Raw genomic sequence first — 71,125 nt, 5'->3', positions numbered from 1 at the left:
ACAAGGCCACACTACAGCCGAGTGCAAATGTCTAGAGTGGTTGCAGCGGAGCATTGTGGGATACCTTCCAGAGGCCAGTGATGTCAATTTATACAAAGTTCCACCCGCACTGCGTTAATTCGACCCATTCAATTTGACTTCAGCGCTACCCCTCTTGCGATGATGACTTTATTAAATCGATCTTTACAGACATTTGGGTCAGCGGAACGGAGCTCCCATTATGTGGTCGATGGAAGCCATGTTCCGTTGACCTAACTTGGCAGTGTAGATCAGCCCTGAGGAATGGTGAGAATCAATAACCAAAATTAAGGAAAATAGTGCTGGGAGTATAAAGAAGCCATCAGTGCTCGTGATCTGGAAGTGATGGAAAGGCCAGGTGACAGGGTATGTGGGGGTGAGGATGACAAGTGACGCAGAAAGAGATCAGGTGATCATCAGAGAGATTGAACTTAGCAAAGGCAAGAACAGTGCTTGGTGATGGAGTGCTAAGACATTAGGTGTGAGGAACTTTTCAAACTGTGAAATTCCTCAAGGCTGAGCTCAGCCAGGTTGGGACAAAGCACACTTGATTAACGAGGAGACATCCTCTCTCCCTCCTGTGACACAGGTTTAAAGTCAGTGGCCCCAGGCGATCACATTCTGCAGATGTATTTTCCCACTTTGTCCCGAAGCTCTTTGCTTTTGACCCAATAAATGATAGGGTTGAGCATGGGGGGACAAGGCGATAGAGGCTGGCCAAGAGAATGTGAAGGTGGGCAGCAATGCCCTGACCAAACCTGTGTGTCAGAGCGGAGAAGAGGATGGGAGTATAATACATCAGCATCACACAGATGTGAGCTGTGCAGGTGTTGAGGGCTTTCCGGTGGGCTTTCTTGGAGGAGATTCTGAGGATGGCCCTGATGATCAGCCCGTAGGACAGGCCAATGAGTGTGAGGTCTAACCCGATGATCACAAATGTTATCACCAGGCTGTATATCTGGTTGACTGTGGTGTCCCCACAAGACATCTTCACCACAGCCATGTGCTCGCAGTACATGTGGGGTATAACGCGGTTGGCGCAGAATGGCAGCCTCCACAGTAGCAGAGGCAAAGGCAGAATCAAGAGAACAGCTCGTATCAAACCCACTAGCCCTAGCTTAGCGATTCGTGTGTTGGTGAGGATGGTGGTGTATCTCAGAGGCTCACATATGGTGATGTAGTGATCGAAGGCCATTGTCACAAGGACGGCTGAGTGCATAGTAGCAACCGCGTGAATGAAGAACATCTGGGTGAGGCAGCCATCCAAAGTGATGTGTTTGAAATGGAACCAAAATATGTACAGTGCCTTTGGCACAACACAGGTTGACAGGCTGATTTCTGTGCCAATTAAAAGTTGCAGCAACTGCAAACTTCCAAATATGGGCCCGGAACTGCTGGGTTCACAAGTTCCCCTTATTTCAAGTTTAATCGGTCATTTTTCGGTCACGGTTCTTTGCTGCCTTTGAGTTCTTTCCACCAGGTGGCTCATAACTCATTCTTTCTTATCAATTCTCAAAGCTAACAACTTCCCCTTATCTATTACAAAAATAACAAGAAACAGCTACAAAAATAATTGGTTACAAAACCTTGTAACACAATTAACAACCTTCAGTAGATTTCTTCATTTATCACATATAAATTGGTTACTTGTTCCTCTCTCAACATGGACTCGGGGCACACACATAATACAATGATTTTAACTCGTTACGACACCAGGCAACTGCATGCTGCTCTCGACTTGAAGGATGCGTACTTTCACATCTCAGTCCTTCAGAGTCACATAAGAGTTCTCCAATTCATAATGAACCAGGGTCACTACCAGTTTACTGTCCTCCCCCTCGACCTATCAGCAATTCCTCACGTGTTTACCAAGTGCATGGCATTTGTTGCAGCTTTTCTTAGGAAATAAAGAGTCCAGGTTTACCCTCACTTTGATGATTGGCTGATCAAAGGCCGCAGCAGGGCACAGGTGGTGTCCAAAGTGAGCTTGATACGGACAACCTTCGAGAAGCTAGGCCTGATAATAAATGTTCAGAAGTCAAGTATTATTTGAACATGTGAGAGAGTTATCAGAGGGGCAATCCTCAACTCAGTCCAGGCCAGAGCCTTCCTTCCAGAGGCCAGGGGCCCCATCATAGAAGGTCTCAGAAGCCATCCTACCACCATTCAAAACATTGCCTGAAACGTCTGTGGCATATGGCCACATGCACCCACTTTGTATAACATGCGAGACTGAGTCTCAGACCTCTGCAGTCCTGGCTAGTGTCAGTGTACGGACCAGACAGGGACCACTTAGACATGGTGATCACACTTCCTCCCTCAGTAACCGATACCCTCTTTTGGTGGTGTACGCAAGGTCAGTTTCTCGAGACAACACCCTTCACTGTCTCTGGTTATGAACGCCTTGACATTGGGGTGGAGGGCTCATCTGGGGTCTTTGGTGCCAGGCGGAGATCTTGCTGCATATTAATGTCAGAGAGCTCAGAGCAGTTCAGACTATCCAGAACCACCTGGAGGGCAAAGGCGTGTCTGGTCTTACAGACATCACGACAGCATTGTTTTAAATAAACCAACAGAGTGGAGCACACTCCTCTCTCTTGTTCCAGGAAGCCCTCCCCCTGTGAGAATTCTGCGTGAGCCCCTCAATCCATCTTGATATTTTTTGTCTTCCGGGGACCCAGAATGAGAAGTGGATCATCTCAGCAGATCCCTCTAAAAACCAGGTGTGGTCCATTCACCCAGACACCGTGAATAAAATCTTCCAAAGGTGGGGAGTTCCCCATGCAGGCTTTTTCGCAACAAGGCACAACAGGAAGTGTCTGCAGTTCTTCTCCTGCCTGAACCACAGCCCAGGATCAGTTGCAGGCATATTCCTTCTATCTTGGAAGGACCATCTTTGCTATGTGTTCCGCCCACTCCACTCATACACAGAGTTCTGCTGAAGGTCAGGAGAGAAGGAACTTCCATGATCCTGATAGACCCAGACTAGTCTCATCAACATTGGTTCACCGTCCATCTGGATCTTTTGGTGGAGACTCCAATTAGCCAGCCTCAGGTCCCAACTCTGATTACCCAGGATGAAGGTAGCCTACCTAATCTGAATCTGGAGTCGATCCATCTCATTGCCTGGTAGCTCATGATTCCCACAGCCATATTTTACGGACAGTTGAAAATGGGAGCACGGATGCTGAGAGGTCACTGTAAACAATACAAGCAAACTCTCAAAGCGACAGAATAAATAAAGTTCCTAAAACTGGATTGAGGAAATTAGCAGGAGTTGTGGGGACTCTGAAGGGGGAGAATAAGGGTGCAGGACTGTTCCTGCCTGACAGTGGAAGGAACGCACAGTGTGCGGGGCAGGATGTGCAATATCCAGATCAGAGTGGGGTGTAGCCCTGAAATAGGATAAAATAAATAGCTTGAGATAAACAAGCACGGCTGTACCTCTGGGTCCTTATATGCCCTTCCTTACTGTTGGTCCCCATATGGGCACCCCATAACTCAGGGTTTTTTATCCCCACAACCCCCTGAGGAATGGAAATGCTCTCCCTATTTTACAGAGGGGAAACTGAGGCCCAGAGTAGATCACAAGATGAAGCGTCCAGGGTCACACAGGACCTCTCTGGCCGAGCTAGGAATTGACCAGGTCTCCTGAGTCCCAGACCAGCGCATGATCCACTAGACCCCAGGGGGAGGTTGTCAAAGGCACAAGGGCAGTGGGCAGCAGAGTCCCATTGAATGTGGATGGACAATGGGCACCTGACTTGCATCTGAACCTCTCCCTGCACCCTCCCTACCCCAATGACAGCCTGTGCAGTTACTGTAGCTGGGATAAAGAGACAAAGGCCGTCAGTCCACAGGCTGCAGGGCACGTGCTGATCAGTGAAGGAGGCTCAGGAAGCTGCACTTCCCCGTGGCAGGATATTGCACGCTGAGGGGTTTATAACTAAGCTGGGGCAATCTGTGCTGCCCTCTGTCAGAGATGCTATCGGATGGGAGGGACTGTTACTGGTTGTGGAAATCCTACGTTTGAAACAAGGATGCACAAGAGCCTGTCCACGTGCACGTCGCGGTCTCAGGGATTCAGCACAGGGCTCATCAGCCGGGAGTAGCAGCAGATGCTCAGAGTCTATGATAATGAGCAGCAGCACAGAAATACTGAAAGATAAATGAGCACGTCCAACCCTTGGCTCTTCTTTTCTCTCTGGGGTTTTAGCAGTGCAGTACCACTCTAGCAGGTCTGCAAGACTCAGTGCCCTGACAATCTGAGCCTCTGTTATCAGTGAATTTTCTCTTTATTCTCTGGAGAGGTTCTTAGGCTGAAATGCTCACAAGTCTATTTTCTGCCCATCCACCTGCTCCCGGAGCACAGGGAATTGTCCTGGACTCCTGGCCAACCTCAGAACCCTCAGAGACTGTACGGGGGAAACATAAAAGTTGCTGTCCAGAATTGCAAGTGTCAGACGTCAGATTCGTACACTCATTCTCTCGGCACAGTAAGGAGCTTTCTTCTCTCTGCTGCATGGGATTTTGGTGAGTTGCCTGTTCCTGCAATAAAGTTAGTGCTAAGGGCTCCGGAAGGGTTCAAGTCAAGAACAATCTGGGCTGGAACACTCATGCACGTAGACTTGAACTGTTTAGTGTTGTCAGAAACACCAAGGGATTTAAAATTGGAACTAAATATTTATTGTAAATTGTTTAGACAAATATTTGTTTTTAAGATCTTTTCCTTGTCTCTTACAGTGTCCTTCTGTCTGTTTCAGTACCTTCCTTTTTTTTTGGTCTGTTTGTTTTTTCTCGTTTGCTCAAATTTTCCAATTCAGCCACTTTACTGCCAGGTTAACACATGAAGTACGAGTCTCTGCAGTGGCTATCTGGGATACCAGAGATTTCACACACGGTTTTACAGACTGGCCAGATTCAGCTCTCACATTCTGCCTTCACTCCAGATCACTCCAGATTGATACTGGCATAACTGAGGAGCAAAATCAGGCCCCCGGTGTTTTGAAAACCCCATAATTCATGCTTGGTCTCAGGGTGACACATAAACTGGGGATCTTCCTTCAGACTCTTTCAGCACCTTAACAGAAAAGCTCTCGCTGCTGCAGGGCCTAAAGCCGGGATCTTCACAGCAGGGAGCCTAAAGTTCCACACTAAGGGTGAAATCTTGGTCCCGTTGAGATCACTGGCAAAACTCCTGTTAGGGGCAGGATTTCACCGCAAACCCACATTTAGGGACTAAAATAAAAGGCCTGATTTTCACCGTCCATGAGCCTCCATTGACTCCAACTGAAGTCATCCAGTGGCCTCTAAGGATGGTGAGCTCAACCGGACCAGTGAAGAACTGAGAGGAGAGAAGCTGAAATCTTTAACTCACAGCTTAGAGGTTCAAAAAAATTAGGGTGACAATATTTTTTCAGAGGAGAAGTCTCCTGTCTCTGTTCTCCTCCATCTGTCCTTCAATAGAGGAAAAGATGCACTAAAATGTAGCAAAAATAGAAGCATGTTTCTGTCTTATGGGAGACCGGGCAGCATTGGAAATCTGACCGGGGGACATCCAGGAACGGAGTGTGTGTGCGGGGGGGAGGGTTCAGGATATGCAGTATCCAGATCACAGTGGCATGGAGTCCTGAAACAGGGCAAAATAGGGAACGGACATCCTGCCTAATTCACACACCAAAGGGATGTAAAGAGGGCTCCTACAATCTCTGCGGCCAGAGGGGAGTCTCTAATGTGGACACCCTGTAGTAGATTGTCTCTGACACCTTCCTCCATCCAGCCCATCCCTCCTCCTCTGACCAATCCCACAACGTCCTCCTGGCAACTTCAGCAATTGCCAACATGGAAAAGCAACATCAGGAAGTTGTGTCTGGGTTTCTAACTGACGGGAATACGCTAAAGCTTTGTGTTGTTTTGAGGAAGAGTTATTTGCACTGGCTCCTTTTAGTTTCCACGTCCTCTCTGCCCTCCCCTCGGGTCTGTCTCTCTCTTTCCCTGCACATGCTGAGCTGCTGCTGGGGTTCCCTTAACCCCCGGAGACACTGCACGCTGCTCCTCTTCCATCCCCCCTTTCCCCGGTGCAGCCTGACCCAGAGTTTAACCCAGGCTGTGTAGATATTTGTACGAGCTGTCACTGTGTGGTGTGTCCGGCACCTGCCTTTGATCCTGGGTGAATGGGATCGCTGTGTGGCAGGGCTGGGGATTGTGCAGGTTGGAAGAAGGCTGTACATGGACAGGCAGGTGGCACTGGGGTTTTGGGGCAGGGACTGTGGGGTACATGGACAGACAGGCAGCACTGCTGAAATTCAATTTTTCTTTGTGATTGTTGGTCCCAGGCCAGTGCTGGGAGTTTCCTGGCCCCAAGTGTGCCTGGGGAAGGTCTCTGGGCATCTTTCCCTTGGGAAGCGATAGACTTTTTTGTCCTGGGGATAAATTCATAAGTCAAATAAAAAGCCTTCAGTACAGCTCAGGGACCAGTTTCTAGGCAAAATGCCTCCAGCTGACTCCTCTATGTGCTGCAGGGACGTGTTCACAGATCCCCAGTCCAGAAGGGACCACTGTGATCATCTAGTCTGACTTCCTACATATCACAGGCCAGAGACCTACTCCCAAAGGATTCCTAGAGCAGAGCTTATAGAGAAACATCCAACATTGGTTTAGAAATTCTCAGTGATGTAGAATCTGCCACAAGCCTTGGTAAATTGCTCCAATGGTTAATTACTCTCCATGCTTAAAAAGTGTACACCTTATTTATACTCAGTATTTGTTTAACTTCAACTCCCAGCCATTGGATAGTGTTAGATGTTTCTATGCTACCCTGAAAAACCCATTATTCAATATTTGTTCCCTATCTGGGTAGTTGTAGACTGTTATCAAGTCACCCCTTAACTATTTCTGTGTATCAACATGAATCTTTAATTGTGGACACCAGAACTGGACACATTTTCCAACAGCAGGTGCACCAGTGCCAAAGAAAGGTAAAATAACTTCTCTCCCTCTACTTGAGATTCCCCTGTTTATCATCCCTGGATTACATTAGCTCTTTTGGCCACAGGGTCACACAGGGACCTCATATTTAACTAATTACCCCTGCATCCCCCCCAAATCTTGTTCAGAGTCACTGCTTCCAACGATAGAGTCCCCCATTGTGTAAGCATCGCCTACCCTCTTTGTTCTTCGAACATATATTGTTTGCTTCGATCCAGTTTACCAACCAATCCAGATCGCTCTGAATCAGTGACCTGTCCTCTTCATTATTTACGATCTCCCAATTTTTGTGGCATCTGCAAAATGTATCAGTATTCAAGCATGAGAAGGGTAAACAGCTGAGTGCTGATGCATGTCTCTGCTCACCCTTGTCAGTTAACAAGGCAGAATAATAAAACCACTTCACTTGTTATGTCTCAGAGAAAGCTGGGTGCCTTCAAAAAAGTGTCTCACCAAAAGAAACAAGGGAACTAACAGAGCTCAAAGTCCCAGCCTGGCATGACAGTGTCTGTTTCCATGGGGAAAACTTGGCTACTTTGCAAAAGAGGAATAGCACTGTGGAGCAGACCAATGATCCATCCAGTCTAGCTTCCTCTCTCGGACAGCGACACCCTAGGGGCTGCTGAAGAAGGTGTTGGGGGGATAACCTGACCTTCATAAGGGTGTCACATGAACGCCTAACCACCAGAAATCGGCTTGTGCCCTGAAAAACCGAGGCATATACGCTTTCCAAGATATTTATTTAGCATTTTCATCTGGCAACCCTAGGCACGGACAAGTCATACTCGGCCTACATAATTTGATGCCATCTGCAGAGGTTGCCACCTCACTGCTCACCCCCCTTTCTAGATAGTTAGTAACAGTGAAATATTTACCGTGCTATTAGTTATCCAGTGTGTGACCCTCCTCTCTCTGCTTCTCTCCCTTCACAGGCACCCTGAATATTACTGAGCCTGATCGGTGCTTCGACCATCTCATGGCGACTTTCAACCTCACCCCCTCCAATCCATCAACATTCATCCTAAACGGCATCCCGGGTCTGGAAGCTGCCCACATCTGGATTTCCATCCCTTTCTCTATGTTCTACATCATCAGCCTGCTGGGAAATATCACGATTCTGTTTGTTGTCAGTAAAGAACAGACCCTGCACAAGCCCATGTATCTGCTGCTCTGCATGCTGGCGCTCACAGACATCGGCATGTCTACCTGTGTCATACCGAAGGCACTGTCCATATTTTGGTTTGGTTTCAAAGGCATCCCTGTGGATGGCTGCCTCACCCAGATGTTCTTCCTTCACGCAGTTGCTCCTATGCACTCAGCCGTCCTCATGACAATGGCCTTCGATCGCTATGTCGCCATATGTGACCCTCTGAGATACGCCACCATCCTCACCAACGCACGAATCGCTAAGCTAGGACTAGTGGGTTTGATACGAGCTGTTCTCTTGGTTCTGCCACAGCCCCTGCTACTGCGGAGGCTGCCATTCTGCGCCACCCGTGTTATCCTCCACACATACTGTGAGCACATGGCTATGGTGAAGTTATCGTGTGGGGACACAACAGTCAACAGGATATACAGCTTGGTGATAACATTAGTGATCATTGGTTCAGACCTGACCCTCATTGGTCTGTCCTATGGGCTGATCATCAGGGCCGTCCTCAGGCTCTCCTCCAAGAAAGACCACCAGAAAGCCCTCAACACCTGCACAGCCCACATCTCTGTGATGATGATGTCTTACACTCCCGTCCTCTTCTCCGCTCTGACACACAGGTTCGGTCAGGGCATCACTGCCCACGTTCACATCCTCTTGGCCAGCCTCTATCGCCTTGTCCCCCCATGCTCAACCCTATCATTTATTGGGTCAAAACCAAAGAGCTTCGTGATAAAGTGGGAAAATACATCTGCAGAATGTGATCGCCTGGGACCACTGACTTTAAACCTGCGTGACAGGAGGGGGAAAGAATGTCTCTTCTTTAATCAAGTGTGCTGTGTCTAATTTGGCTGAGATTAGCCTATTGGCAGTTCACAGTCTGATAAGTTCCTCACACCTAATGTCATAGAATCATAGAATCATAGAATATTAGAGTTGGAAGGGACCTCAGGAGGTCATCTAGTCCAACCCCCTGCTCAAAGCAGGACTAACCTCAGCTATATCATCCCAACCAGGGCTTTGTCAAGCCGCAGCTTAAAAACCTCTAAGGATGGAGATTCCACCACCTCCCTAGGTAACCCATTCCAATGCTTCACCACCCTCCTAGTAAAAAACTTTTTCCTAATGTCCAACCTAGACCTCCCCCTGCAACTTGAGACCGTTGCTCCTTGTTCTGTCATCTGCCACCACCGAGAACAGCCTAGCCCCATCCTCCCTAGAACCCCCTTTCAGGTAGTTAAAAGCCGCTATCAAATCCCCCTCACTCTTCTCTTTTGCAGACTAAACAAGCCCAGTTCCCTCAGCCTCTCCTCATAAGTCCTGTGCTCCAGCCCCCTAATCATTTTGGTTGCCCTCCGCTGCACTCTCTCCAAATTGTCCACATCTTTTTTGTAGTGGGGGGCCCAAAACTGGACACAGTATTCTAAATGCGGCCTCACCAATGCCGAATAGAGGGGAATAATCACTTCCCGTGACCTGCTGGCAATGCCCCTCCTAATGCAGCCCAATATTCCATTAGCCTTCTTGACAACCAGGGCACACTGCTGACTCATATCCAGCTTTTTATCCACCATTACCCCCAGGTCCTTTTCTGCAGAGCTGCTGCCCAGCTCGTCTGTCCCCAGTCTATAGCTGTGCATGGGATTCTTCCTTCCTAAGTGGAGGACTCTGCACTTGTCCTTGTTGAACCTCATTAGATTTCTTTTGGCCCAATCCTCCAGTTTCACTCCATCACCAAGCACTGCTCTCTCCGACCGTCACCTGATCTCTTTCAGCGTCACTTTTCCTCCCCCAGCCATACACACCCTGTGACTCGGCCTTTTCATGTCTTCCATACCTCCAGCGATGGTGGCTTCTCATATGCCCTGAGCCCTATTTTCCAGCAGTATGTTTGTTGATTCTCACCATTTCTCACTCTCCTTCATCTTTGACTCTTTTGCCCCTCTCTGCCATCACAGGATTCCCAACTCTGACCTCCACCAGGCCCCAACAATCCCTTCCAGTCCTGAGTCTCCCCAAATCGGTCTCTCTGAATTCTTCACTGGCAATAAGTTGGAGTTTCCACCTCTGGTTTGTCCTTTCCGAATACATGAAATCTGCCCTTAATTATCAGTTCATTTTGGGGCACAGATTGCACACAGACTGGGGTCAAAATAAACAGAAAGTCTATTGAATAGAAAAATCACAGATACAAAGATGAAGGATGGAAGAATCGCATGCACTGCTACAGATTGGGGACCTACTGGCTAGGCAGCAGTTAGGCAGAAAAGGACCTGAGTGTTACAGTAGAGACTGGGCTGCATTAGTAGGAACATTGCCAGAAGATTGAGGGGAGTGATTATTCTATTCCATTCGGCATTGGTGAAGCCACATTTGGTGTATTGCATCCAGTTTTGGGCCTCCTGCTATAGGAAGAATGTGGACAAATTGGAGAGAGTCCATCCGAGGGCAACAAAAATGCTTAGGGGGCTGGAGAACATGATTTATGTGGAGCGGCTGAGGGAACTGGGCTTATTTATTCTTCAGAAGAAAAGAATGATGGGGGATTTTATAAGTCATGGTCTATTACAGGAGTGGGTGGGGGATATTCTGTGGCCTGCACTGTGCAGAATATCAGAACAGATGATCATATTAGGCTCATACACTCTAAGGTCAGAAGGGACCATGTGTTTTCCTTGTGCCCTCTGTCATCAAGGGGATTCAGTGTTTCCCAGACAGCACCCCGCTTAGCTGCTGCAGAGTGGCACAGTTTGTGACATTTTGGGTGTCATCTAGACCAATAAAGGGGTCTGTCCCCATCTGCCTTGTAACATTGGGGGCCATTAGGATGTGCTGTAATGGCTCATGGTCCTGCACCAGTAACCAGCCCACAAGCATCATGGTCTCACACAGGCTTCCAGCAGCCGACTTACTCCTTGCAGGGGTATCCAACAGCCTCTGCTGATCCATTTCCCCGAGTTCTCATCACAGGGAAGCCCCAGAGGAGCCAGAGATGCAGTCCAGAAGGCATAGCTGGGATTTAGGCAGAGCAGCAGTGCTGAGCCAGAGCCGGGCAGCTGGAGCAACCCAGACCAGCTGTGCCAATGGGGAGCCAGGCTGATCTACAGGGGGGAGCTGTGGGGCCAGAGCTGGAATAGCAGGTGCCGGCCATGCCACAAGTAACACAGCAGCTGAGCGTGGTGAGCGGCTGGGGAGAGCAAGGCGGGGCCAGGGCACAGGGCCCAGTGCAGGGAGACGTCGCCAAAGAAGAAAGCCTTATAGGTTGGTGTGACACACTGTACCCCGGACTGAACCTTTTCCCACATCAGTCGGTGCCTACCGGGTGTAGAAGAACAGAGTTAAAGCTGGACAAGTAATCAGCTCTAAGCTACAGGGAATGGAGTCATGGCACAGGCAACATACAGTTAATCATCACAATGTGCTTGTGGTTAGAATGGCTCAGAGCCATATGGAGGATTTTAACTGGGTTAAGTCAGAGAACCTGTTACCCTGTCCCCTCTTTATCTTCCCCTTCCATCTAGTCCCTGTGATGCCCCCCAGACTATGAGGATAAAATCAGTCACAATAACCCTGTTTGTTCTATCGTCACTGTTCCCAATACCCCCCCCCCGCGGATCTTCTCCGCTGGTCTGGTATCCAAATTCCCACTGGTCCCCAATCAGATGGAGAAGAGGACCCCACCCTCCGTCAAAATGGGGACAGCCAATCTCCGGAGGAGCCAGTGAATCAGCAAGGAATGTTAGCAGAAAAATCCTGGAGCAGAGCCTTGGGATGGCTGGCAAGGATTGCGGACAGCCCCAGTTTCACTCCGGTGGCTGTGGCAGCAACTCCCACTCATCTCTCAGAGCCAGGATAAAGGCTTAGGGGTGTGAGTTTCCAAGGAGCCCCACTTCCAAGGGGCCCCACTGATTTCTGTTGCTTTCTGTTCCTTTTTTTTTTTTTTTTACTTAATTTTTTATTCTTTCTAAGTCTTTCTCTTTGCTTTTTCTTTCTCCCCACCCCTTTTTTCTCTGCATTTTCTTTCTCCCCTCCCCCTTTTTCCCTGCTTCTTCTCCCCCTCCCCTTCCTGTCACTTTTTCTTCTTGTTTGAAAGCAAAGGATTAAAGCCGCTATTAAAATGTTAAGGAATGTTGCTGCTGTTAGCCTGTACTTTAAAATAATTTCACAAGACTAATTGGTTGCTTTTCACCCCCCTCCCCCCTTGTACTTTTGTTTTTTTGAAATTTTAATGGAGGGAATTTTAAATACACTTTGGAAGTAAAAGGTTTTTAACAAACACAGACTAAGGTGGCTGTGTTGCAAAAATTGGATTTGGTGGCTCAGGTTTTACAAGCACAATACGCCGCCTTAAGAATGCAGCTCAGTAAAAACAGTGGCTGATAAACACAGGAAAAGAATAAAGATGTAGCTTTTGTAAAAGTTAATACTACAAAAGTTAAAAAACCCAACAATTAAATAGTTGGAAGTTGTGGAATTGTTAAAAAGTAACAGTTGTGGAAATGGTATAAAAGAAATAGTGTTAAAATATTTTGGTTTAATAATATTCAGTAAGGTAAAGATATGTATAATTTAGTACAGTCACATTGCGTGGAAACCTAATAGTTAAACCAATTACACAAAGGGGTCAGGCAGTGGCTACTACCATGTTTTTGTCCCCGGGAGCCTTTACAGCCATTCTGAAGGAAAATGGACCCTTTTCCTACAGGAATCGTCTGTAAACAATTCATTGTAAAGAACTGGTGCAGGCAGCAGGCAGAGACACAATCTGATTCAAGTCATTTCATTACTAAACAGTTGGTCAGATTTACAAAAGGGAATAAGGGGTTTCCATTAAAACTTGACTGTTTCTAAATGTACAAAATGGGAATTTGGGTATAGGTGTGTAAAAAAAAATATAGTGTGAGGGATTTTAAGCAAACACGGACAGCTAGTAAAAAGTAACAAACTTATTAGGGGGCTGGAGCACAAGACTTATGCGGAGAGGCTGAGGGAACTAGGTTTGTTTAGTCTGCAAAAGAGAAGAATGACAGGCGATTTAATAGCAGCCTTTAACTACCTTTAACCACCCCTGGGACAACCTGTTTGATTATTTCTAACAGTAAGTAGTCCAGGATGAATGGTGTAGATGACTTCAAGGGTGAAACACCTTTCTGCACATGCCAGATCGAGAACCTCTTCCACTTTACCAGGTCCAGAGCATGTCAACTCTAAGGTGTTCAGCCATGGAGTTTACAGGCCATGAGATGCAGAGACTCGAGGTGTGGCTTATGTATACAGCCATGGTCCTGGATAATCAGATGTGGGACCAGGGACAGGCTGATTGAGTGTCCACCAAAAGACCCAGAATGGTGGTGAACCAATGTTGACGAGATCAGTCTGGGGCTGTCAGGATTGTGGAAGTTCCTTCCACCTTTGTCAGTCTCTGAAGTCTCTCCTTGTGTCGGGCTGTACCATGCCCCAATGCCCCCTATGGAGGCCTCATGGTCCTACCACCTGCTGCCGCAGAAAGAGCAGTAGAGGTGAGTCTTCCTGACTGCCTAGAGTGGCTGTGGGGAAAACAACCAATCTTGGCTGGCTGCTGCGATGAGGTACCTGCCTGCCCTGAGGTAAGGTAGAAAGAGAGAGAGAAAGAGAGCCATGACAGAAGAATTAACATAAGCTTTAAACCTTTAAACTGGAGACAAAAAGAACCCATTCCATTTCTAAAGCCTGTCTTCTGTACCTTCCTAAAGATGAAAGACAACTTAGAAAAAATTATTGATAGAGCTCAGAGCATTATATATAGATGGGGCTTCCCTGTTAGGCTCATTGACTCATCAAGGCCTGCAATACAGCATCTGGGAGAAGAGTGAAGGGGTTAAAACCCTCACGATACTAAACTCCAGGGGAAGGTCGCCCTGAACCCCAAGAGGAGTCCCATGGAGGCCATGATTCAAAATACAGAGCAGCAAGACATGAAACATAGAGGAGAAAAGCCAAGAAAGAACCGCTAGGACAACGATACCCAGAATCAGTCCAAAGGAGCAGATGGATAATAGCTGAAAACTTACCTCCACCATTGGGCCCTTTCATTTTTAGAGAGCTCAGCACAGCTTTAAAAGACCCCTGAAGCCCATAGAAAGGTCATTACAGATTGGAAAGTGTAAGCAGGATGGGAAAGAAACAATATGCCGGTGTTTATAACTAAAAGAGGGTGAAGCGGGGACAGGCCATAATTGTGACTTGAGCGAGGACATGAAGAATTCCTGCTATTCTGCATCCTACTTCGGTTTTGTCACAGATAAATAATTGTAGTATTTAAGGAAAAGCCATTCTACCCTTCCAAACAGAGGTGCCGGCAACAGTAGCCCAGCTCTGAACCACTATCACCCTCGTCAGTGTCTGCCAGAAGTCTCTCTTGATGAACCATTTCATCTGCCAAGGCAGGGCAAAGCCCTGAATGCTCCAAAGGGAGAGAATTCATTAGACTCTGCCACACGTGCAGTCTCTGATGGCCATTAAAGTTGTGAGCTCTGAATGAAGCTTTTCCCACATTCAGTGCATTGCTGGGGTTCCTCTTCCATGTAAATTCTCTGCCATCTATATCAGGAGAAAAGGACAGGGGAGTCTGAGGAGTAGCTGTGGATCCTGTGCTGGGGAGGGAAAGCAATGCTGGGTCTATTTGTTGTTTGTCTCCAGGAGGGCCGTGCTGTTGGGGGCTGTGTAGCCCCTGAGTAGAAATGCAATCTCTGGTGTACCCTAGCAGTGGTGTGCAATTTTACAAGTGAGGTGGAGCAGACGTGGCATGTCAGAAAGAGCGATCTGCCATCTGTGCGCAACTGCAATGTGAAACACCCTGACAGAGCTACACACTGCGTGGGGTGAGTGCCAGGATAAACTTAAAAGTTCCTCCCATGTTTGATTTATTTTGTTGAATTTGAATTTGATTGGTAGCAAACACCTTTGAGTTGGATGAAGTGACCTTAGAAGTGAAGAGTTTTGTTCAACTTCAATAATGATGTGGAGAATGGATTGGATTGCGCTCTCAGCAAGTTTGCAGATGACACTAAGCTGGGGACAGTGGCAGATACACTAAAGGACAGAGATAAGATACAGCATGACCTTGACAAATTGGAGGATTGGGACAAAACAAATCTGATGAGGTTCAACAAGGACATGTGCAGAGTCCTGCAGATAGGACAGAAGAATCCCATGCACTGCTACAGCCTGGGGACCGACGAGCTAAGCAGCAGTTCTGCAGAAAAATACCTGGAGGTTACAGTGGACAAGAAATTGAATATGAGTCAGCAGTGTGTCCTTGTTGCCAAGAAGGCTAACGGCATATTGGGCTGCATTAGTAGGAGCATTGCCAGCAGATGGAGGGAAGTGATTTTTCCCCTCTTTCGACACTCGTGAGGCCACAGTTTGAGTGATGTGTCCAGTCTTGGGCCCCCCACTACAGGAGGGATGTGGCCAAACTAAAGCTAGTCCAGTGGAGGGCAACAAAAATCATTAGGGGGCTGGAGAACGTGACTTATAAACAGAGGCTGAGGGGACTAGACTTCTTTAGTTTGCAGAACAGAAGAGTGAGGGGGCGGGGGGATTGATAACAGCCTAAAATTACCTGAAGGGGGATTCCCGGGAGGATGCAGCTAGACTGTTCCTAGTGGTGGCAGTTGGCGGAAGTAGGAGCAATGGTCTCAAGTTGCAGTGTGGGAGGTCTAGGTTAGGTATTAGCGAAAACTTTTTCGCTAGGAGGGTGGTGAAGTACTGGAATGGGTTATCTAGGGAGGGGGTGAAATTTCCATCCTTAGAGTTTTTCAAAGCTTGGAATGACAAAGCCCTGGCTGGGAAGATTTAGCTGGGGTTGGTCTTGAGTTGAGCACGGGCTTGGACTAGATGACCTCCTGGTATTCCTTTCAACCCTCATCTTCTATGGTTGTCTGATTCCAAAGTGGGGAATAACTGACTGGGCAGTGGTACTGCTGAAGAGGATCTGGGGGATATAGTGGATCACGAATATCAGTCAACAAAGTGATTCAGCTGAAAAAGAGGCAAATGCCATTCTGGGATGTATTAACACGTGTGTTGTACATAAAACATGGGAGATAATTGTTCAGCTATGCTCTGCACTGGTGAGACCATAGTTAGAGTGCTGTGTCCATTTTTGGGCACCACGCTTTATAAAAGAGATGGACAATCTGGAGAGAGTCCAGAGGAGAGGAACAAAATATTACAAGTGGTTTAGAAAACCTGACTCATGAGGAAAGGATAGAAGGTACTGGGAATGCCTAGTCTTGTGAAGAGAAGGCTGAGCAGGGACATAAGAGTCTTCAAATCTGAAAAGGTTTGTTATAAAAAGGATGCTAATTAATTGTTCTCCATGTCCATTGAGGATGGTACAAGAAGTAATCAGCTCAGTTAGCAGGAAAGGAAATGTTGCTTGGATATTAGGAAACATTTTCTGAGAATAAGGAGAGTTAAGCACTAGAACAGCTTACCTAGGGAGGTTGTACAGTCCCTGTCAATGGAGTTTTTAAGATCTGGTCATATGCACCCTCCCCAGCTTTGTTAGTAGTTTCCACAATAAATGAGTGGCAGAGGCAGGGGCAGCAAGGGCCCACGCCTAAAGCTAAGGACGCCAAGCCCCAGCAGGAGTTGCTCCACATTAGCCACAAAGCTCTGAGCGGACAATCACATTCAAAATCAGAACCTCAGTCCTGGTACTTGTGCCCCCCCGGAGGGTTGGCAGATGTTTCAAACTGAAAACAGCGAATGACGACAGCCTGGCTGGTCCAGAGTGCCCTTGTGGATTTTCCCAGCTCTCCTGAATTCAGGACCTGCCCCTGCAGCCAGATTGCTTTAAACTCCCACTCCTTCCTGTGCAGTAATGTCCTTCAAATAGTGTCCCCCACCAGCATGGGATCAAATGGAGGAAACCCCAGAAAGTTTCCCGTCCCTTCTAGGACTTCCCTTTCATGCAAGGAATAAGTCGGCTGCTGGAAGCCAGAGTGAGACCATGATGCTTCTGGGCTGGATACTGGTGTCAGGACCGTGAGCCATAACAGCACAGTGTTAAGGCCCCCAAGGTTACGAGGCAAATCGGGACAGACCCCTTTACTGGTCTCGCTGCTGCCAAAATGTCACAGACTGTGCCACTCTGCAGTGTCTAAGCAGGGTGCTGTCTGGGAAACACTGAATCCCCTTGATGACAGAGGGCACGTGGGAAACTCTTCACAGACAACAGGTCACTTGCATTAGAAAAGGGAACTTGACCAGAATTAATGTGGAAAGCCTGAGGTTGCATCTTTGTTTATTTTCCGTGTAAATTTGGATAAAGCACCCTTGATTAAAGATGACACATCCTTTCTCCCTCCTTTGACACAGGTCTAAAGTCAGTGGCCCCAAGCGATTACATTCTGCAGGTGTATTTTCCCACTTTGTCTCGAAGCTCTTTGGTTTTCACCCCATAAATGACAGGGTTGAGCATGGGGGGCACAAGGAGATAGAGGTTGGCCAAGATGATATGAACGTGGGCAGCGATGCCCTCACCGAACCTGTGTGTCAGGACGGAGAAGAGGTAGGGAGTATAATACATCAGCATCACACAGATGTGGGCTGTGCAGGTGTTGAGGGCTTTCCGGTGGGCTTTTTTGGAGGAGATCCTGAGGACGGCCCTGATAATCAGCCCATAGGACAGGCCAATGAGTGTCAGGTCTGACCCGATGTTCACAACTGTTGTCACCAGGCCGTACATCCGGTTGACTCTGGTGTCCCCACACGAAATCTTCACCACAGCCATGTGCTCGCAGTACGTGTGGTGGATAACGTGATTGGCACAGAATGGCAGCCTCCACAGTAGTAGGGGCACTGGCAGAACAAAGAGAACAGCTCGTGTCAAACCCACTAGCCCTAGCTTAGCGATTCGTGCGTTGGTGAGGTTGGTGGCGTATCTCAGAGGGTCACATATGGCGGCATAACGATCGAAAGCCATTATCACGAGGACGGCTGATTGTGTAGCAGCAACCGCATGAAGGAAGAACATCTGGGTGAGGCAGCCATCCACAGTGATGCCTTTGAAACCAAACCAAAATATGCACAGTGCCTTCGGCACGACACAGGTAGACATGCCGATGTCTGTGAGCGCCAGCATGCAGAGCAGCAGGAACATGGGCTTGTGCAAGGTCTGCTCTTTGGCAACAAAAAACAGAACTGTGAAATTTCCCAACAGGCTGATGATGTAGAATGTAGAGAAAGGGATGGAAATCCAGATGTGGGCAGCTTCCAGTCCCGGGATGCCGTTTAGGATGAATGTTGACGGAAGGGAGGGGGTGAGATTGAAAGTCGCCATGAGATGGTCGAAGCACCGATCAGGCTCAGTAATATTCAGGGTGCCTGTGAAGGGAAAGAAGCAGAGTGAGGAGGGTTACACACCTGATAAGAAGTAGCACGGTAAATATTTTATAGTTAGTAACAATCTAGACAAGGGGTGAGCAGTGCTGTGCCAATATTTGCAGAAGGCATCACATGTTTTAGGACGAGCAGCAGGGTGGAAGATGATGTATGATGTCAATAAGGATGAAAAGATGGGGACTGTTACTTTATAAGGGAGAGAAATAAGAGCGGATTTAAGAAAATTCTGTAACATACAGATTGGCAGAGAGTATAGCAAAGATGTGTTCTCCCTGTCTCATAACACAAGGTCATGAGGACATTCAATTAAACTGAAACATGGCAACTTCAAAACTGATTAAAAAAAGAATGCTTTCTTCACTCAGTGCAAAATTAGACAGAGGAACTCATTGCCACAAGATGAAATTGAGGCCAGGAGCTAAGCAAGAATCGGAAAGGTATAGGACACTCTCATGGATAGTAAGAATCTTCCATTACAATAGTTACAGCTAAATAAATATATTTGAAAGCCTGTGCACCTGCTTCAGGGCACAAGCTGATCTGTAGCTGTTAGGCATTAAGGTGACATCCTTATGAAGGTTAGGTTATCCCGCCAGCTCCTTTTTTGGCAGGCTCTAGAGTTACTGTTGTCACAGAGGGGACACTGGACTAGATGGATCATAGGTCTGAACCTCGATACAATACCTCTGCTGCAAAGGAGCCATGTTTTCCCCATGGAAACAGACAGTATCAGAACAGAACAAGGAGCAACGGTCTCAAGTTGCAGGGGGGGAGGTCTAGGTTGGACATTAGGAAAAAGTTTTTCACTAGGAGGGTGGTGAAGCACTGGAATGGGTTACCTAGGTAGGTGGTGGAATCTCCATCCTTAGAGGTTTTTAAGCTGCGGCTTGACAAAGCCCTGGCTGGGATGATTTAGCTGAGGTTAGTCCTGCCTTGAGCAGGGGGTTGGACTAGATACCTCCTGAGGTTCCTTCCAACTATATGATTCTGTGCCAGGCTGGGACTTTGTGCTCTCTAACTTCCCTTGTTTCTTTTGGTGAAACACTTTCCTGAAGGCACCCAGCTTTCTCTGAGACATAACAAGTGCAGTGCGTTCATTATTCTGCCTTGTAAACTGACAAGGATGAGCAGACACACCCATCAGGAACCCAGCTGCTTACCCTTCCCATGCTTGAATACTGATAAATTTTGCAGGTGTCATGAAAATTGGGAGATCATAAATAATGAAGAGGACAGGTCACTGATTCAAAGCAATCAGGATTGGTTGGTAAAGTGGGTCGAGGCAAACAATATGTGTTCTAAGAACAAAGAAGGTAGGCGATGCTTACACAATGGGGGACTCTATCATTGGAAGCAGTGACGCTGAACAAGATGTGGGGGGGGTGAAAGGGTAATTAGCTAAACACGGGATCCCTGTGTGACCCTTTGGCCAAAAAGAGCTAATTTTATCCCGGGATGATAATCAGAGGAATCTCAAGTAGAGGGAGAGAAGTTATTTTACCTCTTTCTTTGGCACTGGCGGAACTGGCGGAAATGTTAGTGGAAAATGTTTCCTGTTCCGGCGTTCACAGGTAAAGTTGGACGTTGGATGTTGATACATAAAGATAATTAACTTTATAACAGCCTACAACTACCCAGATAGGGTACAAATATTCAATAATAGGTTTTTCAGGCTAGCATAGAAAGGTCTAACACCATCCAATGCCTGGCAGTTAAAGTTAGACAAATTCTGACTATAAATAACATGTGCACTATGTAAATATAGAGAGTAATTAATCATTGAAGGAATTCACCAAGGTACATGGCTGATTCTCCATCACTGAGAATTCCTAAACCAAGGATGGATGTTTCTCTATAAGCTCTGCTCTAGGAATTCCTTGGGGACAGGTCTCTGGCAATAAAGGAGGTCAGATTGATGACGATCACAGTGGTCCCTTAGCACATACAGGAGTCAGCTGGAGGCATTTTGCCTGCAAGTTGCTGACTGAGTCTTACTGAAGGCATTTGTTTTTATTCCTGCCAGTGGTCAATTTAGCCTCAGGGGAAAATGTCTCATGTAAATTTTGGAGCTTTGAAAAGGATACTCTAGGTGAGTTTCCACACAACGGAGGCATCCCGTGAGACATTGAATGGATGAAAGTGTCCCCATGAAACTTCAGCACTGAGAAATGTATGTACAACTGTCCCCATTAATGGCTAGCACAGCTGGCTAACAAATGATCCCAGAGAGTCCCGGGTTCAGTGTCTGGGGCCCAGTGGCTCACTGTGTCAGCCAGCGGCCGGGGCTCCTGCACGTTGGCAGCTGCATTTACTTAGGCACTGACATGACCCAGAGTTCCCAGCTGTCATGATATACTGTTATACACTGTGCACACTTCTCAGTTTGCTCGTTGTTGCTGGGCAGCGGCCCCCGAAGCCCCACCCGGTGGGTGTGGGAGCAATAACAGCAGCAGCACAGCACAGGTGCCTTGGCATCCACAACTGCGTGTGTGACGTTCCTCACCAGAGAGAAACTGTCACTGATCCCCCCTAGCCAAGCGGGCTCCTCACCCTTGCAGAGGAAGAGTTGTGGGGAGCTTGGGGGGCTCGATGGTTGTGGGGACCACGGGTGACTGGGAAGCCTGGAGAAGACGCTGGTGCCCAGTGTAGTGTTGGAATCAGAGAAGCCTGGGAGTGGGAAGGAGATTATAGACGGGGTCAGATCCGATGGGAGACGGAACCAGCTGAGGAGCAAAGATCAATGGTTCTTTCCACTGGGGAAATGCCTCAAGTTGCGTAATTAACATTCAACACACATTAAAAAAATAGGGAAAAAAATGAGTAAATGTTGTGACACCCAGGCTGTAATTCTTTGGCTCGCCTGGGGAAAGAGGCCCTGACAGCAGCCCAGAGACATTTGGAGCCAGGAGAGCTCCCAGCACTGGCCTGGGACCAACAATCAGAAAGAAAAATTCCTTCCTGCCCGTGTACCCAGCACTCCCTGATCCCACAACCCTCAGCGCTGACCGCCTGCCCGTGTGCAGTCCCTCTCCACTCCCATAACCCCCAGCCCTGCCACACAGTGATCCCACTCACCCAGGACCAACACCAGGTGCCGGACACACCACACAGTGACAGCTCGTACAAATATCTACACAGCCTGGGTTAAACACTGTGTCAGGCTGCACCGGGGAAAAGGGGGATGTAGGAGGAGCAGCCTGCACAGCCTGTCCGATGGTGAGGGGAACCCCAGCAGCAGCTCAGCGTGTGCAGGGAAGTGGAGAGGGACAGACCCGATGGGAGGGGAGAGAGGACATGGAGACTAAAAGGAGCCAGCTTGAGTAACAGTTCCTCAAAACAATACAAAGCTTTAGTGTATTCCCGACAGTTAGAAACCCAGACACAACCTGAAGTTGCTTTTCCATGTTGGGAATTACTGAAGTTGCCATGAGGCTGTTGTGGGATTGGTCACAGGAGGAGGGATGGGCTGGATGGAGGAAGGTGTCAGAGACAATCTACTACAGTGTGTCCACATTACATTACAGTCTGAGACACCGATGTGCCCCAGGAGATTGCAGGAGGGCTAGTTACACCTCTTTGGTGTGTGAATTAGGCAGGATGTCCATTCCCTATTTCAGGACCCCGCACCATTGTGATCTGGATACGGCATATTCCGACCCCCCCATACACACACACTCCGTTCCTGGATGTCCCCCAGTCAGATTTTTCTCTAAACCCAAAACATGCTTTTCTTTTTACTGTATTTTAGTGCTTCTCATTCTCTATAGTACTAGAGACGCAGGGGAACAGAGGGAGCAGACACCCCCCAAAAACAATTGTCACCCTACTTGTTTTGAACCTCTAAGCTGTGAGTTTAAGATTTCAGCTACTCTCCTGTCAGTTCTTCTCTCGTCCAGATGAGCTCACCCATCCTTAGAGGTCACAGGACGACTCCAGTTGAAGTCACTGGAGACTCATGATCAGTGAAAATCAGGCCTTTTATTTAAGTTCCTTAATTTTAACTCTGGGTCATGTGGATTTGGGGTGAAAACCTGGACCTGACGGGAGTTTTGCCATTGATCTGAAAGGGACCAAGATTTCACCCTTAGTGTGGAACTTTCAGCTCCCTGCTGTGAAAATCACGGGCATGAAAGATGGGGATTTCAAAACACAGGGGCCCTGATTTTGCTCTCAGTGATGCTAGTGTCAGTCTGGAGTGAGCCACTGAAGACAGAATGTGAGAACAGAATCTGAGCAGTCTGTAAAACCCTGTGTGACCCATTCGTGTTGTGAAATCTCAGCTCTCAATCATACCTACTGCAGAGGCTTTTGCTACACTTCTTAACCTGGCAGTAAAGCTGCTGAACTAGAAAACTTGAGCAAATCAGAGAAAAAAACCATAGAGACCAAAGAAAAGAAGATACTGAAACAGATGGAAGGACACAGTAAGAGACAAGGAAATGGTGTTAAAAATAAATATTTGTCTAAATGATTTATAATAATTCTTTAGTTCCATTTTTATCAGGTAAATGCATTGGTGTTTCTGACAACACTAAACAGTTCAAGTCTCCGTGAATGAGAATTCCTTCCCAGATTGTTCTAAACTTGAACCCTTCCTGAGCCCTTAGCATTAACTTTATAGCAGAAACAGGCAACTCACCAGAATCCCATGAAGCAGAGAGAGGAAATCTCCTTACTGTGACCTGAGAATCAGTGTACGAATCTCACATCTGACACTCACAGTGCTGGACAGGGACCTTTATGATTCCCCCGTACTGTCCCTGTGGACTCTCTGGTTGGCCAGGACTCGGGGACAATTCCCTGCGCTCCATGAGCGGTGGGAGCAGCAGAAAATAGACCCTGGAGAATTTCAGTCCAAGAGCCTCCCCTGAGAGAGAAGAAACGAGTCACTGACAAGAGAGGTTCAAATTCTCAGGGCACCGAGTCTGACAGACTTGCTAGAGTTGTCCTGCACTGATAAAACTCCAGAGAGAAAATAACATCCTTGGAGGTGCTCATTTATCTATCAGCATTTCTGTGCTGCTGCTCATTGTCATAGAATCTGAGCATCTGATGCTACTCCCGGATGATGAGTCCTGGGCTGAATCTCCCGCCCTGGTATTTAACCCTCTGATGTATTTATAGGGAGCAATCGTATCTCCCCTCAGCCTTCTTTGGTTAGGCTAAACCAGCCAAGCTCTGAGTCTCCTCTTATGAGGCAGGATTTCTATTCTGCAGATCATCCTACTCGCCCTTCTCAGCACCTGTTCCAGTTTGAATTCAGCTTTCCTAAACATGGGAGACCAGAACTGCACACACTATTCCAGATGAGGTCTCACCAGCGCCATGTATAATGGTACTAACACCTCCCTGTCTCTACTGGAAATACCTCGTCTGATGCATCTAAGGACAGGATTAGCTTTTGTCACGGCCTCATCACATTGGCGGCTCATAGTCATCCTGCGATCAACTGATACGCCCAGGTCCTTCTCCTTCCAACTGCTGCGCCCCCAGCTTATAGCAGAAATTCTTGTTATTAGTCCCTAAGTGCATGACCTTGCACTCTCCACAATTAAATTGTATCCTGTTTCTGTTACTCCAGTTTACACGATCATCCAGATCTTCCTGTAAGATAAACCAACTCTTCTCTATATTGGCAATAGCTCCCAGCTTTGTGTCACCCGCAAACTTTATTAGCACATTCCCACTTTTTGTACTAATGTCAGTAATAAAAAGGTTAAAGAAGATTGATCCCAAGTCCAATCCCTGAGGAATTTCACTAGTAACCTCCTCCCAGCCTGACAGTTCACCTTTCAGTATGACCCATTGTAGTCTCCCCTTTAACCAGTTCTTTACCAACCTTTCAATTTTCATATTAATCCCCAGCTTTTCCAATTTAACTAATAATTCCCCATGTGGAACCATATCAAACGCCTGACTGAAATCTAGGTAAATTAGATTCCCTGCATTCCCTTTGTCTAAAAAATCTGTTATCTTCTCAAAAAGGAGATCAGGTTGGTCTGGCACGATCTATCTTTTCTTAACCCATTTTGTTTGTTTTTCCCTATTACCGTTAACCTCGATGTCCTTAACTACTTTTTTTTTCTAAAATTTTTCCAAGACCTTGCATACTACTGAGGTCAAACTAACCGGCCTGTAGTTACCCAGATCACATTTTTTCCCTTTCTTAAAAATAGGAACTAAGTTAGCAATTCTCCAGTCACACGGTACAACACCTGAGTTTACAGATTCATTAAAAATCCTTCCTAATGGGCTTGCAATTTCATGTGTTAGTTCTTTTAATATTCTTGGATGGCGATTACCCATCCACCCTCCCCCGATTTAGTCCCATTAAGATGTTTAATTCTGGCTTCTACCTTGGATGTGTTAATTTCTACCTCCATATCCTCATTCCCATTAGCCACCCTACCACTATCCCCAAGTTCATCATTAGCCTCATTAAAAATGGAGGCAAGTATCTGTTTAGATATTCAGACTAATTGGTGAAGGAATCTGCTAACTATCACAGCCAGGAAAATCTGGGCCCTATTATTACTACTAATAATACTACTACTATGCTTGTCCTCCAGTCTATATCTGGGAAGTTAAAGTCTCCCATAATCGCACAGTTCCCAGTAGTATTTACTTAATTAAAAGCCTTAAAGGGGTCTCTATCCACGTCCAAATCAGATCCCGGTGGTCTGTAGCACACCTCAAGCACTATCCCAGGGGAAACTCTAGTAGTTTTCTTCCCCAATGTGAGTTTTACCCAGACAGATTCTGTCTTATCAATTCCATTACTTCTAACTTCTTTACAGTCTATCTCATCATTGGTACACAATGCTACTCCACCACCTTTGCCTTTATATCTGTGTTTCCTAAACAGCACATGCCCTTCAATACTTATACACCAGCCGTGACGACTATTCCACCACGTTTTTGTTATCCCTAAAATATCTGGTTTCACTTCCTCTACCAGTAGTTCTAGTTCCTCCATTTTGTTGCCCAGCGACCTCACATTGAGATACAAACATCTTAATTTTTGCTGTTTGGCTTTGCACACATTCCTTACCTGATTTGGCTCAGTCTTTCTACTGCCAATATCGCCTATTAGCTGGTATCTACACTACCCTTCCTCTTAATGTCCATTCTGCTCCGCACTGCTGTGCCCTTTCTTACTTCATTTTCCTCCCTCTCAATAATAAAATCAGGCCTGCAGATTACCTGGGCATCTCCCATCCATCTCCCCCAACTCCCTAGTTTAAAGCTCCCTTAATCAGTTGTGCAAGCCTCCATCCTAGAAGTGCATTTCCCTCCTAATCAGGTGAAGTCCATCTCAAGAGAACAGCTCTCTGCCCATGAAAGCCTCCCGGAGACCAGACATCCCAAAGCCCTCCTTAAAGGACCACTGCCTGAGCCATCTGTTGATCGTCACAATCTTGTCAGGCTTTTCTTGTCCTCCTGTACAGACAGGCAGAATCCCACTGGAGATCACCTGAGCCTCCATTTCCTGAAGAGTCTTCCCCAATGTGGCATAGTCTCCTTCAATATGTTCCAGCGAGAATCTAGCTATGTCATTTGTACTCATATGAAGGACAATCAGTGGATTCTTTCCTGCTCCCGTTAGGATCCTCTTCAGCCCCAGGTCCACATCCCGTATCACAGCACCCGGCAGACAGCACACCCTTCTGTTCTCCAGATCAGCTCTGGTTACCGGCCTGTCTGTTCTTCTCAGCAGGGAGTCCCCAATCATGTAGACTTGCCTTTTCCTGCTGATGGTGCGATTCTCCGGCCTGCTCCCTGTTCTTTCTGGCTGAAAGTCATCTTGTCTACGATTCTCCTTTGCAATCCTCTGCAACCGTTCCAGTATCTTCCTGGGGCTCTTATTTGGTTGTATCTCCATTGGTTCCTTCTCTCTTTGTATAGGAAAAGCTGCTCTTCTCTTCTTCCTTGACCTCGACCTTCAGCAACCACCTGCTGTGCCCCTTCTTCATTCTCCAACTCCGCAAACCTGAGCTCTGTTTCTCCTTCTCTAGCCCATCTTTTCCTCTGCTGAGTTCTTGGTCTCACATGCTTCCACTGGCCACTGTCCTCACCCAGCAGCCTCCCTTTAGAGTTTGTTGGTTTTGCTTCCATCTGCAGGTCTGGCTTTTTACCTTCAGCCTCCTCATTCCTTTGCTTCATCACCTGCTCAAACCCCCTTCTAAACTGAACCAGAGTTTCCACCTGCATCTCCAACTCTCGAATCTTCGCTTCCACCAGCTCTATGAGGAGCCACTTCATATAAACGAAGCACTTTTGAGGTACCACCTCCAGGATCATGTACATTCTGCAGCTTCCACACCCAGTCATCTTCATTGTCTCTTCCACTGCCTGAGTGACTACCTCTGCCGCCTCTGAATCTGTCATAGCCTTTCCCCTCCTTCCTGTCAGTGAGAGACACTAAAACGAAAACCCTACCAAAACAACCCCCAACGAGCACCCCAACAAAACCAGCACACCACAGACCCCTCCCCAAACCTTGCAAATGCCCCTGTTTTCAGCTCTGTTTGCTGGCTTCTGTGCCGGTGCCTTATTGAGTGGCTGGCCTTATAGGGACTCTAATTAGGGAATCCCCAACCCCTAATTAGGGTCAGCTATGACCTGGCGAAGGTATCTGCTACCGTCCTGACAGCACATTCCACAAGGGCACAAGCTTTTTCAGCAACATTCCTGGCACAGGTCCAGATCCAGGATATCAGCAATGTGGGCTTCAATCCACACCTTTGCATCGCACTGCACCCTCACTCGGCAAGACTGAGAAGATGCTGCATTTGGCAGAGCGGTACTGCAGACTGCGTGCCAATGAATGCCGATCCCGCCTCCTGCACAATGGCTTGGGAGTCACCTACACTGGAATTGACATGAGCAAGCTCTTGAAGAAGGAAAAATGAGAGCACGAATGCTGAGAGGTCGGCATGGGAGCCACAACTACTGCTTAGACTCCCCGGTCATCGTCTCCTGCTCTAGAAGTGAGAGAATCCACATGGGAGAGTAACCCCAGCAATGCACTGAATGTGGGAAAAGCTTCAGTCAGTGCTCACACCTTGAATGGCCGTCAAAGACTGCACCTGGGGCAGAGTCCAGCGAATTCTCTCCCTTTGGGGCATTCAGGGTTTTGCCCTGCCCTGGCAGATGGAATTGTTGATCAGGAGAGATTACTAGCAGAGGCTGACAAGGGTGACAGTGGCTCTGAGCTGGGCTATTGGTGCTGGCACCTCTGTTTGGAAGTGTAGAATGGCTTTTCTGTAAATAATACAATTATTTATCTGTGACAATACCTAAACAGGATCAAAACAGCAGTGATTCTTCATGTCTTAGCTTAAGTCACAATTATGGCCTGTCCCCACTTTGATCTCTTTTAGTTATTAACACAGGCATCTTGTTTCTTTCCCATCCTGTTTACACTTTAATTCCACACTGTAATACCCTTTTCAGAAGCGTTGGGTGTTTTAAAGCTAAGATAGCAGTACAGAGCTCTCTAAAAATTAAACAGCCCGTGCACTGATTTGACTGTTTATGCTTCCCTCCTCTGCTAGCTTTTGGAGGTGTACACTGAAGGAGACACTCTCCTTGATATTTTTCTCCATGGTGGAAATAGCTGAAAACTTATTATCCGTGTCCTCCTTTGGGCTCATCGTGGGTATCGTTGTCCTAGCGGTTCTCTTTCTTGGATTTTCTCCTCTATGTTTCATGTCTTACTGCTCAGTATTTTGGCTCATGGCCTCCACGTGACTCCTCCTGGGGTTCAGGGCGAGACTTCCATTAGATTAGAAGTGTCAAGGTTTTAACCCCTTCACTCTTCTCCCGTATGCCGTATTGCAGGCCTTGATGTATCATCATAAGCCCAACCAGGAGGCCCCATCTGTATTTTATCTGAGGTCCCCTAAGGTGGGCTGTAACTTCATAACTTCATTCAGTGCCTTTCTCTTTCAAGTTGTAGTTGCTAAGCCTTGAAAGCTCTGCACTTTGTGCCTTCCTACGCTCACTGCCATGTTCTCTGGATCTTCTCAAAATCTGCTCGCTTTGCTTGAAGGAGTGTAATGCTAGTATCATGTCTGTTAGTATTGGGTGGGGGCATAATAAATGTTTCTGAGTCATCTCACATCTTTAGGAAGGTACAGAAGGCATGCTTTAGAAATGGAATGGCTTCATCTTTGTCTCCAGTTTAAAGGAGAGCCCAAACCAGTATGTTAATTCTTCTTTCATGTTCTCTCTCTCTCTCATCTACTTTCTCTGCAGGGTCCTTTCTTCTTTCCAGCAGTTTATTTTTACTCTGTAAGAATGTTCCGAATTCCATGCACTGCCCCAGGCCTTTTTCTCACAGCTATAGGATGCTGAACAATTTCAAACCCTTCTGAAAGACTCATTTCTGGCTTGGGTTATATTCGACTTGCCTAATAATGTCACACTTTACTTCTGAGAGTTCCCAAGGAGTAGAAGTGGCTTTGTTAAGATATGGCCTTAGAAACTTAGGTGGGTGGGCTCTCTCCTTAGGAGGGCTGGGGAAATCCTACACTTGAACACACTTGTAATGGAGTCCCTGACCACGCCGTCGCTAGAGCCTGTCTCCGTTTTCTCTCCTCTCTAACATGCACAAACTGCCCTTTTTTTCTCACACGGGCGAGGGATGGAAGTTGTGCAACTTTTGTCAAGATTAAGGTCTTTGGCTGCCAGGCCACTGTGATATAGCAAAGGCAGAGAGCAGTAGGAGAGGGCTACTATTTGAGTACCGGGGAAGGGTGGGTGGGCACAAGCCCCCTTACCACTGTAGGCCCTTCCCCCAGCCTAAGGGGAGGAGCCATTGTACCGAGGACTCAACTGATTACTGGGACAACAAGCGAAAGAACAGGAAGGGCCGTGAGGGTCAAAGGGTCAAACAGAGGGAACCGGAAGGGGACACTGAGCAGAGAATCCCGGACAGCGCCCACTACTCCCGGAAGGTGTCTAGGGAGCCAACGGATCCTGCCCAGAGGAACTCTGCCCAGATGTGTGAACGGACAGAGGAACAGAAATAGGCCCCACAGTCACAGAGCACCCCACCAGCCAACCTCTTCTCCCTGGTGTTATAGATGGTAACTTTGGCCAGGGCTAGGAGGAAGTTGACGAGTAGGTCCCGTGACTTTGTGGGGCCTTGGATGGAGTGCACATAGATAAACAGGCGAGGGGAAAATTGCAGCCAGAACCTCAACAGGAGGTTCTGGAGGAGCCAGAACAGGGGCTGCAGCCTAGCGCACTCCAGGTAAACATGCACCAAGGTCTCCCTCGTGCCGCAAAAGGGGCAGGTGTCGGAGCGAGGGGTGAACCATGCCAGGTACATGCCTGTGCTCACGGCTCCGTGAAGGAGCCGCCCACTGATGTCCCCGGCGGGCTGTGGGGTCAGGATGGAGTGGAGGCTGACCCACCGGGTGTCCTCACCCCCCACAGGTGGTATTAGGTCCCGCCATTTGGTGTCTGGGTGGGACACGAGAGTGAGTAAATGAAGGGTGTGGAGGATGAGCATGTACAGATGGTGCCGAGGTGCGGTTCTGAAAAGGACCGGCTGCAAATCATGTAGACAACCAGGTGCGTAGGGAGGGAGTAACCGGGGGGGCTCACGGGGCCAGGGCCCGATGAAAAGCTCTGGAGGGCTATCACTCAAGGGGGGGTGGGGAGCGCCCTCTCGCAGGATCGGCTCGAGGTAAGCCCGAGCAGCAGGGGACAAGGCTGCCCTCATCTCCTGGAGTAAGCGCCGGGGGGTCCGAAGGGTGGAGAGCCCCATGCACCAAGCCAGCGCCTGGGGATCCACCCAGTCCCCCTGTTCGTAGTCCAGGAGATCTCCGACCTTGGTGACTGCTGGCAGGACCAACCTCCGTCGCACCAAAGGGGTCTCCGCCACCTGCATACCGAGTTGGGGTTGTGTAGCAGGGGCTCCATGAGGAGATCCGTCCCCTCAGTGGCCACTAGGAGCGTGGAGACTGAAACAAGCCTCCGGGCCTGCAGGAGGTCCTGGTAGAAGACCGGCAGCTCAGAGAGGTCTCGCGGAAGATCTCTTGGATGGAGCCAGTCGTATCAGAGCCCCCAGAGGTGGCGGAGGAAGGCATGCACCAAGTGGCTCCATGCTGGACTATCTACACTATAAAGGAGTCTTTGCAAGACCTGGAGGCAGAAGGTTTGGACCAGTCTGTGGAGCCAGCACAGGCCCTGCCCTCACTCCTCCAGGGGAAGACTCAGAATCCCTGCAGAGACCCAGTGCAGTCCTGGCCAAAAGAACTCCAGAACTGCCATCTGGAGGTGGGCCAGGAAACTTGGGGGAGGGTCCAGAGTGTTGAGCCGGTGCCAGATCATGGACAGGACTAGCTGGATGAGCATTAATGCCCGCCCCCGAAGGGAGAGGTACCGGAAAAGTTCCGTCCATCTTCACAGCCGCTCAGACACCCTGCCCTACAAATCGTGCCAATTCTATGCCGGGGAGGGATGGATGGCGGAAAGATAAATGCCCAGATAGAGCAGCGGACCCACGCTCCACCAGATGGCTTGAAGTGCGGGAGGGAGGGAGCTCACTTGCCACCTGGCCCCTACCATCAGGCCAGAGCTCTTGACCCAGTTGACCCAGGCGGAGGAGGCTGCTGAGTAGATGGCCAGGCAGGCCTCCAGCCACGCAGGTCGCCTGGGTCCTGGACCGCGAGGAGTACGTCATTGGCATACGCTGACAGGACCAGCCTCAGCTCTGGCTCACAGAGCTCCAACACCATCAACTTCCGGCAGAGGAGACAGAGGAAGGGCTCGATGGCCAGAGCGTCAGGCCAGCTGTACAGCAGACAGCCTTGACGCACCCCTTGCCCGAAGCTGACCGGTTTGGTCAAGGTCCAGTTAAGCTTGACCAGACACTCTGAGGAGGTTTGCAGCACCTGGAGAAAGCCCACAAAACAGGGCCCGAAGCCGAATGTCTGAAGGGTGCCCAGGAGATACCCGTGGTCCATCCTGTCGAATGCCTTCTCCTAGTACAGGGGCAGGAGGGAGAAAAACAGACCATCCCTGTCCCAAGCTCCAAGAGGTCCCAGACCAGATAAGGGTTACGAAAGATGGTGTGGCCCGGGACGGTGTAGGTCTGGTTGGGATGGACCACGTCATGCAGCACAGACCCCAGCCTCAGCGAGATGGCCTTTTCTATGATTTTATAATCCATGCTGGGGAGCGAGATGGGACGCCAGTTCTGAACGTCACAGAGGTCCCCCTTCTTGGGCAGCAATGCATGCATGGCCCTCCTGCAAGAGAGGGGGAATTCTCCGCTGCCCTCAGACTCGGCCCAGATTATTGCAAGGTCAGGGCTGAGGATGTCCCATTATACGCGGTAGAACTCCACAGTCAGCCCATCCATGCCTGGAGACTTATTAGTGGGCATGAGGGGGAGGGCTGCCGAGAACTCAGACAGAGTGAGAGGTCACTCCAGCAGGTCTCGAGCACCCACGCTGACTGTGGGGAGTTCATTCCAGAGTACCCTGCAGGTGGCGACTTTGGTCGGATCCAGGAAGAAGAGGTCAGCGTAGATGGCCCTGGCCCTTCCACGCATCTCCACTGGATCCGTGAGGGGGGCACCATCATCCGCCAAAAGGCAGGTGATGTGCTTCGTGGCCCCCCTCTGTTTCTCCAGGGCACAGAAGAAGCGGGAACCGCGATCCATCTCTGGAAGGACATGGATGCAGGATTGAACAAAGTTTCCCCGAGAACAAAGGTCTTTGAGAGTCTGGAGCTCCTCCTGCTTCTCCCAGCACGCTCCACAGAGGGCCAGCCAGAACGCCCGGAAGGATGCCTTGAAGCCCACATCCTCCAGCACACTACTGCTGAAGTGCCAGTAAGCCGACCCCGGCTTCTCCGCAGTGAGAGAGGCCGTCATGGTCACCAGGTGGTGATCCGAGAAAGGGGCTGGCCAAACGCTGGAGGAGTGGGCCCGCGAAAGATGGTGACGGGAAAAATAAATGCGGTCCAACCAGGAGAGGCGCGACCAGTCTTCCCCCACCCGGACAAAGGTGAAGGTGATGACATCATCCGGGTGGTGGTCGCGCTAGACATCCACCAGGGAGTGTTGGGCTACAATCTCCCGGAGGACATCTGTGACCCGTCCAGTGCCCAGGGTTGCCAACTGATAATGCCAAGGTCAGGGCAGGCTGCAAAAGGAGAGCACATTCTCCCCACACTGGTGGGTGACACTGAAGCCCAGCTTCCCAACCAGCCACGAACTGCTTCTGATTACCCCACACCGGATATCACGAATCCAGTCCACAAATGCACACAGCCCCCTTTACTGCATCTCAGCTCCAGGCTCCCAAATCAGCACCAGGTCCAGCAAAGAGACCAGTTACTTAAACTCTCTGCTCTTTGCTAAAAAGGTTCCCTCTGACCCCAAGGGGTCAGCCACAGCACCAGATCAATATAAGCTTGGATCTTACCTAAAATACCATGCTGCCAGCCAATCCTTTAGTGTCTAAACTAAAGGTTTATTGTAAAAAGAAAGAAAAAAACGATGAGAGAAATGTTAAAGGGTTAAAGTGAATCACAGCTATACAAATGATTAAAAGTCCATATACTTCAGGTTTCTGGAAGAAATGTGGATTTGCAGGCTTGTGTAGTTCTCTCTGGTTCACATCCAGTACCTGGATGGGTCTAGGTTCTTCGGTTCAGTTGCAAGATGAATTGGTCCAGAGATAGGTGTATGTCTGCAGACTGGACAGGAGCAAAGACAAGATGGTTTCTCTGGCTTGATCTTATAAACCCCCTCCTCCAGCCATGCGGCCTGTGGGCAGTCACAAGACCCAAAATGGAGTCCATAGTCACATGGGCCAATCCTGGTGACTCCTCCAGTGTGCCTGGGGTCCATAGTCACATGGGACAGTCCTGATGCTTCATCAGGTAGGCTGCCTGGAATGGAGTCCAGAGTCACATAAGCAGGTTCTGGTGACTCATCGGTGATGCTGGCTTCTCCCTCAGGGCCCCTTGCACCTGGGAATGCCTTAATGGGCCATTATGCAGGCCATTGTTCTGCAGCCTTCCTATCTGGGGTGTTGCCCAGGCAGCACAATTTGAAACACAGATATCTCAAATACATCTATAACTTCCATTTCAAATATCACACATGAACATAAGTATTATTATCTTACTTAGCACATTACAACCTTCCTAACAGTACCTGACATGGCCTATCCCACATGGATTATTATGATTCTGCCATACTGATGTCACCCAATACACTAAATGCCCCCCCACTCAAGCCAGCCCGCATGACAACTGGTATCCATACTGATCACACAGTGTCCAGAATCAACAGGCCCCACCACTCGCGCCAACGCCCGCAAGTAGGTCTCTACATGAGGCGAGGTGGGCACCAGGAAGCAGCGGACGCCGTGCCTCCTGGTCAGGGATGGGAAGGGGCCCTGGCCGTTGGAGATGGAACCGGAGGAGGCGTCGGGGGCAGATGACAAGGTGGCAACTGGAGGGGTAGCGCCTACCTGGGTGTACGCTCTGGGGGTTGAGGCAGAAGCACCCCCAGATCTGGTGGACTGGACAACCGAGGAGGGGAGTGTTGCAGCCGCTGACGGGACAGCAGCAGGTTGGGTGGCCCAAACCCTGGAGGGCATTGCCCCCTGGGAGGGGCCCTTCCCCATTTTCATGCCCTGGCCCTTCCTGCCAGTCAAGGAAGCTTGGGGAACAGTGGTGGAGGTCCCTCCTGTGCCTTCCGCTGCCAGTGCCCCGGTGGGGGCGGCGGTGGCAGCAGGAGCGGCAGTCAGGGCGGTAGCTGCAGGGTAGGTGGGGGAGCAGGCTGGGGGGAAGGGACAGGGGCCACCAAAGGGGCCACTTGATCCATTGGGGGGAATGGGTGGTAATAGGCACCTGGGGGGGGGGGAAGAGGGCAGGTCAAGGATAATAACTCCTCCCTGTTAGGCTGCAAGCAGGGAGGCGTCTCAGGGGCAAATAGTGGGGGGGGGGCTGGGAAGGGGAGGGGCAGGGTGGCTAACCTGTCCTCCCAGCTAGGCTGCTGGCTGAGGAGGAGGGATCCGCAAGAGGGAGGGCAAGGACTGGAAGGGGAACGTGGTGGGCGCCGGCTCCTCTGGCTGCACTGAGAAGGGGGGTCACAAGATCAGCAGGGGGGCGGTGAACAAGGGGCAAAATGAAAAGAAATGCTGGTTCTAGGGGCTCACGGGCTCTGAAGAGCACCCAGGCGCTCTGAGGGGGTGGGGTGGATCGGGGCAGGGAGGAGTAGCAGAGGCATGGGTGGGGGCAGGGACGGGGCAAGGGCGGGGCCGGGAAGAGCACAGGACTCCCGCGGAGCAGGGCGGGGCAGAGGCAAACAACAAATGCTGGAGGGCGGGGGCAGGGCAGGGCAACAAGCACTTGGGGCCGAGTGGGGCAGGAAAACTGAGGAAACCCGAGGGAGAAGAGGGGGGTAAGCTGTGCTGGGACCACCGGAGGGTGAAGCACAGGGTAGGGGAAGCCCTCAAGCCAGAAAACAAAAGGCAGCCCCCTCCTCTGCACTCCCGCAGCAGCAGTGGTGGTAAAGGTGTTGGTCGTCCTCCTCCTCCTCACGGGCAAAGCAGCAGCAGGCTCCCAGGCAGCGATGTCAGCAAGCAGAGAGCCTGGGAAGGCCCCGGCAGTGGTGGTGGTGGTGGTGGCGGCGGCAGTGGTCAGCAGGCAGGGAGGGGGGCAGGCTGGCAGGGCCCCCAAGCAAAAGCAGCAGCACCAGGAGCTCCTCCGAGCAGCAGTCTCCTTCTCAGCAGCCGTCGGACAGTGCTCAAAGACAGGTTGGGGAGGCCCAGAGTGCTCAGGGCTCTGTTCCCTGCAGACTAGCTAGAAGTCATTAGGGGGAAGTTAGGAGCAGCTGAGGCCAGTTAAGGACCAGCCAGGTGCTTGATAAAAAAACCCTCTGCTCCAGACAGCCAGAGAGTGGGCTGGAGGTGTAGGAGTGCCGTGCTGTGCCACGGGCAGGAGTGCAGAGTTGTGTGAAGGAGCTGGAAGGAGCGCCGTGCTGTGTGGAGGAACAGAAAGGAGTGCTGAGGAAAGTACCGGGCTCAAGAAGCCAGAAGGACAGAGGAGGGGAAATTAGCCCAGGGGAAAAGACTGCAGCTGTGAGTATGGTGCCAGCAGCACATAGCTGCTACTCATAGGGCCCCTGGGCTGGGACCCGGAGGAGCGGGCGGGCCGGGTGCCTACCCTCCTCCCTGGGCTGAGAGACAGGGTAACTAATGATGCCCTGGCCCACCACAAAAGGCAAAAGCGTGAGACCCACTAGGGTATAGCCGGCCGTTTGCCTCACCGGATTATCCTTCTCTGGGCCTGGCGTCAAATATAAATGTGGGCCCCCGTGGGGAATGATTAGAAAAGACAGGAGATGGACCCAGAAGGTGTCTTTGACACAGCACACAGCTGTACAGGATTAATTTAAAATACTTACTAGTTGCCAATGTAGGTGGCTGCCACTATGGTATCAGCAAGGGTAGCCCTGTGTCAAATAGAATACACCCAAATGTACATAAAATACATAAATAAAAACCAAACCACTGCATGTGGCTATTGCCCTCTTTACAATGATGAAAAATGTCTTAAGATTTTTCAGCATGCCTTGGCTGCAACAAACTTTTCAATTGCACTGGAGAAGTCTACAGAGTTTGCCAGCTTGTATTCAATGGATAATAGAGTAAGACTAAGTCTTTCTTGAACCATTGTAGCATTAAAAAGGACAAAAAGTGCTTTAAAGTGTGAGACTGGTAGTGCAAGGTGAATGCGTAGGGCAGTAACGACATTTGGAAAGGCTGTTTCCAATTATGCATGTTCGTTATTTTCAATATTTGCAGTGGTGTAGGCAGAGATGATGATAACAGCTGGGAGACAAGCTGCTTTCCACGTGAGCACCTCTGTTCCCATTCTTTAAAGATCTCTTCACTGAGGTCACTTGAATAGAATTCAATTAAACTTCTGAGAGTCTTCAACAGCAGGACTGTCAAGATCACCTGTTAAAAACCAGAAATGGCTGTTTATTTCTGAATATGCCTGAATTCTCCTATTGAGATGGAGGAGAAGGGAGTTTTCTGTGGTGCAGAATGAGTCAACTTTGAACTTCTCTTCACCAGTCAGAACAACAGCGAGTTCTTCACTATCATCAGCCACACAGTTTGGATGTTGTTCCACTTTAATTGAAAGTTAGCTGAAGAACTTAAGGATGTTGCAGATTCATGGCATTTGTGATGGGCTGGACTCAGTCCGGAGGCTCCGCCTCACCCTGCCCCAGGATAGAGCAGAAGAGAAGTCCTCCAGGCAGCACAGAATGGCTGCAGAGGAGCAGCCAGTCAGGGGCCAGAAGGGCCATACTCATAGAAAAGCAAGCAGCAGAGGCAGAGCCTCCCTTTAGTTGCTGCCTGGAACTCGAAGAGGGAGGACCGGATGCCTGGCTGGCTAGAAGAGCAGCAGCACTGGAGATAGCTCACTGCAGACAGAACTGAGAGCAGGGAAGGCTACCAAAGACCAGGTGCCTGACAGACTATTAGAGCGGCCGGACCATGGACACGTCAGTGCGGGCACGCTTTGCCCAGGAGACTGAGCCCAGAACCCAGCCAGACCAGGTGTGGGTACCGTGATGGGTCCTGCTGCTCTGTTTGCAGATTGAACCCAGGGAGGGCTGCCAAAAGGACAGACCAACTGAGAGAACTAAGATGGGCCCCTGTTGTGTTGTCGATGAAGGCAGTGCCCCCAGGAAGGAAGCCTTAGTGTTATGGCCCCATAGCAGGACTGTGTAAAGAACTAGAGACTGTACACCCCAGAGGGAAGACAGCGTGTGTGGATTGGCCAGAGGGCTGAGTCACCAAAACCCGCCACGAGAATCATTGGCAAGGGGGACCCCGCGAGATGTGGGTGCCACCCTGGTGTAAGACCAAACAATGACTAGGTGCCAGTGAGGATGCACAAGAGATCATAGAATCATAGAATCATAGAATATTAGAGTTGGAAGGGCCTCAGGAGGTCATCTAGTCCAACCCCCTGCTCAAAGCAGGACTAACCTCTGCTATATCATCCCAACCAGGGCTTTGTCAAGCCGCAGCTTAAAAACCTCTAAGGATGGAGATTCCACCACCTCCCTAGGTAACCCATTCCAGTGCTTCACCACCCTCCTAGTAAAAAACTTTTTCCTAATGTCCAACCTAGACCTCCCTCCCTGCAACTTGAGACCGTTGCTCCTTGTTCTGTCATCTGCCACCACCGAGAACAGACTAGCCCCATCCTCCCTAGAACCCCCTTTCAGGTAGTTAAAGGCTGCTATCAAATTCCCCCTCACTCTTCTCTTTTGCAGACTAAACAAGCCCAGTGTCATGCGGGCTGGCTTGAGTCGGGGGGCATTTAGTATATTGGGTGACATCAGTATGGCAGAATCATAATAATCCATGTGGGATATGCCATGTCAGGTACCGTTAGGAAGGTTATAATGTGCTAAGTAAGATAATAATACTTATGTTCATGTGTGATATTTGAAATGGAAGTTATAGATGTATTTGGGATATCTGTATTTCAAACTGCTGCTGCCTGGGCAACACCCCAGATAGGAAGGCTGCAGAACAATGGCTTGCGTAATGGCCCATTAACGCCTTCCCAGGTGCACGGGGCCCAGAGAGAAAAGCCAGCATCATGAATGAGTCACCAGAACCTGCTTACATGACTCTGGACTCCATGGCAGGCAGCCTACCTGATGAAGCATCAGGACTGGCCCATGTGACTAAGGACTCCACTTTGGGTCTTGTGACTGCCCACAGGCCGCATGGCCAGGGGAGGGGGTTTATAAGATCAAGCCACAGGATCCATCTTTGTCTTTGCTCCTGTCCAGTCTGCAGACATACACCTATCTCTGGAACAATTCATCTTGCAACTGAACCGAAGGACTCAGACCCATCCAGGTACTGGATGTGAACCAGAGAGAACTACACAAGCCTGCAAATCCACATTTCTTCCAGAAACCTGATGTAAATGGACTTTTAATCATTTGTATATCTGTGATTTACTTTAACCCTTTAACATTTCCCTCATGGTTTATTTCTTTCTTTTTACAATAAACCTTTAGTTTAGATACTAAAGGATTGGCTGGCAGCGTGGTATTTTAGGTAAGATCCAAACTTATATTGAACTGGTGCTGTGGCTGACCCCTTGGGGTCAGAGGGAACCTTTTAGTAAAGAGCAGAGAGTTCTAGTAACTGGTCTCTTTAATGGACCTGTTGCTGATTTGGGAGCCTGGAGCTGAAATGCAGTAAAGGGGGCTGTGGGCATTCGTGGACTGGCTTCTTGATATCCAGTGAGGGGTAATTAGAAGCAGTTCCTGGCTGGTTGGGAAGCCGGGCTTCAGTGTCACCCACCAGCGTGAGGAGAATCTGCTCTCCTTTTGCAGCCTGACCTGACCTTGGCATTATCAGTTGGCTACCCTGGGCATGGGTCGTATCACACCCAGTTCCCTCATCCTCTCCTCATAAGTCCTGTGCTCCAGCCCCCTAATCATTTTTGTAGGGGGCATTGATGTAGGGGGCAAGGCAGCCTTCACCTCCTGGAGCACAAAGTGAGCACATGAGAGGTGGCAGCTCTACCTGTCGAGTGAGTGCCATGGTATCTAGCCAGCCCATTGAGTGTAGTCCCGGAGGTCTCAGATTCTGGTGACGTCCACCAAGACCGACTCCCAGACTGTCGAGGGGCCCAAGTAGTTGTATCTCTTTGGTAGGAAGATATGTTCCACGGGGGGCTCCAGCTTCTAATTTCATATCAGCAGGCGCCCCTCAGCCTCTATGGCTTAGAGTCTCAAGAGTTAAACAAAATTCACTGAATTGCTTCCACAAGAGTCTAGGGCTGAATTTTCAGCTTTAGTTGAGGAAGGCAGGACAGTAACAAGCTTCTCTGCGAGCGACACTGAACATTGCGGATTCAACGGTGTGAACCATGGCTTCGGCTGTGGTAATGTAGAGGAGTTCATGGCTGCAGGCCTCTGGCCTTCCATCCAAGGTGCAGCAAAACATCGACCCAGGAGATCCCCTTTGAGGGCACGTCCCTCTTTTCACAACAAACTGATTCCCAGCTCCACAGCCTGAAAGACTCGAGGGACACCCTGAAGTCTCTGGGTCGGCAGCCCCAGCCCCTCAGAGGAAGCATTTCAGACACGAACCTTACCTCGCTTTCACCAGTCTCAACTGAGGCAAGGCTCCACTAGGACATGTGGCAGGAGCTACAAGAGAAGGCCTCCTCTCTCGTTGACCCATGGGGCCGAGCTCACAGGAGACCATGGGTTCAAAGCAGAGCTTTCGAGGGTGCGACTCAAGATGGCACACCAGAACAGTATCTGGATCTAATCCCCTTGTGTTTTGGACTGTTTATCCGACTTCTATCAAGTGTGAACCCATATTACTTCAGACCGCTGGGTGCCACGCATGATAGGAGTGGGATACTCCCTGCAGTTCTGTTGTTTTCCTCCTTCCACCCTCCCTCTCCATCCCTCTTCAGGGACCCTTCTCATGAGCCACTTCTAATCCAGGACATGCAATTGCCCCTAAAAGAGGAAGCGGTAGAAGAGGTTCCTCTGGAGATAAGGGGCAAGGCTTTCTACTCCTGATATTTCCTACTCCCGAAATCCAAGGGCCATCTCAGACCCATCCTGGACCTGTGAAAACTCAACAGATTCATGAAAGGGCTGAAGTTTTGCATGGTCTCCTTGGCCTCCATCATCCCTTCTCTGAATCTAGGGGACTGTATGCTGCTCTCAATTGAAGGATGTGTACTTTCACATCTCAGTCCTTCAGAGTCACATAAGAGTCCTCCAAATCATAGTGAACCAGGGTCAATACTAGTTTACTGTCCTCCCCTTTGGCCTATCAGAAGCTACTCACGTGTTTAGCAAATACATGGCAGTTGTTGCAGCTGTTCTTAGGAAACAAAGGGTGCAGGTTTCCCCTCACTTTGATGATTGGCTGATCAAAGGCCGCAGCAGAGCACAGGTGGTGTCCAAAGTGAGCTTGATACGGACAACCTTCGAGAAGCTAAGCCTGCTAATAAATGTTCAGAAGTCAAGTATTTGAACATGTGAGAGAGTTATCAGAGGGGCAGTCCTCAACTCAGTCCAGGACAGAGCCTTCCTTCCAGAAGCCCGGGGCACCATCTTAGAAGGTCTCAGAAGCCATCCTACCACCATTCAAAACATTGCCTGAAACGTCTGTGGCATATGGCCACATGCACCCATGTTGTGTAACATGCAAGATTGAGTCTCACACCTCTGCAGTGCTGGCTAGTGTCAATGTACGGACCAGAGAGGGACCGCTTAGACATGGTGATCACACTTCCTCCCTCAGTAACCGATACCCTCTTTTTGTGGTGTACCCAAGGTCAGTTTCTCGAGACAACACCCTTCACTGTCTCTGGTTAAGAACGCCTTGACATTGGGGTGGAGGGCTCATCTGGGGTCTTTGGTGCCAGGCGGAGCTCTTGCTGCATATCTATGTCAGAGAGTTCAGAGCAGTGCAGACTATCCAGAACCACCTGGAGGGCAAAGGCGTGTCTGTTCTTACAGACATCACGACAGCGTTGTTCTAAATAAACAGCACGCTCCTCTCCCTTGTGCAGGAAGCCTCCGCCTGTGAGAATTCTGTGAGCCCCTCAATCCATCTTGATGTTTCTTGTCTTCCGGGCACCCAGAATGAGCTAGCGGGTCATCTCAGCAGATCCCTCTAAAAACCAGGCGTGGTCCATTCACCCAGACACCGTGAATAAAAACTTCCAAAGGTGGGGAGTTCCCCATGCAGGCTTTTTCGCAACAAGGCACAACACGAAGTGTCTGCAGTTCTTCTCCTGCCTGAACCACAGCCCAGGATCAGTTGCAGGCATATTCCTTCTATCTTGGAAGGACCATCTTTGCTATGTGTTCTGCCCACTCCACTCATACACAGAGTTCTGCTGAAGGTCAGGAGGGAAGGAACTTCCATGATCCTGATAGACCCAGACTAGCCTCATCAACATTGGTTCACCACAGATCTGCATCCTTTGGTGGAGACTCCAATTAGCCAGCCTCAGGTCCCAGCTCTGATTACCCAGGACCAAGGTTGCCTACATCACCTGAATCTGGAGTCGATCCATCTCATGGACTGGAAACTCATGATTCCCCACAGCCATATTTTACTAGACAGTTGAAAATGGGAGCACGAATGCTGAGAGGCCAATGAAAATGATACAAGTAGACTCTCAAAGCGATACACTAAATAAAGTTCTCAAAACTGGATTGGGGATATTAGCAAGAGTTGTGGGGACTCTGAAGGGGGAGAATAAGTGTGCAGGACTGTTCCTGCACTGACTGGGGAGGAACACACAGTGTGCGGGGCAGTGTGTGCGGTATCCAGATGACAGTGGAGCAGAGTCCTGAAATAGGATAAAAGAAATAGCTTGAGATAAACAAGCACGACGGTACCTCTGGGTCCTCATATGGCCCTCCTTACTGTTGGTCCCAATATGGGCACCCCACAAATCAGGATTTTTATCTTCACAACTTTCTGAGGCAGGGAAGTGCTGTCCCTATATTAAAGAGGGGAAACTGAGGCCCAGAGTAGATTACGAGAGGACATGTCCAAGGTCACACAGGAGCTCTGTGGCCGAGCTAGGAATTGACCAGGTCCCCTGAGTTCCAGACCAGCGCATGATCCACTAGACCCCAGGGGGAGAATGTCAAAGGCACAAGGACAGTGGGCAGCAGAGTCCCATTGAATGTGGATGGACAATGGACATCTCATTCACCTCTGAACATCTCCCTGCACCCTCCCTACCCCAATGACAGCCTGTGCAGTTACTGTAGCTGGGATAAAGAGACAAAGGCCGTCAGTCCACAGGCTTCAGGGCACGTGCTGATCAGTGAAGGAGGCTCAGGAAGCTGCACTTCCCCGTGGCAGGATATTGCACGCTGAGGGGTTTATAACTAATGTGGGGCAATCTGTGCTGCCCTCTATCAGAGAGGCTATCGGATGGGAGGGACTGTTACTGTGTGTGGAAATCCTACATTTGAAACAAGGATGCGCAAGAGCCTTTCCACATGTACGTCGCAGTCTCACGGATTCAGCCCCGGGCTCAGGAGCCGGGAGTAGCAGCAGATGCTGAGATTCTGTGACAATTGAGCAGCAGCAGAGAAATGCTGATAGATAAATGAGCACGTCTAACCCTTGGCTCTTCTTTCTCTCTGGGATTTTAGCAGTGCAGGACAACTCTAGCAAGTGTGCAAGACTCAGTGCTCCGACAATCTGAGCCTCTGTTATCAGTGAATTTTCTCTTTACTCTCTGGAGAGGTTCTTATGCTGAAATTCTCCCGAGTCTATTTTCTTTCCTTCCACCTGCTCAGGGAGCACAGGGAATTGTCCCGGAGTCCTGGCCAACCTGAGAGTCCACAGAGACTGTATGGGGGAATCATAAAGGTCCCTGTCCAGCATTGCGAGTGTCAGATGTGAGATTCATACACAGATTCTCGGGTTGCAGTAAGGAGATTTCCTCTTTCTGCTGCGTGGGTTTCCGGTGAGTTGCCTGTTTCTGCAATAATGTTAGTGCTAAGGGCTCGGGAAGGTTTCAGTCAAGAACAATCTGGGCAGGAATTCTCCAGCAGGGAGACATGAACTGTTTAGTATTGTCAGTAACATGAAGGGATTTAAAACTGAAACTAAAGATTTATTCTAAATAGTTAAGACAAATATTTTTTAAGATCATTTCCTTATCTCCTTACTGTGTCCTTCTATCTGTCTCAGTATTTTCCCCTTTTGGTCTCTGTGCTTTTTCCACTGGTTTTTTTCAGTTCAGCAACTTTACTGCCATATTCAGAAGTGTAGCCACAGCCTCTGCAGTGGGTGTCTGTTGTGAAGGGAAAGGACCCCTGAGTTTGGGTTCTTCCACACTGTGATACTTGAGATTTCACATCAAGAATGGGTCACCCAGGATTTTACAGACTGGCCAGATTCTGCTCTCACATTCTTCCTTCAGTGGCTCACTCCAGATTGACACTGGAATCCCTGAGAGCAAAATCAGGGCCCCTGAATTTTTAAATCCCCATTTGTCACACTGGTTAGATGTGGGGATGCGGGGAGGGGGGATATTTGTCATATTGGTAAAAATCAGTGTGTCAAAATCATAATAATTCATGGAGATATGCCAGGTCAGGTACTGTTGGAGAGGTTATAATGTGCTAAGTCAGATGACAATACTTATGTTCATGCGTTATATCTGTAATGGAAGTTATGGACATATTTGATATACCCGTGTTTTAAATTGTGCTGGCTGGGACACAACCCAGACAGAGAGGCAGCAGGACAATAGCCCACTTAATGGCCCATCAAAACCTTTTTTTGATCTATTTGTTTTTTTTTCTCTTGTTCATTCAAATTTTCCAATTCAGCAACTTTACTGCCAGGTTAACACGTGAAGTACGAGCCTCTGCAGTGACTATTTGTGATACCAGAGATTTCACACAGGGTTTTACAGACTGGCCAGATTCTGCTCTCACATTCTGCCTTCACTCCAGATCACTCCAGATTGACACCAGCATCACTGATGAGTAAAATAAAGGTCCCTGTGTTTTGAAATCCCCGTATTTCATGCTTGGTCTCAGGGTGCCACATAAACTGGGGGTCTTCCTACAGACTCTTTCAGCACATTAACAGAATAGCTCTCGCTGCTGCAGGACCTGATCTTCACAGCAGGGAACCTAAAATTTCACGCTAAGGGTGAAATCTTGGTCCCATTCAGATCAATGGCAAAACTCCCACCAGGGCCAGAATTTCACCACAAATCCACAAAAGGCCTGATTTTCACCACCCATGAGCCTCCAGTGACTCCAACTGGAGTCATCCTACGGCCTCTAAGGATGGGTGAGCTCAACTGGACCAGAGAAGAACTGAGAGGAGAGAAGCTGAAATCTGAAACTCACAGCTTAGAGGTTCAAAACAATTAGGGTGTCAATTTTTTTTCGGAGGAGGCTCCTCTCTGTGTTCTCCTCCATCTCTCCTTCAATAGAGGAAAAGATGCACCAAAATGTAGTAAAAATAGAAGCATGTTTCTGTCTTAGGGGAAACCAGGCAGCGTTGAAAATCTGACTGGGGGACATCCAGGAACGGAATGTGTGTGTATGGAGGGGTCGGAATATGCCGTATCCAGATCACAATGGTGCGGGGTCCTGAAATAGGGAATGGACATCCTGCCTAATTCACACACCAAAGAGGTGTAACTAGCCCTCCTGCAATCTCCTGGGGCACATCGGTGTCTCAGACTGTAATGTAATGTGGACACACTGTAGTAGATTGTCTCTGACACCTTCCTCCATCCAGCCCATCCCTCATCCTGTGACCAATCCTAGAACAGCCTCGTGGCAACTTCAGCAATTGCCAACATGTAAAAGCAACATCAGGAAGTTGTGTCTGGGTTTCTAACTGGCAGGAATATGCTAAAGCTTTGTGTTGTTTTGAGGAAGAGTTACTAGCGCTGGCTCCTTTTAGTCTCCACGTCCTCTCTTCCCTCCCCTCGTGTCTGTCCCTGTCCTTCCCTGCACACGCTGAGCTGCTGCTGGGGTTCCCCTCAGCCCCGGACAGGCTGTGCAGGCTGCTCCTCCTCCATCCCCCCTTTCCCCGGTGCAGTCGAACTCAGAGTTTAACCCATGCTGTGTAGATATTTGTACGAGCTGTCACTGTGTTCTGTGTCCGGCACCTGGTGTTGATCCTGGGTCAGTGGGGTCACGGTGTAGCAGTGCTGGAGGTTGTGGAGGTGGGGAGGAGGGTGCACACGGACAGGTAGGCGGCGCTGGAGTTTTTGGGGGCAGGGTTTGGGGGGCACAGACAGTCGGGCAGCACTGGGGTGGTGGGAGTGGGAGGGAGCTCTACAAGTAGAAGCGGGAGGTGCTGGGGGTGGTGGGAGCAGACTGAGAGTAAATGGACAGACAGGTAGCAATGCTGAAATTCAGTTTTTCTTTCTGATTGTTTGTCCTAGGCTAGTGGTAGGAGTTTTCCTGGCCCCGAGTGAGTCTGGGCAGGTATCAGGGCCTCTTTCCCCTACCAAGCCATGGAATTGTAACTTGAGTGTCAAACCCTTTACTCATTTTTTTCCAGTTTTTTTTTCCAGTTCTTGAATGTTAATTACGGAACTTCAGGCATTTCCCCAGTGGAAAGAACCATTGATCTTTGCTCCTCAGCTGGTTCTATCTCCCATCGGATCTGACCCCGTCTATAATCTCCTTCCCCCTCCCAGTTTGCCCCGATTCCAACACTACGCTGGGCATCAGCATCTTCTCCATGTTTCCCAGTCACCCCTGGCCCTCACAGCCTCCAAGCCACCTCAAGATCTCCACAACTTTTCCTCTGCAGGGGTGAGGTGCCCCCTGTCCCCTGTGTCACTTGGCTAAGGGGGGATCAGAGACGGTTTCTCTCCAGTGAGGAACATCACACACACAGTGGCAGATTCCAAGGCACCTGTGCTGTGCTGCTGCTGCTCTTGTTGCTCCCACACACACTGTGTGGGGTTTTGGGGTCTGCTGCACAGCAACAATGAGCAAGCTGAGAAGTGTGCACAGTGTATAATGAGAGCTGGCAATTCTGGATAATAGCAATGTTCTGTAAATGCAGGAGTCGCTGGCTGACACAATGAGCCACTGGGCCACAGAGCCTAAACCCGGGACTCTCTGGGATTATCTGTTAGTCAGCTCTGTTAGCCATTAATGGGGAGAGTTGTACAGACATTCCTCAGGGTGGAGATTTTATAGGATCACGTCTGTATTTTTCTCAACTGAAATGTTCATCCTTCACGTCCCTCAAATCTTGTTCAGAGTCACTGCTTCCCTCGATGCAGTCCCCCATTCTGTGAGCATCGCCTGCTTTCTTTGGTCTTAGATGCATAAATCTACTGAGCTATATTAGAACACATATTGTCTGCTTTGACTGAGTTAGCAAACAATCCAGTCTGATCTGAATCAGTGACCTGTCCTCTTCATTATTTACAATCCCCCAGTCTTTGCAGCACCTGCAAACTTTATCAGTATTCAGCATGAGATGGGGAAGCAACTGGGTTGCTGACGGGTGTCTCTGCTTTCCATTGTCAATAAACAAGGCCATATAACAAAACCACTGTACTTGTTATATCTCAGAGAAAGCTGGGCACCTTCAAGAAAGTTTCTCATCAAAAGTAACAAGAGATGTAACAAAGCACAAAATCCCAGCCAGCCATGATAATGTCTGTTTCCATGGGGAAAATTTGACTCCTTTGTAACAGAGGAATTTCATCGTGGATGAAACCTATGGTCCATCCTCCCCAGTGTTTTCTCTCTGCCAGAAACAACCACAGAGGCTGCCAAAGAAGGTGTTGGGGGGATCATCTGATCTTCATGAGGGTGTCACCTTAGTGCCTAACAGCCAGAGATTGGCTTGTGCCATGAGACACGCAGGCATACAGGCTTTCCAAGATATTTATTTAGCTCAAACTATTGAAACCAAAGATTTTTAATATCTCTATATATGTCCAAAACCTTTCCAGTTTTAGCTTAGCTTCTTACCTCAACTTCATCTTGTGGCAATGAGTTCCTGTGTCTAATTATGAACCGGGTGAAGGAAGCATTCTTTTTTAATGAGTTTTGAATTTTCCGTGTTTCAGTTGAATTGAGTAGCCTCTTGAACTTGTGTTATGAGACAGAGAGAACACATGCTTGAAATACTCTCTACCACTCAGTATTTTATTGACTCTTCTCAAATCCCCTCTTATTCCTCCACTTTCTAAGGTAACAACCCCAGTCTTTTCAACCTCTGTCCCTGTGAGCATTTTCCCAGCTCCTTGATCATTCTGAACCCCTCTAGTTCTGCAATATCCTGTTTCAGAAAGGTGCTCAGTACTATACAGAGGAGTCCAGAGTAGCATGAAGCATAGATTGACTGATCTCATGGCACTGAATTTTCGGTATTATTCCCCATTCCACTCCTCCTGTGTCCCTACTTTTTCCTTAGTATTTGGCTAGGCTGGCACTTTGATCCGGGTTTCACAGATCTGAGTCCCGTCACACCATGTCCCTCTCCTGAGTTCATAGTGTTAAATTAGAAACTTGTAAGGTGTTGGAGGCGTTCAATTTTTTCCCTCCAATGAGTGTATACATTTCACTGATTAACATCGAATGTCATCTCCCATCATGTTGCTTGTTCACCGACCTTGGATGTCTGAGGCCATCTCCGGATTGGATTACGGCCTAAATAATTTCTTGCTATGTGCAAATGCAGCAATCTCACTTCTCAATCCCCTTTCTAGATTGTTAATAACTAAAAATATTTACCGTGCTATTTGTTACTGTTGAGGAGGAACCCAAACTCAGGCGTCCTTACTTACACATCCGTTGCCCAGCGGATAGTTCAATTAACTAGAGAGCAGATCAGCAAAGTCAAAGTTTATTCTTTACATAAGGAAGGTGGTCCCTATATGCTAGGGGAGACCTTTAACATTCAATTCTAAAAGCTTTTATAGCCTTACACAAACAAGTCTTTTTACATCACAGTTTCCATGGCAATACATACTAAAAAAAACTGCTTATCTAGGAATTTTTGGCCCAGTATTTTTCAACTGTCCCTATCTAAGTTGCAAGGTCTTCCTCCGCATTCCATCCCTGCTGGCGCTTAGGCCTCATAACTATTTTATTACTTCTGAACATTCTAAGATTAAATAACTGCTAGAAAGAAATTTTCCATTTCAGGCTTTTGCAGCCATTTCTAAAAATCAGTTCTCAGCAGAAACAGAAACCCCATCTTCTTTTCCCTCTATAGTTACCAAGTGCCTAACCCCTCTCACTGGGCTTCTCTCCCTTCAGAGGCATCCAGAGCATATCTGAGGCTAACTAGCGCATCGACGACCTCATGTTAGCTTTCAACCTCACCCCCTCCGGCCCGTCAACATTTATCCTGACCGGCATCCCTGGGCTGGAAGCTGCCCACATCTGGATTTCCATCCCTTTCTCTACATTTTACATCATCAGCCTGTTGGGAAATTTCACCGTTCTGTTTGTTGTAAGCAAAGAGCAGACCCTGCACAAGCCCATGTACCTGCTGCTCTGCATGCTGGCGCTCACAGACATCAGTGGGTCTACCTGTGTCGTGCCGAAGGCACTGTGCATATTTTGGTTTGGTTTCAAAAGCATCACTGTGGATGGCTGCCTCACCCAGATGTTCTTCCTTCACACGATTGCTACTATGCACTCAGCCATCCTCGTGACAATGGCCTTTGATCGCTACGTTGCCATATGTGACCCTCTGAGATACGCCACCATCCTCACCAACGCACGAATCGCTAAGCTAGGACTAGCGGGTTTGATACGAGCTGTTCTCTTGGTTCTGCCGGAGCCCCTACTACTGCGTTCGCTGCCATTCTGCATCAACCGCGTTATCCCCCACACGTATTGCGAGCACATCGCTGTGGTGAAGATCTCGTGTGGGGACACCAGAGTCAACAGGATATACAGCCTGGTGATATCATTAGTGATCATCGGGTTAGACCTGACACTCATTGGCCTGTCCTATGGGCTGATCATCAGGGACGTCTTCAGGATCTCCTCCAAAAAAGCCCATCAGAAAGCCCTCAACACCTGCACAGCCCACATCTGTGTGATACTGATGTCTTATACTCCCAGCCTTTTCTCCGCTCTGACACACAGGTTTGGTCAGAGCATCGCTGCCCACGTTCACATCCTCTTGGCCAACGTGTATGTCCTAGTCCCCTCCATGCTCAACCCTATCATTTATGGGGTCAAAACCAAAGAGCTTCGTGAGAAAGTGGGAAAATACACCTGCAGAATGTGATTGCCTGGGGCCACTGAATTTAAACCTGCGTGACTAGAGAGGGAAAGTTTATCTCTTCATTAATCAAGGGTGCTCTGCCCCAATTTGGCTGATCTCAGCCTTGGGGCAATTCACAGTTTGAGAAGTTCCTAGTACCTAGTGTCTTATCACGCCATCACCAAGCACTGCTCTCTGACCATCACATGATAACTTTCAGCATCACCCCTCATCCCCCACCCCCACATACTCTCTCAGACCTTTTTTCCATGAGTTTGGTTGTTGATTCTCACCATTCCTCACTCTCCTCTGTCTTTGACTCTTTTGTCCCTCTCTGCCATCACAAGGTGTCCAGCTCTGCCGTGCACCAGGCCCCAACAATCGCTTCCAGTTCTGAGTCTTCCCCAATCGGTCTTGCTGAATTTTTAAATAGCAGACACTTGGAGTTTTCCCTTCTGGTTCATCTCCCCTCAAAGGCATGAAATCTGCCCTCAATTATCAGTTCATTTTGGGACACACATTGCACACAGACTGGGGTCAAAACAAAGAAAAAATCTCTTTAATAGAAAAATCATAGGTGCAAAGATGAAATCGTGTTTAAAAGTAAATATAGACGAGTTACACATCTATAATTGTCAAACTCCCTTTTCTAATGCAAATTACTTATTGTCTCTAAAGAGTTTCCTACCTGTCCTCTGTCATCAAGTGTTTCCTAGACAGCATCCCACTGAGATGCTGCAGAGTGGCACAGTCTGTGACATTTTGGGCAGCGCCTAGACCAGTGAAGGGGTCTGTCACCACCTTCCTTGTAACCTTGGAGTTGTGCTGTTATGAGTCATGGCCCTGCACCAGTAACCAGCCCACAAGCAGCATGGTCTCTACCTGGCTTCCAGCAGCCGATTTACTCCTTACAGGGTGATGCCAGCAGGCTCTGCAAATCCGTCTCCCGAGTTCTCGTCCAAGGAAAGTCCAGGAGGGATGGGAAACATTTTAGAGTTTCCTCCATTTGCTCCCATGTTGGTGGAGGACATTATTTGAAGGACATTACTGACCGGGAAGGAGTGGAAGTTTAAAGAAATCTGGCTGTAGGGACAGGTCCTGAATTCAGGAGAGCTGGGAAAATCCACAAGGGGCGCTCTGGAGCAGCCAGGCTGTCGTCATTCGCCATTTCTAGTGTGAAACATCTGCCAACCTTCCAGCGGGGCACAAGTACCAGGACTGAGATTCTGATTTTGAATTTGATTGTCTGCTCATAGCTTTGTGCTAATGTGGAGCAACTCCTGCTGTGGCTGGTAGCACAGCTTGGATTAAATAAAAAAACTACTTTTCCTTTGTTATTTGATGTAGAGACCAATGTGTTAATAACAAAAGCTTTGTTTGAATACCTAGCTTGGGTCTAGTGTTTAAGGGACTTTGAGCCATGGACGCAGTGGAAATCTGGCAGCCTTGTGTAGGGCAGAGCTAAGAAGAGAGCAGCCACCCGAGTGGAGCTGGGGGCAGAGCTGCAGCAGCCAGAACCAGAGGGGCCAGAGAAGATGCCCAGAAGACAGAGCTGTGCAGGAGGCAGAGCAGCAGTGCTGAGCCAGAGCCGGGCAGCTGGAGCAACCCAGACCAGCTGTGCCAACGGGGAGCCAGGGCTGATCTACAGCGGGGAGCTGCAGGGCCAGAGCTGGGATGGGGGGACCAGATGTGCCACAACAAACACGGCAGCCGAGCGTGGTGAGCAGCAGGGTAGAGCAAGGTGGGGCCCTAGGCAGAGTGGCCAGCGCAGGGAGATGTTGTCAGAGAAGAAGGCCTTGTAGGCTGGCCTTGGGTGGGCGGCGGGGGGATCTGAGTTTCGTGACTTAACACATTGGGCTATTAGAGCGCTCCTTCCTTTTTCACTCTCCTACCTATGCCAGTCAGGCTTCTCAGCATTCACGACAGTCAAAACCAAGTATCGCTCCCAGCTTTCTGTGCAAGACAATTATGTTTCTTCATTTCTACACTTGAACCCAATTCCATTCCTTTGTACACTGAGGAAAGAAACACACCCCTCCCACTGATAAGATAGGACTGGTGAATATTCTACTGAATGAATGTCTCATTGTCTGGGGTCATGTTTCCTAACACGTTTGTGAAGTTTTATTTTAGCTGCTTCCATTTGTGCTGGTTTTGAACTGAAAATTAATACTTCTGACACTCGTACTAATCTATAAAGTGGTGCCTCCAGATGTCATTTATCTTGCTCTCCCGACCAAACAGAGAGACTAGACACACCCTGGGTAGCACCGCAGGGAGAGCTTCAACCTATCCTCAGTGGCCAGCCTTGGTCACTGGCCAGGAAAACATGGCTGCCCAGCTACCCTGACTGAGGCAGACTCGGGCAATCTGAGGTTTGGCTCACCATGGCTGAAGAGCAGCTGGAGTGAGCTGTTGCCACAGGCACATCCCCCTGTCATGCATTCCCCCACCACAGCAGCCCCCTGAGGCCAATGGGCCACCTGGGGGGGTGGGAAAGCAGCTCCACAGTGGCGGGGACCAATTTTGTGGGATGTCACACCATGCAGCTACACATGGTGCCGGCCTTTACACCACCACCCCATTCAGTGCCAGACACCACCCCTATGCACCGGACATGGGCCCATAGTGCCTGGAGAGTGCTGGTCTCATGGCAGGGCTGCTTGGTCACTGTGGGGATCAGGAGAAGTCCATTTGGTAGCTGCACGTGGGGTTCAGTCTTCAGTGTCAGCTCACCAGTGGGCACCTGTGATCCCAGGTGTGAGTCCATGAGGTGGTGACCAGTGTGGCCAGGGTGGGGGCTAACGCAGCAATGGATCATGTTAACACCACACATCTGTGGCACTGTGGTACATCAGCCATGGCCCAGCCTGCGTGCCGGCCTCACTCCATGCCCATGTCCCCACACACCGCCAGACTGGGAGGCACCTGTCTGCTTACCCCACGTAAAGCTAGCTATCCTCACAGACACCGAGGAGAACAGAAGGGCCAGTGAGCACAGCAGCCCTCTAATGGGACAGGCCGAGAGGAAAAGGATTAGTGGGATCCCCCTGACTGTCCTGGGAAAGCAATGACTGTGGTAGGTGACCCCAGCCATCAAAGCAGTCAGGATTTTGTATCTGAGGTGGTTGCTGGGCTGAGGTCACTGTGCATGGAGGGTCTAGCTGGGTCGTGGCTACTACATGTTCTCTACCTGGGAGGGGCTGCAGTAGAGATTTGATTTTTTTTTTCACCCAAACTTTGATCACCTGGGGCAGAATGAAAAAAACCATGCAAAGCTGGGCCCTCCCTAGGTTTAGTCACAGGTAAACAGTTGTAGTATAAGGAAAAAACATCCTACAATTCCTGATTAGACCAGCTACCGCCAGCAGCTCAGCTCAGAGTCCCCATATCCCATTTGTCTCCACCAGAAGTCTCTTGATTACCATGTCCGTCTAGCAAGGTCAAAATCCCACATGCCCAAAAAGGACAGACAGACGGACATGGATAAGGAGTGAGCCCTGACTGAACCATTTCCCACATTCAGTCAGTGCCTACCGGGGTTAGATTCTCCTGGTCTAGATGTCAGAGAATCCACATGGGAGAGTCCCAGGCAGCGTGAGAAGTGACTGTGGGTCCTACACTTGGAGGTAAAGAGGCCTGGGTGAGCTGTGTTTGCTCTGGTTGTGTCACTGAGGGCCGTGTGGCTGGGATTCCTGGCTCTCTCAATCCAGGTGTGGGAAGTGAATGAGGTTAATCCCTCCCTGCTAGAACAGACCTCGCAGCTGCTGATCTTTTACCTGGATCTGGAAGCTGGTCTCTGGAACCAGGTCCATGTTGCTGCCAAATGCACAAACCACCTCCTGGCCTTTCTGCTGAACCCCCCTCTACCTGCCCTGGCAACAGAGACCCCTCACCTGAGATCGGTCCTAGCTGGTGTCAGCCTGAGACCTTTGGGACTCTGGGTACCAGGACAGGGTAGCCCAACAGGGCTTACATTTCTCCCACATCTGTGGCCCCACTGCAGAGTAACTTAACTGTGCCCTTGGACTGTGTGCGGAGACCAAAGTTAAGGGGACAATGCAGCCCTGCCATGCCCAGAGTTCATAGACAATGGTTTGACTGAAACAATATGGCTGTGTCAATAACTAAAAGACGGTGAAGTAGGGAAACGCCATAATCGTGACTTCAGTGAGGACATGAAGAGTAACTGCTATTCTGGATCCCACTTAGGTTTTGTCACACATGAATAACTGTAATATTTAAGGAAAAGCCATTTTACACTTCCAAAACAGACGCACAAGCAGCAATAGTCCAACTCAGAACCACTGGCACACTTGTCAGTATCTGAAGTCTCTCCTTGTGTCGGGGTGTACCATACCTCAAAGCCCCCTCTGGAGGCCTCATGGTCCTACCACACCCTGCCCTGGAAAGAGCAGTAGAGGTGAGTCTTCCAGGCTGCCTAGAGTAGCAGTGGGTAAAACAACCAACCGGGGAGAGGCTGCAGGAAGCAGCCAATCAGAACACAGCAGGCCCCACTAAAAGGAGCTGCAGTAGCTGAACACAGTCAGTTGCTGCATGGAGGCAGACGAGCAAGTTTGGTACTGCTGGCTGGACAAAGGCACTCCAAGTGCAGGGACAAAGCAGCTGCTTGCAGGAACTGGGGGAACAGGCCAGAGCTTTTGGATGGCTGCTGGGACGTGGTGCCTGGCTGCCCTGAGGTAAGGGTGAAGCCGGAGGTACCTGGGCCCATGGGAAGTTTCCGAGGAAATCATAGGAGAATAGTGAGAATCAAAAGGGATCCAGCAGGAGGCTACTAATTGTAGGATCTCTGGGCTGGGATGAGGTGTAGTGGAAGGACCTGGGTCCCCACACGGGCCACAGGGAGTGGCCTACTCATAAGGAAGGAGTTGAACCGGGCTGAGTCAGCAAACCCGCCTGAAAGTCCACCGACAAGGGTCACCACAGACAGAGAGGAGCAAACACACACCCAGCCCAGAGGCACTCGCGGGAGGTGAGTGCCTCCCTGTTACAGTCCTGATGAACCGTTCAGTCTGCCACAGCAAGATAAAACCCTGACTGCTGAACAAGAGACATGGCAGGGCTCTGCCCCACATGCAGTCTTTGATGGCCATTAAAGGTGTGAGCGCGCACTGAACTTTTTCCCACATTCAGTGCATTGCTGGGGTGACTCTCCCGTGTGGATTGTCTGACTTGTAGAGCACTGTTTCTGGCCTAGCTCCAGGCTTGTTCTGCTGAGCCCACAGAACTTGCCCTAACCTGATTACCTGTTTCGCCCCCGTTTACTCTGGCTTTGAACCTTGGCTCTGGTTCTCATTGTTGGTTCTGTTAAATTGTAGGATTTTTTTTTTCTTGAAATCAGGGCTTCCCATTGCAATCCAGTTCTAAACATTTTTATACATTTATAGTAAAGCTGTTGAAATGGTTAATGGATCAAACAATTTTGACTAAAAAACCCATAAAGATGGATTTAATATTCTTAACTAGAAAAAATGAAATCAGAAAATAATAAATCCAAAAGTCCACAATAATAAAACACATTTCATAGGGGTCTAGGTCTGGACTTCCTGGGGCTGTGCAGAGAGGAGCATCTGCAGGAACAGCTGTGGCATTCCCACGGGAACAGAGCTACCCACAGCAATGCAAAACCTGGGATCCACCAGGATGAGGGGCAAAGGGAAAGGAAATGAGGCAGTTCTACCAACGTGTTCAGGAGAACCATAGAATCATAGAATCAAAGAGTTGGAAGGGACCTCAGGAGGTCATCTAGTCCAACGCCCTGCTCAAAGCAGGACTAAACTCAGTTAAATTCTGTCTGGAGTAGCCTGTCCCAGGGTTGCCCAGGCCCAAAGCATAATTTTTTCAGGCCCAGTACAAAGATGTAACACGGACCCCCTCCCACACACGTACCACAATCCCTCATCCCATACATACAATCTCATGAGCCATGAAAAAAAATTTCCTCATGGTAAAGGGGGTCGCAGCCAGGACCTCCGGGCCCTGGTTAAAGTGTACCCTTTCCCCGCCCATGTGCAGGCTGTTGGCAGTCCGGGCAGGCTTCGCAGGCTCTGGTCGGTGAGGAGGTTGCTCCGCACAGCCGCAGGGCCTGGGTCGTAAATAGACCACAGCCTCTGGGAAGACACGTCTGCCTCCGGTGGCAACTGCCCCCTGACTGAGCTGCTGTGCCGGGCTTTTATACTTCCCTCTTCTGCCCTGGCTCCACCCCTCCGTTTAAGGGTGCTTTGACTTTCAAGGCCTTGTTCTGCCCAGTAGGGGCATCGTGACCCTTCTTTGGGCCCAGGCTTCGAGGAAGGCCCCAGTGCCTTGCTACAGTCCCCATATGGGCGCCCCACAATTAAAGGTTTTTTATCCTCACAACCCCCTGAGGCAGGGAAGTGCTCTCCTTATTTTACAGAGGGGAAACTGAGGCCCAGAGTAGATTACGAGATGATATGTCCAGGGTCTCACAGCACGTCTGTGGCCAAGCTAGGAATTGAGCAGGTCTCCTGAGATCCAGACTAGCGCATGATCCACTAGACCCCAGGGAGAACTTGTCAAAGGCACAAGGGCAGTGAGCAGCAGAGTCCCACTGAATGTGGGTGGACAATGGGCACCTCACTCGCCTCTGAACATCTCCCTGCACCCTCCCCACCCCAATGATAGCCTGTGCAGTTACTGTAGCTGGGATAAAAAGACAAAAGCCGTCATCCACAGGCTTCAGGGCATGTGCTGATCACTGAAGGGGGATCAGGAAGCTGCACTTCCCCATGGCAGGATATTGCACCGAGGGGTTTATGACTAAGCTGGTGCAATCTGTGCTGCCCTCTGTCGGAGAGGCTATCGGATGGGAAGGACTGTTACTGTGTGTGGAAATCCTACGATTGAAACAAGGATGCGCAAGAGCCTGTCCAGGTGCACGTCGTGGTCTCAGGGATTCAGCACAGGGCTCATCAGCCGGGAGTAGCAGCAGATGTTCAGAGTCTATGATAATGAGCAGCAGCACAGAAATGCTGGTAGATAAATGAGCACGTCTAAGCCTTGGCTCTTTTTTTCTCTCTGGGATTTAGGCAGTGCAGGACAACTCTAGCAAGTCTGCAAGACTCATTTTGCCCGACAATCTGAGGCTCTGTTATGAGTGAATCATTTCTTCACTCTCGGGGGAGGCTTTTAGATTGAAATTCTCCAGGGTCTTTTTTCTGCCCTTCCCACTGCTCACGGAGCGCAGGGAATTGTCCAACACTCCTGGTCAGTTTAAGACTCTGCAGGGACTGTACAGGGGAATCATAAATGTTCCTGTCTAGAATTGCAAGTGTCAGACGTGAGATTCGTACACTCATTCTACGGTTGCAATAAGGAGATTTCCTCTCTCTGCTGCGTGCGATTCTGGTGAGTTGCCTGTTTCTGCAGTAATGTTAGTGCTCAGGGCTCGGGAAGGTTCCAGTCAAAAACAATCTGGGCAGGAATTCTCCAGCACAGAGACTTGAACTGTTTAGTGTTGTCAGAAACATGAAAAGATTTAAAATTGGATCTAAAGATTTATTGTAAATAGTTTAGACAAATATATTTTTAAAGATAATTTCCTTGTCTCTTACTGTGTCCTTCTATGTATCTCAGTATCTTCCCCTTTTTGGATTCTCTGGTTTTTCTCTGGTTTTTCAATTCAGCCATGTTAAGACGTGTAGCCACAGCCTCTACAGTGGGTGTCTGTGATACACGAGATTTCGCATCAAGAATGAGTCACACAGGGTTTTACAGACTGGCCAGATTCTGCTCTCACATTCTGCCTTCAATGTCTTATTCCAGATTGACACTGGCATCACTGACAGCAAAATCAGGGCCCCTGTGTTTTCAAATCCCCACCTTTCATGCCCAATCTCAGAGTGCCACATAAACTGGGGGTCTTCTTTCAGATTCTTACAGCACCCTAACAGAATAGCTTTCGCTGCTACAGGACCTAAAGCCAGGATCTTGACACCAGGGAGCCTAAAGTCCCACACTAAGGGTGAAATCTTGGTCCCATTTAGATTAATGTCAAAACTCTGATCAAGGCCAGGATTTCACCCTAAAGCCACATTTAGGGTCTTAAATAAAAGGGCTCATTTTCACCGGCCATGAGCCTCCAGTGACTTCAACTGGAGTCGTCCTGCGGCCTCTAAGGATGGGTGAGCTCATCTGGACCAGAGAAGAACTGACAGGAGCATTGATGAAATCTGAAACTCACAGCTTAGAGGTTCGAAACAACTAAGAGAACAAGTTTTTTCATGGAAGGCGTGTGCTCTGTCTGTTCCCCTGTGTCTCTGGTTCTACATGATATAGGAAGTACCATTATTCAGTAAAAATAAAAGCATTTTTCTAGCTTAGAGGAAACCAGGCAGTGTTGAAATCTCACTGGGGGTGATCCAGGCACAGACTGTGTGAGTGTCGGGAGGAGGTGGGGGGGTCGGGGGGCATGCAGTATCCAGATGGCAGTGGTGCAGAGTCCTGAAACAAGGTGAAATAGGGACTGGACATCCTGCCTAATTCACACACCAAAGAGCTGTAAATAGGCTTCCTGCAATCTCCCGGGGCAGGGGTGTGTCTCAGACTGTAATGTAATGTGTGCACACTGTAGTAGATTGTCTCTGACACCTTCCTCCATCCAGCCCATCCCTCCTCCTGTGACCAATCCCACAACAACTAAAGCTTTGTGTTGTTTTGAGGAAGTGTTACTTGCACTGGCTCCTTTTAGTCTCCAAGTCCTCTCTCCCCTCCCCTTGGGTCTGTCCCCATTTCCTTCCCTGCACACGCTGAGCTGCTGCTGGGGTTCCCTTCACCCCCGGACAGGCTGTGCAGGCAGTTTGTCCTCCATTCCCCCTTTCCCCGGTGCAGCCAGACACAGAGTTTAACCCAGGCTGTGTAGATATTTGTACAAGCTGTCACTGTGTGGTGTGTCCGGCTCCTGGCTTTGATCCTGGGTCAGTGGGATCACTGTGTGGCAGGGCTGGGGATTGTACAGGTTGGGAGAAGGCTGTACATGGACAGCCATGGGCAAGGAGTGGGGGGTACACAGACAGACGGACAGCACAGCCGAAATTCAATTTTTCTTTCTAATTGTTGGTCCCAGGCCAGTGCTGAGAGTTTCCTGGCCCTGAATGTGTCTGGACAGGTTTCTGCGCCTCTTTCCCTTTGCAAGCCATAGACTTTTTCCCCCTTGGGCTAAATTCAGCACTCTCATGAGTAAAAAAAAAAGCCTTCGGAAAGGCTCAGGTTGTGGGGCAGGGACTGTGGGGTACATGGACAGGCAGGCAGCACTGCTGAAATTGAATTTTTCTTTCTGCTTGTTTGTCCCAGGCCAGTGCTGGGAGTTTCCTGGCCCCAAGTGTGTCTGGGCAGGTCTCTGGGCATCTTTCCCTTGAGAAGTGATAGACTTTTTTGTCCTGGGGATAAATTCATAAGTCAAATAAAAATGCCTTCAGTACGGCTCAGGGACCAGTTTCCAGGTAAAATGCCTCCAGCTGACTCCTGTATGTGCTGCAGGGATATGTATGGCCATAAGGCACCACTGTGATCATCTAGTCTGACCTCCTGTATAGCACAAGCCAGAGACCTGCCCTCAAAGAATTCCTAGAGCAGAGCTTGTAAAGAAACCTTCAATCTTGGTTTAGAAATTCTCAATGATGGAGAATCTGTCTTGAGCCTTGGTAAATTACTCCAGTGGTTAATTACTCTCCATGTTTAAAAAGTGTACACAGTATTTGTCTATCTTCAACTCCCAGCCATTGAATGGTGTTAGACCTTTCTATGCTAGCCTGAAAAACCCATTATTCAATATTTGTTCCCTATCTGGGTAGTTGTAGACTGTTATCAAGTCACCCCTTAACTATCTGTGTGTATCAACTGAATCTTTAATTGTGGACACCAGAACTGGGGGTAAAACAACTTCTCTCCCCCTACTTGAGATTCCCCTGTTTATCATCCCAGGATCACATTAGCCCTTTTGGCCACAGGGTCACATAGGGAGCTCATGTTTACCTAATTACCCCTTCCTGCCCCCCAAATCTTGTTCAGAGTCACTGCTTCCCACGACAGTGTCCCCCATTGTGTAAGCATCGCCTACCTTCTTTGTTCTTAGAACACACATTGTTTGCTTTGACCCACTTTACCAACCAATCCAGATCGGTCTGAATCAGTGACCTGTCCTCTTCATTATTTAGGATCTCCCAATTTTTGTGGCATCTGCAAATGTTTTAAGTATTCGAGCATGAGAAGGGTAAACAACTGGGTTTCTGATGGGTGTTTCAGCTTAACAAGGCAGAATAACGAAACCACTGTACTTGCTTTGTCTCAGAGAAAGCTGGGTGCTTTCAAAAACGAGTCTCACCAAAAGAAACAGGGGAAGTAACAGAGCACTAAGTCCCAGTCTGGCATGACAGTGTCTGTTTCCATGGGGAAAACTTGGCTTCTTTGCAAAAGAGGAATTGCATCTTGGAGGAGATCAGTGATCCATCCAGTCCAGCGTCCTCTCTCTGACAACGACACACCACAGACTGCTGAAGAAGGTATTGGGGGGATAACCTGACCTTCATAAGGGTGTCACATTCACTCCTAACAACCAGGGATCGGTTTTTGCCCCGAAAAACAGGGATTTATAGGCTTTCCAAGATATTTATTTAGCTCTAGCTATTGTAATGGAACATTCTTACTTTCCATTTAAATGTCCTGAACCTCTGATTCTTTCTTATCTCCTGACCTCAACTTCATCTTGTGACAATGAGTTCCTCTGTCTAATTATGCACTCAGTGAAGAAAGTGTTCTCTTCACTGGACCTAGTGGCTCATTGGGAGCCAGAGACTGATATGCAGTAAACGAGACTGCCTATATTTTATTTTGGCTTCTTGATAACCAGTGTGGGGAATCAGAAGCATTGTTTGTAGCTGGTTGGGAAGTCTGACTTCAGTGTCACCCACCAGTGCTGGGAGAATCTGCTCTCCTTTTAAAGCCTGCCCTGACCTTGTTATTTTCAGGTGGCAACCCTAGGGACAGACAGGTCACACTCAGCCTAAATACTTTGGTGGTTTCTGCAAAGGTTGCCACCTCACTGCTCACCCCCCTTTCTAGATAGTTAGTAACAATAAAATATTTACCGGGCTATTTGCTCTGAATTGCATGACCCTCCTCTCTCTGCTTCTCTCCCTTCAGAGGCACCTTGAATATTACTGAGCCTGATCGGTGCTTCGACCATCTCATGACGGGTTTCAACCTCACCTCCTCCGATCCATCAACATTCATCCTAAACGGCATCCCGGGGCTGGAAGCTGCCCACATCTGGATTTCCATCCCTTTCTCTGTGTTCTACATCATCAGCCTGTTGGGAAATTTCATGGTTCTGTTTGTTGTCAGCAAAGAGCAGACCCTGCACAAGCCCATGTACCTGCTGCTCTGCATGTTGGCGCTCACAGACATTGGTGGGTCGACCTGTGTAGTGCCGAAGGCACTGTGCATATTTTGGTTAGGTTTCAAAAACATCACTGTGGACGGCTGCCTCACCCAGATGTTCTTTCTTTACTCAGTTGCTGGTACGCAATCAGCCATCCTCGTTATAATGGCCTTCGATCGCTACATCGCCATATGTGACCCTCTGAGATACGCCACCATCCTCACCAACGCACGAATCGCTAAGCTAGGGCTAGTGGGTTTGATACGAGCTGTTCTCTTGGCTCTGCCACTGCCCCTGCTACTGCGGAGGCTGCCATTCTGTGCCAACCGCATTATCCCCCACACCTACTGCGAGCCCAGCGCAGTGATGAAGATGTCATCTGGGGACACCAGAGTCATCCGTATGTACACCTTGGTGACATTATTAATGATCATTGGGTTAGACCAGACACTCATTGCCCTGTCTTATGGGCTGATCATCAGAGCCGTCCTCAGGATCTCCTCCAAAAAAGCCCACCAAAAAGCCCTCAACACTTGCACAGCCCACATCTGTGTGATGCTGATGTATTATATGCCCTTTCTCTTCTCTGCCCTGACACACAGGTTTGGTCAGGGCGTCACTGCCCATGTTCACATCCTCTTGGCCAACCTCAATCTCCTTGTTCCCCCCATGCTCAACCCTATCATTTATGGGGTCAAAACCAAAGAGATTCGTGATAAAGTGGGAACATACACCTGCAGAATGTGCTCGCCTGCGGCCACTGACTTTAAACCTGTGTGACAGGACGGGGAAAGGATGTCTCCTCATTAATTAAAGGTGCTTTGTCCCAGTGTGGTTGAGCTGAGCCTTGTGACAGTTCACAGTCTGAGAATATCCTCACGCTTATTGTCTTATCACTCCATCACCAAGCACTGCTCTCTCTGTTACTCAGTTCCATCTCTCCAACCATCACCTGATCTCTTTCAGTGTGACCCGTCATCCCCTATGCCACACTCCCGGTCACTCAGTTTTTCTGTGACTTGCACATCACCGGCGCCGATGATTTCTTATATGCTAACAGACCTATTTGCCATCAGTATGTTTGTGATTCTCACCATTTCTCACTCTCCTCCTTTTTTGACTCTTTTGCCCCTCTCTGCCATCACAAGGCCCCCAACTCTGCCCTCCACCAGGCCCCAATAATCCCTTCTAACCCTGAGCCTCCCCAAATCGGTCTCTCTTATTTCTGAACTAGCAATAAATTGGTTTGTTCTCTTTGAAAACATGAAATCTTCCACAATTATCTGTTAATTTTGGGACACACATTGCACACAGACTGGGATCAAAATAAACAAAAAGTCTATTCAATAGAAAAATCACAGATGCAAAGATGAAGGATGGAAGAACCCATGCACAGCTACAGACTGGGGACCGACGGGCTAGGCAGCAGTTAGTCAGAAAAGAACCTGGGGGTTACAGTGGACAAGAAGCTGGATATGAGTCAGCAGTGTGCCCTCATTGCCAGAAAGGCTAACGCCATATTGAGCTGCATTAGTAGGAGCATTGCCAGCAAATTGAGGGAAGTGAATATTCCCCTCTACTTGGCATTCGTGAGGCCCATTTGGTGTATTGCATCCAGTTTTGGGCCTCCCGCCATAGGAATATGTAGACAAATTGGAGAAAGGACAGAGGAGGGCAACAAAATAATTATGGGGCTGGAGTACGTGACTTATGGGGAGACGCTAAGGGAACTGGGCTTGTTAAGTCTGCAGAACAGAAGATTAAGGCAGGATTTGATAGTAGCCTAGAATTATCTGAAAGGGGGTCCCACGGGGCATGGAAGGAGGCTGTTCTCACTGGTGGCAGATGACAGAATTAGGAGCAATGGTCTCCAGTTGTAGTGCGGGAGGTCTAGGTTGGATATAAGGAAAAAGTTATTCACTAGGAGGGTGGTGAAGCACTGGAATGGGTTACCATGAGAGGTGATGGAACTTCTATCCTTAGAGGTCATTAAGGTCCGGCTTCACTGATCCCTGGCTGGTATGATTTAATTGGAATTGGTCCTGCTTTGAACAAAGGGTTGGACTAAACGACCTCCTGAGGTTTCTTCCAGCTCTAACCTTCTAGGATTCTATGCAATAATGAGGAAAGCAAAGATAGACAAGTTACACAGAAAATAAACAAAGATGCAGGAGCATTGCAACCCTTCCTTGGGCCCAGGCTCCAAGAAAGGACACAGCGCCTTCCTACAAGTTAATTTACATTTAAGTTTTGGCATTACTTCAGGAGTACGTCACTTCATCCAACTCAAAGGTGTTTGTGACAAATCAAATTCAACAAAATAAAGCAAACGCTGGAGGAAATTTAAGTTTAGCCTGGCACTGCCGCTGCGTAGCTCTGTCTGGGTGTTCAATGCTGCAACTATACACCGATCACAGACCGCTCTTTTGGACATGCTCTGTCTGCCCAGTAAACATACATGCCTTTGGTAGGGCACACTGGGAATTGTTCAGGGGATGGATGATCTCCAGGAGACAGACCCAGTGCTGTTTTACCACCCAACACGGGATACACAGCTATTCCCCTGATGCCCCTGTCGTCGTCTCCTACTCTAGATGTCGGAGAATGCACATGGTAGAGTAACCCCAGCAATGCACTGAATGTGGGAAAAGCTTCAGTCTGAGCTAACACCTTTAATGACCGTCAGCGATGTCACATGGGGCAGAGTCCAGTGAATTCTCTCCCTTTGCGGCATTCAGGGTTTCGCCCTGCCCTGGCAGATAGAGAGACTTCTGGCAGAGACTGACAAGGGTGACAATTGTTCTGAGCTGGGCTATTGTTGCTGGCATCTCTGTTTTTTCCATAAATAGAACAATTATTTTTCTGTGACAAAACCTAAGTAGGATGCAAAATAGCAGCAATTCTTCATGTCCTGAGTAAAGTCACAATTATGGCCTGTCCCCACTTCACCCTCTTTTAGTTATTAACACAGGCATATAGATACTTTCCTTCCTCCTTACGCTTTTATTCCAATCTGTAATGACCTTTCTATGAGCTTCAGGGGTCTTTTATAGCTAAGATAGCTGTACTGAGCTCTCTAATTAAATGGTCCATGCTCTTTCTTGACAGTTTACCCCTCCCTCCTCTGAGAGCATTTGGAGGTGTACATTGAAAAGGACACACTCCTTGATATTTTTCTCCGTGGTGGAAATAGCTGAAAACCCATTATCCGTCTGCTCCTCTGGACTCCCTGGGTATTGTTGTCCTAGCGGTTCTCTTCCTTGGCTTTTCTCCTCTATGTTTAATGTCTTGCTGTTATGTATTTTGGTTCATGGCCTCCATATTACTCCTCGTGGGGTTCAGGGCGACCTTCCCCTAGATTTACTATCATGTGGGTTTCAACCCATTCATTCTTCTCCCGTATACCCTATTGCAGGCCTTGATGAATCAACATGAGCCTGACCAGGAAGCCCCGTCTATATCTTAACCAAGGTCCCCTGAGGTAGGCTGGGACTTCATTCAGTGTCTCTCTTTCAAGTTGTAGTTGTGAAAGCTTGAAAGCTCTGCAGTTTGTGCCTCACTAGACTCACTGCCGTGTTCTCTGGCTCTTCTCAAAATCTGCCTACTTTGCTCAAAGTAGTGTAGTGCCAGTATCATGTCTGTTAGTATTGGGAGGGGGCATATAATGCTCTGAGCTGTAGCAATAATTGTTTCTAAGTCATTTCTCATCTTTAGGAAGGTACAGAAGGCATGTTTTAGACATGGAATGGGTTCATCATTGTTTCCATCTTAAAGGAGAGCCCTAATCCGTATGTTAATTCTTGTCATGGCTCTCTCCATCTCTCTTTCTTCTACATTCTCTGCAGGGTCCATTTTCCTTTCAAGCAGTTTAATTTCTCTCTGTATCCGTGTCCACATACTGCCCCATGCCTCCTTCTCAGGACTGTAGGAGACTGAAAAATTTCAAACCCTTTAAAAGACTCTCTCAAGGCCTGGATTATCTGACAGACTTGCCTGATTATGTCACACTTCACTTCTGGCAGTCCCCAAGAAGTAGAAGTGCCTTTGCTAGGCCATGGTCTTAGAAAGTTAGGTGGGTGGGTTCGCCGTTTAGAGACACTCGGGAATCCTGCACTTGAGCACACTTATAAAGGAGTCCCTGACCATGTGGTCACTAGAATCTGTCTCCATTTTCATTTCCACTCTAAGAAGCACAGACTGCCCTTGTTTACTCATGGAGGCAGGGTATGGAAGTTGTGCTACTTTTGTCAAGACTGGGTGCATTGGCTGTCAGGGAGACCATCTAAGAAAACTTTCTGCATGTTCGTTGCCAAGGTGAAGTGATTCCATTGTGTGGGCAACCTCTGGCTAAGTAGCATGGCCCCAGTGTGCCAGGCCCAGTCTCCTGAGAGCTACTGTCGAGGAAAAATCACTCTGCTATACTTTAGAGTTGGATCGAGTGCAGCTTTAATTGTGACACACACACATATACAAAGTACTTTAGCTAAAGGGAAGCCCAGGCAGCATGTCTAGATGCTGGACACTGGCACTTCACCTGGCTACCATAAACAAATGGCTTATATAGGGGTTGCTTAAGTTCAGTTACATGTTGATCACATAGTGGAGTTTGATTAACAGTTTATACTTAACAGGATACACAGTCACAATGCACAGTGGGGCACACCAGACGCCCTCCCAGGAACGCCCAATGAGTCACTCGATTATACAATGTGGTTTTCAGGGATCCTGGCTAACACCTGAAGATGGGGGGTTACACAATACCTGTTCAAAAATGCTAATTTGTATGGAGTGAGTTTCTATGGGGCTGGTAAGACAAAGGGGGGCAGGTACTGGTACTTATCGAAACAGGTGAAGTCTGTTCACAGACTTCAAAAGGCTTAAGGCTCATAGTAGAGAACTTGCATTTGGGGTGTGGTTCCGAGTCCTCTTGTGGGATTTTAGCATCTTTATCATAATTTCAGTTGAGGCGTTCTGTTAATAGTTTAGTCTGGGGCTTCTATTTCAGTCTCAGTTTACATCTTCAGGCCAGGCCTTTTATGACCAATTTCAGGCTCGGCATTCTATTAATCAATTTTAAGATTAATTCTTTGGCTCCACACTACCAATGAACTGTTGTCCTAGAAAATCAGAGGATGATCCATTTCTGGCTTGTCCCTGCCCTCTTCTCACCTTAACCACCAGGCACAGGGAGTGGGGCTTGCACCTAGAGACCTATCGCAGCCTGATCTGCCTTCTGGGGTGTGCCATGTTTTAGCTTCTGAGCATGCACAAGCACTTGGCACCCCTAGGACAGGCTACTCCAGACAGCATGTTGTATTTCTCCTTCACACGTCGGCAGGACTGCCTCATTTCCTTTCCCTTTGTCCCTCGTCCTGGTGGAGCCCAGGGTTTGCATTGCTGTGGGTAGGTCTGTTCCCATGGGAATGCCACAGCTGTTCCTGCAGATGCTCCTCTCCGCACAGCCTCAGCAAGTCCAGACCTAGGGCCTATGAAATGTGTTTTATTACGGTGGATTTTTGGATTTATTATTTTCTGATTTCATTTTTTCTAGTTAAATAAAATTAATTCCATTTTTATGGGTTTTTTAGTCAAAATTGTTTGATCCATTAACCATTTCAACAGTTTTACTGTAAATATATACAAATTTTCAGGATTGGTTTGCCATGGGAAACACTGATTTCAACAACAACAAAAATCCTACAATTTAAACAAAACATCCTGCAGATAAACAGTCTATGGTGAAAGGAACCATTTAAATCCCATTTCTAAGAAGCACTCGATCGTGTTACCAAACAGACATCGCAGAACTGTAACAAAGTGCAAAGAAGGAAGAGCCTATTCCAGTGTCAATGTAACTGGTTCATATTTGAATTAAAAAATAAAAAAAACGCACTAAAGATAAAATCATTCTTCCTTGCAGCTGTGGTTGTTGCTATTTTAAATTACACTCTGCACCTTCAAGGTTCCTGTCTTCTGAAGGAATGCTGAAAGGCAGGAGTGGGCAATTTCCTAATGTAGACCTGGCCCACAAATCCCTATGGAACTTGCAACCCTCTTCCTCCTCACACTGTCAGGCTGCGGCTGTGGGTGGTCTGGCCTAGTGGCTGGAGCCAGAGTGAGGCAGGGCCAAGAACCAACACCAACAGTCAGAGCTGGGGTCAAGATCCAGAGCCAAGGTTCAAAGCCAGAGTAAACTGGGGTGAAACAGGGAATCAGGTTAGCGTAAGACCTGTGGGCTCGGCAGAACAAGCCTGGAGCTGGGCTAGAGACGATGCTCTACATGTCAGACCATCCACATGGGAGAGTCACCCCAGAAATGCACAGAATGCGGGAAAAGGTTTTGTGGGGGATCACACCTTTAATGGCCATCAGAGACTGCATGTGGGGCAGAGCCCTGCCATCTCTTTTTGGGCAGTCAGGGTTTTATCCTGCCATGGCAGACTCAATGGTTCATCAGGACTGTAGCGGGGTGCCACTCACCTCCCATGAGTGCCCCTGGTCTGGGTGTGTGTTTGCATCTCTCTGTCTGCAGTGACCCCTGTCGGTGGCCTTTCAGGCAGGTTTGGTGACACACACACAGGCCCTGGGTATCCGACCCAATCAGACCCCTTGTGGGGCATAAGTCCAAGAGAGCCTGTCTCAGTGACCTCAGTAGTATCCTTTCAAAGCCACTTTCTCTCTAGGTTATGGACCGTGTCGCCTTTGACCCCAGCTGAGTCATAGAATCATAGAATCATAGAATATTAGAGTTGGAAGGGACCTCAGGAGGTCATCTAGTCCAACCCCCTGCTCAAAGCAGGACTAAGCTCAGCTATATCATCCCAACCAGGGCTTTGTGAAGCCTCAGCTTAAAAACCTCTAAGGATGGAGATTCCACCACCTCCCTAGGTAACCCATTCCAGTGCTTCACCACCCTCCTGGTAAAAAACTTTTTCCTAATGTCCAACCTAGACCTCCTGCCCTGCAACTTGAGACCATTGCTCCTTGTTCTGTCATCTGCCACCACCGAGAACAGCCTAGCCCCATTCTCCCTGGAACCCCCTTTCAGGTAGTTAAAGGCCACTATCAAATCCCCCCTCATTCTTCTCTTTTGCAGACTAAACAAGCCCAGTTCCCTCAGCCTCTCCTCATAAGTCCTGTGCTCCAGCCCCCTCATCATTTTGGTTGCCCTCCGCTGCACTCTCTCCAACTTGTCCACATCTTTTTTGTAGTGGGGGGCCCAAAACTGGACACAAGATTCTAAATGCGGCCTCACCAATGCCGAATAGAGGGGAATAATCACTTCCCGTGACCTGCTGGCAATGCCCCTCCTAATGCAGCCCAATATGCCATTAGCCTTCTTGACAACCAGGGCACACTGTTGACTCATATCCAGCTTTTTATCCACCGTTACCCCCAGGTCCTTTTCTGCAGAGCTGCTGCCCAGCTCGTCGGTCCCCAGTCTATAGCTGTGCATGGGATTCTTCCTTCCTAAGTGGAAGACTCTGCACTTGTCCTTGTTGAACCTCATTAGGTTTCTTTTGGCCCAATCCTCCAGTTTGTTTAGGTCACTCTGTATCCTATCCCTACCCTCCAGGGTATCTACCACTCCCCCCAGCTTAGTGTCGTCCGCAAACTTGCTGAGGGTACAATCTACCCCATCCTCCAGATCATTAATAAAGATGTTGAACAAAACCGGCCCCAGGACCGACCCCTGGGGAGCTCCGCTTGTGACCGGTTGCCAGCTAGACATGGAGCCATTGATTACTACTCGTTGAGCCCTATGCTCTAGCCAGTTCTCTATCCATTTTATAGTCCATTCATCCAACCCATACTTCTTTAACTTGCTGATAAGAAGACTGTGTGAGACAGTTTCAAAAGCTTTGCTAAAGTCAAGGTATATCACATCCACCGCCTTCCCTACATCCACAGAGCCAGTCACCTCATCATAGAAAGCAATCAGGTTGGTCAGGCATGACTTTCCCTTAGTGAATCTGTGTTGACTGCTCCTGATCACCTTCCTCTCCTCCAAGTGCCTTAAAATGGATTCCTTAAGGACCTGCTCCATGATTTTTCCAGGGATTGAGGTGAGGCTGACCGGTCTGTAGTTCCCTGGATCCTCTTTCCTCCCTTTTTTGAAGATGGGCACTATATTTGCTTTTTTCCAGTCCTCAGGGACCTCCCCCTGTTGCCACGAACTTTCAAAGATAATAGCCAATGGCTCTGAAATCACCTCAGCCAACTCCCTCAGCACCCTCAGGTGCATTGCATCCGGCCCCATGGACTTGTGAATGTCCAATCCTTCTAAATAGTCTTGGCCCTGTTCCTTCAGCACTGCGGGATGTTCGCCTCCTTCCCATTCTGTGCCACCCAATGCAGTAGTCTGGGAGCTGATCTTGTCTGTGAAGACAGAGGAAAAAAAGTTATTGAGTACCTCAGCTTTCTCCACAGCCTCCATCACTAGGATGCCTCCCTCATTTTCTAAGGGGCCCACACTTTCTCTAATCTTCCTCTTGTTGGCAACATGCCCGTAGAAACCCTTCTTGTTCCCCTTCACGTCCCTTGCTAGCTGCAACTCCAATTGTGCTTTGGCCTTCCTGATTTCATTCCTGCACGTTCGAGCAGTGTTTATATAATCCTCCCTAGTCATCTGACCAAGTTTCCACTTCTTGTAAGCTTCTTTTTTGTGTTTAAGTTCGCCAAGGACATCTTTGTTAAGCCAAGCTGGACGCCTACCATATTTGCTATTCCTTCTGCACATCGGGATGGTTTGCTCTTGTGCCCTCAATAAGGTCTCTTTAAAATACAGCCAGCTCTCTTGGGTTCCTTTCCCCCTCATATTAGCCTCCCAGGGAATCCTGCCCATCAGTTCCCTGAGGGAGTCAAAGTCCGCTTTTCTGAAGTCCATGGTCCGTATCCTGCTGCTCTCCTTTCTTCCTTTTGTCAGGATCCTGAACTCGACCATCTCAAGGTCACTGCTGCCTAGGTTGCCACCCACTTGTACTTCCCCTACCAAATCTTCCCTGTTTGTGAGCAGCAGGTCAAGAAAAGCACGGCCCCTAGTTGGTTGCTCCAGCACTTGCACCAGGAAATTGTCTGCAACACTCTCCAAAAACTTCCTGGATTGTTTGTGCTCTGTGGTCCTTCACTTCATTCGATCCCCTTCTAGGTTGTGTCAAAATTCTGTAATTGCTGACCCTCTTTGGGGTCTTCAGTCCCCTCTCCGAGCCTGGTCCAACTCCCTCCTCCTGAGTAAGCCACTCCCTGTGGCCAGTGTGAGGACCCATGTCCTCCCACTACAGCAGTTCCCTGCCCAGAGACCCTACGATTAGCAGCTTCCTGTTGCATCCATTTTGACTGCTCACTATTCTCCTATGATTCCTGGGCCACTTCCCAACGGGCCCCAGCACCTTCAGCTTCACCCTTACCTCAGGGCAGCCAAGTACCAAGTCCCAGCAGCCAGCCAAGAGCTCATTCCTGCTCCCCTAGTCTCTGCCAACAGCTGCTCTGTACCTGCTTCTGGAGTGCCTTTGTCCAGCCAGGAGTACCAGACTTGCTCCTCTGCCTCCATGCAGGAACTGACTCTGTTCAACTACTGCAGCTCCTTTTAGTGGAGCCTTCTGTATTCTGATTAGCTGCTACCTACAGCCTCTCCCCGATTGGTTGTTTTACCCACTGCTACTCTAGGCAGCCTGGAGGACTCACCTCTACTGCACTTTCCAGGGCAGGGTGTGGTAGGATCATGAGGCCTCCAAAGTGGGCTTTGAGGCATGGTACACCCCGACACAAGGAGAGACTTCAGAGACTGACAAGGGTGACAATTGGATCTGAGCTGGGCTATTGCTGCTGGTACCTCTGTTTGGAAGTGTAGAACGGCTTTTCCTTAAAGATTACAGTTATTCATCTGTGACAAAACCTAAGAAGGATCCAGAATAGCAGCGATTCTTCATGTTCTCATTTAAGTCACAATTATGACGTGTCCCTACTTCACCGCCCTTGTGCTCTCCTTCGGTGTCTGATAGTGAATTTTAGGTGGGGTAAGTAGACAGGTGCCTCCCAGTCTGGCAGTGTGTGGGGACAGGGGCGTTGAGTGAGTCCGGCACACAGGCTGGGTCGTCACTGATATACCACAGTGCCGCAGATGTGTAGTGTTGATATGAACCATCCCTGCGCTAGCCCCCACCCTGGCCACGCTGGCCACCACTTCATGGACTCACACTTGGGATCCCAGGTGCCCGTTAGTGAGCTGAGAGTGGAGACTGAACCCCACGTGCAGCTACCAAAGGGGCTTCTCCTGATCCCCCCGGTGACCGGGCAGCCCTGGTATGAGACCAGCACTCTCCAGGCACTATGGGCCCGGCTCCGGTG

General features: G+C 48.9%; 3 protein-coding genes and 2 pseudogenes across 3 annotated transcripts; 3 read left to right on the top strand and 2 right to left on the bottom strand.

Annotated features, from left to right (window-relative positions):
• Nucleotides 1-632: 632 nt before the first annotated feature.
• LOC137167592 (olfactory receptor 52P1-like) lies at nucleotides 633-1,683 on the bottom strand (annotated as a pseudogene).
• A 6,298-nt stretch (nucleotides 1,684-7,981) lies between these two features.
• Nucleotides 7,982-8,919, top strand: LOC137167591 (olfactory receptor 52P1-like; annotated as a pseudogene).
• Nucleotides 8,920-17,546: 8,627 nt separating this feature from the next.
• On the bottom strand, nucleotides 17,547-18,485 carry LOC137167569 (olfactory receptor 52P1-like). The gene has a single exon (XM_067569784.1). It carries the CDS (start codon nucleotides 18,483-18,485, stop codon nucleotides 17,547-17,549), a length of 939 nt encoding a protein of 312 aa, XP_067425885.1.
• Nucleotides 18,486-48,447: 29,962 nt separating this feature from the next.
• On the top strand, nucleotides 48,448-49,386 carry LOC137167566 (olfactory receptor 52P1-like). The gene has a single exon (XM_067569780.1). It carries the CDS (start codon nucleotides 48,448-48,450, stop codon nucleotides 49,384-49,386), a length of 939 nt encoding a protein of 312 aa, XP_067425881.1.
• Nucleotides 49,387-60,561: 11,175 nt separating this feature from the next.
• On the top strand, nucleotides 60,562-62,009 carry LOC137167576 (olfactory receptor 52P1-like). The gene has a single exon (XM_067569790.1). The coding sequence runs from the start codon at nucleotides 60,587-60,589 to the stop codon at nucleotides 61,556-61,558; it is 972 nt and encodes a 323-aa protein (XP_067425891.1). The 5' UTR covers nucleotides 60,562-60,586; the 3' UTR covers nucleotides 61,559-62,009.
• The last annotated feature ends 9,116 nt before the right edge of the window (nucleotides 62,010-71,125 follow it).

This window comes from Emydura macquarii, unplaced genomic scaffold (assembly GCF_026122565.2).
Source record: "Emydura macquarii macquarii isolate MOO-44397 ecotype Brisbane River unplaced genomic scaffold, CSIRO-AGI_Emac_v2 contig_2938, whole genome shotgun sequence".
Classification (NCBI taxonomy): Eukaryota; Metazoa; Chordata; order Testudines; family Chelidae; genus Emydura; species Emydura macquarii.
Note: the sequence above shows the minus strand (reverse complement) of the source record. Positions and strands in the feature narration are given on the sequence as shown.

Coding starts and splice junctions, on each gene's coding strand:
- LOC137167569 (XM_067569784.1), bottom strand. CDS start 18,485: ATGGCGACTTTCAATCTCACCCCCTCCCTTCCGTCAACATTCATCCTA.
- LOC137167566 (XM_067569780.1), top strand. CDS start 48,448: ATGTTAGCTTTCAACCTCACCCCCTCCGGCCCGTCAACATTTATCCTG.
- LOC137167576 (XM_067569790.1), top strand. CDS start 60,587: ATGACGGGTTTCAACCTCACCTCCTCCGATCCATCAACATTCATCCTA.